The following is a 72,089-nucleotide window of genomic DNA, read 5'->3' on the forward strand; positions in this document are numbered from 1 at the left end:
CAACAAATGAATACTAATTAAAATACTGCATGCGATATTCCTTTCATTCTTTTTATTTTACATGCATCAAAGATTTTCCAAACGTGGCAGAATTCAATTAGTCGCATCTGTGGCTTTTCAGAACGGAGGACGATCCACGCATATTGTAATCGCTTTTGTTAAACTAATCATTCGTCAAAAGAAAATTCATAAAAAGAAAAAGAAAAAAAAATTCCACATTTCAAAAGTTTGGACGAAAAAGGAGAAAAGGATTCTTTATTTCTCACAGCTATGTATTTACAAATAAGCATTGGATCTTTTAATATTTGATAGCTAAAATATGCTATTGAAGCTGCCACTTTAAAACAAAAACATTGAGATACAGTTCCTCCATGTATTAAATCTTTAATATCTGAGACAACCGATTTTTTTTTCTTTCTGAATGCGTATTGTAATTTATTTTGTGCTAATAATCTAGAACAAAGAAGCACAAATCCTTAAAAATATGCCTATTTCAGTGAAAGGATGAATTCATTTATTAATAGTAATAATATATGAATTCACTCATCGGTAAAGCAAGCATATTTTAATAGAAATAAATGCCTGTTTAATGGCGATTTATCTACCAGATGACTATTGAACCACTAAATTTAAGTTGAATAAACTTCTCATGGATATAGATATGTCTTTTAATTCTCTACTATTAATGTATTGAATGACAGGAATATTAAATGAAATCTAAATGCGAAAAGTAACACCTAATGGTGGCTATAAACTTAATACAAAAGATGTCCAGTCCCAATTCACTGGGCTTTTTTAACTATTAGAAGTAGGTATAAACTTTCAATTATAAAATGCTTTAAATGATGTCAGAAATTTTATTTTGGTGCTATATGTGTCAACAAATTGAATACTAAAATAAATGAATAAAATAAATACTAGAATAAACTGAATAAAGTTTAAATTCTCATATAATCTCTGGAAAATTTAGTAGAATGAAACAAATCTTTCTTAATGAAGCAAAAGTGTTTCAGCCTTTTCCGAGTAAAGTTGACGGAGATGTGAAACTTTGAATATTACTATTTCAGATGTTTTTAATAGTTGGCTTCTAGGATGTCATTACGGGGTCTATTAAAATTGAAACCATGCATTTAAGTTTTATTAAGTTTACATTCTTTTTGATGACTTGATATAAACATTAATTATTACATCTTCAAAATACTTTCAATATTTTTTCGGAAATCTTCCAGTAAAAGTACGGTTAAAAAAATCTAGCAAGCTCGATAACGGACAGCGAAGCTTTATTCCACAATAACAAAACAAAAACCGAAGCATGTATGGCAAAAACACAGTCGATGCTGTAAAAAGAACAAAACATATAGCTATTAATAATACAAGTAGTTAAAAAGAAAACAATTTAGCTCAAGCAATTAGAGAGCTTGCTCTGCGATCAAACTTCAGAGACAGAATCATGCTCGTGTGAGCCCTTTCACTCGTATAATTATCGTGACAAAGTATTGAATTTTATAAAAAAAAATTGTAAATCTCAGATCATAATAAAAATACTACCATAATTCTTGTATTTTCTAGAATTTCCATTTCCCCTTCCCCCTGAAAAATCGTCATATGCATCGCCAAGTTTGTAGCCAAAGTCAGAGATCATTGACTTGGTATCCATTCAGCATCCATTAAGAATAATATAAATCCCTCTTTTCAGGAATTGGACCTTTCTTTCCAGGGAAACAATATTACACATTAATAATAATATGCAATTGCCTGCTTCAACATGTCTTATTTTTAGAATTTTATTTAATCCCTTATAGGGAATAACTTCGGATTACTCTGCAAAAAAACTTTCAGATCCTTTATTATGACAAATTAATTATTTAAAATAAGAAAACGTGAAATTTTTGACAGTCTTTGAATTAAATATAGACAATTAAAAACCGTAAAAATTAAATTTATAAAATTGGAGGCGGTAAATAAATTTACAAATATTTTTTATGACCAAATAGAAGTGGTAACTATAATTACCAAAGAACTTTAAGGATAAAGATATTTAAATGTTCCTTTCCACTTAATTTAAAGTTAATTAAAATAATTTTCTGATACTTTTTTGTCATTAATGGAATATTTCAAAGTTAGCGAAAAATATATTTTACGAAGTTGAATTTCTAACTTCATTTAGATTTTAAAGAGATAGCAGCACGAAAGTTGCATGATAACAAATAAATAAACGTAACATGTATAGCCCTTTATAATTATATATCTTATCCATTTGTTTTGTGAGAAACGAATTTTAAAAAATCATAAATCACAAAACTCAAAACCTTCATGTAGTGAATGTATTTATAGAGCGAGCTCCTGAATCGATAATATTTGTTGAATTTCAGAAATTAATTTTGAAATTAAAGCAATTTAAAGGTCTGAAAATTAGATGTAAAATATCTCAGGCATATATATACATATATATATAATCCTTCTTTTAGCTGAAAAAAATTGCTATGAGTTGAAATTTAAAGATAAACGATGGGACTCCTTGTTCGTTTCGAAAACACATATGTATAATTTTTTTAAACGAAAATTCAGTTACTTTTTACGTGGTACATTTTTGTTATTTTCATTTTTATTCAATCGGATAATATATAATTTGCTGTGATTGATTTTGAATTTCAAAAATTCCTATAAACCTTTTGTTACTGTTATTTACACTTTCGCTATGAGACAGAACACTTAGCCAAGTATTAATCGCAAAGTTTCAATCGTCTTGAATGCGTTCGTGTTCTGCAAATTGTAAACTGGCACAAGTAGTTATTATTTCGAAATGATGCAGTAATAACAATAGCAAAGAATCTTCACAACCAATCAAGTACGAATGCGAGAGGTTGCAAAACAATACGTGTAAAAATTTTCTTATGAAAGAAAAAAAAGTAAATGTCTCAAAATTTTAAAATTTTGAAAAAAGCTATTAGTATAAAAACTTTTGTTCTGTCATGACATTTGACTGAATCAACTCTGCGCATATTTGATGAAGATGTTCTGGAGTAAGCAAAAAGAAAAAAAAGGTCATTTATTTTAATTTTTTAAGATACATATTTAAAGAACAAATGTTTCATAAAATCAGTCAATGAAATTTTCTTTTACATTTTGCAAATTAAGTTGCGCATACTTCACACAAGTGATAAATCATTAATTATTGTCATCAATGTATAAAAAAGTAATGGAGCAGCAATCGAACAGTTTTATGAAAAAAGTACCATATCTAACGAACGACATCATGTCATCCAATGCTATGCTATAACACCACGTCTTGTTTTCCCTATGAATTCCCATTGGATTCCAAATTAAATTGGCTTTTTTCATTATGAATCATACGGACATAAATCGACGCCATTTCAAAATATCCCTAAATGAGATATAAAAGTCATTTTGAAATTTAAATATATTAAATTTTTAAGTTAAATAAAACTTTACTTTTAAATTTATGCAATTAATTAGATATAATCTTCTAATGTTTTAAAACCCTCAGATTCAATTCAATTTAGCATTTTCCTATGTTTAAATGAAAATACATTTTCTTACTTGCATATTTACTTAGTTGTTTTTTTAATTTTGTTTACTCGTATATTCTCTTAGCTGATTTTCATATTCGGATGGTTTAATGTATGTTGTTTTTGCTTTATATCCTCTAGGATTGAAAACCAATTCAAACCAGGTCCTTATCGGGGAAAGAGAGATGAATTAGCTTCTGAAGGTAAAGGCTTCTGAACAACCGAAGGCAGAAGACATATTTTAGCTCATACGAAGGTGACACTCACACACTAGCTTGCACAACCCCTTTTTACACGGGGGGGGGGGCTCTTTCACACACCTCACAGGGTAAAAAACAATCATGCCCGAGCCAGGACTCGAACCCGAAACTCCCAGATCACGAAGAAGACTCGCTACCCCTAGGCCAGAACTCCGTATTAACGCCTTGTAACGTATTCAGTGGTTTTTCAAGAATTCTTGAATCTTATTGTTATGTTTAAGGTAGAAAATATTTATTTGCTGATTATTATCTCTTCTTTATAAAACACTATTATGTAAATATGTGAATGAATATTTAAATTAAAAATTGATTTATATTTTTAGAAAAAAGCTAAAGCAAAATTATATATATATATATATATATATAGTTAGTTGAAATGATTGATAAGATCTACGTGCTTGGAAAAAAAATTTCACATTGGGTGAAATTAACCTTGATTCAAGTCCTGGACATTTCATTCCTTTTCTTTTGTGCGGTTATTCCCAAATGATAAAAGAAGACACAGTGAAGGCCCACCACAAAGATTTCATTTCACAATTCAACTTCGCAGGGAAGGAGAGGCGTCTTCCACCCCACCCCACCTTCCAAGTCGTCATGTCACTTGGGATTATCTCCAGGACGCATCCAAAAAGGCGAGTTGAATCAATTTATCATTCATTGTCAAACAAAAGACTAAGCGGACTTCTTACAATTCGAGCCGCTACAGTCCATTCTGTAATATAAATGACGCCTCGCTGTCAAAGTGACCTTTAATCATGAGAGACACAAACCACCTCTATTACGTTACAGAAAACTCCTTTGTGTTGAGTTAGGGTCCCGGAGGGATGGTCAGGGGGCTTTTAACACACTGTTTAAAGGGATTAGCGTCCCTCTTCTTTTTTTCATTTCTTTATTATTTTATATCTCCTCCTAGTAGATGTGGAACTGTCATGCGAATGTTTTTCATCCAACGGTAGCCCATACGTGACGCAAGGCGCAGTGAGTTTTTTTGCTGCCTTTTAATCTTGCATCTGAGGTGTGTTTTCGAACAAAAGACCTTCCCAGTGATAAAGTATCGACTTCACAGAGAGTTTTCTGAGTTGCAACATTTTGGGCTTTCTTTTCTTCTGATTGTGCAGGTCGCTTGATTTATAGGGGTGTTTATCGCGGGTGGCTGCATTCTACCCCCACAAAGACCGAAAAGAATGATTGCTATTCGTAGAAACAGATTACAGCACAGGTGAAAACGCCATTAAAGGACTAAAATACATAGCTTTCCCTCAGAGTGACCCAAACAGTTTTCGCCTCGCCAAAATACAAACACATAAAGAAAGAACTAAGCTTTCGCACACCATTTACTCTGAATTATAGGTGAATAAAAGTCGTGTGGCCAAGAGTGTTATGAGAGTTGTAAAATGTCGAACAAAAGACTGATTATTTACACCATAAAAATGGCATTACTTTTGAACAAGTAATGTTTAATATTTTTTAATAAATGTTGTATAAAATAAGAAATGAATTTTTATTCGGAATTAAAAGAATTTTTCTCATAAATTGTTTTAATTAAAACATAACTATTTCTTATCAAATCCTTAATATCATTTAATTTCTCATATTTGATTTAAATGAAATAAAGTATGTCATGAATGCCAGTTTAATTTTGGAATCCACCTTGAAACTAAAGGATTAAGAGAAACACGGAACTATAGGCAATGTCATTGCGCATATTAATGACATGAAGTTGCATTTTTCACGTCACTGTAACTCCTCGCAAAATCTATTATTTTTTAATGAATTTTCGTTCTATATTATCCACCATCCAATTCAAATAAAGTATATTTATTATCCTATCATTCCATACATATAAAGCCGAAGAATTTAAACTGAGTAGTGTGGAAGTTGATAGAAAATTTAATTAAATTACAGTGTACGTACTTTTCTTTTTATCGCGAATGTGAAAGTTATTTATTTTGTAGGTGAATACTTTTTGACTTTCTCGTATATGCAGTATAAAAAAAGTATTGTAATCGCAAAAAAATTCGAACACGAGATTTTCATGAATCAGGCCTCCCTGAGTTCGAAAAACATATTTTTGGAAACCGATCGCCTGTCTGTCTATCTGTAACAAAGATAAATCAAAAATGCTTTGAGCTAGACGGATGAAATTTGGTATATTATCTTTATCCTAAATTTGTAGATTTCTATTAAATTTTGAACACAATCGATTCTGCCCGACGGTTCGAATAAAAGTTACACAATAACTACAAAACGAATTGAGCTAGATAGATAAAATTTGGTACACATATTTAACATCTATAGTGTAGACATCATATTTTGCGCCATCAAACCCAAGAAGGGGGTTCACTCTCTATCGATCTGTATCCCCAGAAACATGTAAACCCGGTAACTCAAAAATGCAGTGACTTAATTTTGTAGAGGATTTTGCGACTACAAATATAGTATGATGTCAAATTTTTGTTTCTGCCTGTTGAGAAGAAAACGTTTGAAACACAAATTCTATTTTCGGACACTATTAACCGAATGACAGGAATTTATCGCCAAAAAAATTCGCTAAAGATACACCACGATTGATTCAATAAAAATGCTAAATTCACGGCAAAGATTTCGTAACAAATGAACGCCAATACCATGCAAGGCATTCTCTGGGAGACGTATTCTGTTGAGAGTATACGTGAAAGCTGTTGGAGTGACCACTCGCGCTGGCTTATAGAAATTATTAAGTGAAAATCGTCCTGAAAGTTTCCTTATTTTTCTTGCAATACTAAGGAAGTAAAATCTTAGGAATATATAAATATTCTTAAGACTGTGTAGATATAACTAATAGATTTGTGCAAAAATTATCATTTTTTTAGAAGTTTTTCATAACATAAACCTTTTCGATTTGACTCTGAAGAATCGTGTTTCTTTGTATATTACGTATTCCAGTCTCCCATCTTTCTGTGGCCTGTTCAAACCGTTTAAATATTGAGATGTAAGTTAAAAATCGATGTCAGAGTTTTAGTACAACAAGGGAAACATTCGAAATAAAAATATATATACAATAAAAATAAAGAGACATATTTAATATTGATTTATGCCAATACATAATTTCCAATCGATATATATTTCAAAACAATTTTATCTTTAAAAAAAAAAAAACATGCTTGTCAGATATTTCAAATCCTTATTTTACCTAAATGCACTCTGCCATACTTTATATTAAAGTAATAACTGCGTAGATCTTTTAAGAAACGAGGATGCGCTATTTTCCATCGCTTAAGATGCATTTATATAAGTAAGCTATTTTTCGTACTTAAAGAGTTTCTGTTCTGTCAATCTCCACAAAAATGACATCTCTCAGAAACTGTTGCCATCTGGGAGCAACGAAGCCGTTCTCTGAGTAAGGTATTTTAGAATGCATAATTTGCAAAGATGTGATCGAGTTTTTGTGAGGCACACTCACAATTTCGCTTTTATTCTTGTTGCCGTTCCCCGTTTCAAAATGCCAGGTTAAAGGGAATGGTCCTAAGCGGATCAGAACCCAGTCGCCCTTCATCTGCGCAGAGCTTATGGATGGGATTTGAAAAGCAGAGAATGTAATTTTTTGAATTCACATCGATAACGACTTCTCGTGGGAAATTCTGTCATTTCGAATTCCGAAAAAATGATATTTCGAGTTAATACTGTTATTATTTTCTTTTTCTGTAATGTAAATTTTGGCTGGATTGCTTTCTCCCATTCGATGCAAAAGCTGAAGCGAAGGTATAATCTCAAATATAAATTACAAATGCCGATCCATAGTCTTCAGTGAAGCCGGAAGGTATGCAAATGAAAAAAGTATGTCGATTGTCTACATTTAAACGTGAAGTTTTAAAAAAAATGGCTTTATAGTATTGATCTACCACCTTTTAAATGTAACTGCTTCTGTAATTGGCAGTTTTTACTATATGATTAACTTGAATCCGTTTCGGGCTTCGTTTAATGTATATTTTGAAAAAAGACGGCGGAATTTTTTCTTATTTTTGATTCTTGGATTTGTTACATATTCTAAAATGGGAAATATTCAAATCGAGAATGAAAATAAAACATCGTAGAACTTCGATCTGATTTGAGTACAGATATTAATCCATTTTAAATAACAGTAATGAGTTGGATGAGATTCAGCGTCTCACATGCCTTTCTAACGAGCAATAAATTTTCCCCAAAAAGAATGTATTATCTGATAAAGGTTATAAATTCATCAATGAAAGTGTTAAGAAAATTTCACGAATTTTTTTCTCTTTTTTCCAGTTAGGATGTTGGAATAAAAGAAAAAAAAAACCTTATACAACATTTTTTTTTTCATTTAAAAGTAATAAATAGTACATCAAAAAAAATAGTACATCAAAAATAGCAATATAAAAAACACGGGCGATTGTTTTCTATCTAAATAACAAAAAGAATGAAAAGATTTATTTAAAGAATAATCAAATAAACTAGAAAATTGAGCATCTTATAAATAAATCTATAATCAACTTATAAATCCTCTTATAAATTAATTTAATTATCTACGACTACTATATCTGAATTTGACATTAAATAGTTTTAAATCAAAGACACAATCATTTAAAAAAAAATTCATTTCTAAAACCCATTTTTCTCCAAGCATCTCCCAAACGATGTTGCATTTTTATTTGCACTTTTTTTATAATAGAAATATAGCGACATACATTTTGATTTGTCTAAAAAAATCTTTAAAGTGAGATTAGAGAAGAAATAGGCATCGGTATGGGTCTTTTACTTTTTCGAGACTGTAATGTTTATTTTGTCATATAAATAGCAGTATTTTTCAACGGTTTCAATCACTAAGAAGATCATTATTATGTCAATTCCGAATGCCTTTTAGACTTGCTCTTCAAGCATTTCTATTTAACTTGACTTATTTCGTTCTTCGAAAGATGAAATTTAATAATCAATTTTTCAATCATTTCTTTATATGACAATTTTGAAATTTCGTGCACAATTGCGATCTAAATGGAAGTAAATATTTTTAATATTTTTTGAACTTAATTATCACTAAGTTCGAAAAAACTTCAACTTTAGATTAAAAAGTTGAAAACAATTAAAATAAGAAAGTACTTATTTTTATGCTATATAAAGTGCTCTTTAAACTTAGTATAATTCTGTTTATTATAACAGAATTATTTAGGGTATACTATTATTACGCCACGTTACATACCCTTTCCGAAAGCATAACTCATTCCTGATCAGTTTGGGACGGATGCAATTGAAAAGGGAAGATAAAAATGATTTATTTATTTATTATGAGTAGAAAATGAGATACTGTTTTTAAATTATGAAATAAAATTTATGAAGTTAGATTTGTTTTAACACCAAATAAGTTTAAAAAAATTGCAACATTAAAATCGTTATTGAACTGCATTTCACATCATCCCTTTTCTTTTGTTATGATTGTCTTTTGTTATGTTAGTATATAAAGAAAAGGGATTGTTGCACTTTTAATTGGGATCTTGCACATAAAGTGTTAAGTAGACAATCGAGGAGAGATGGCGGAAATCAAAACAAGAAAATATAAAAGGAAAGGAAAGGAAGAATTAATTATTTTAATACATATGACACAGAGTATGAGTTTACTATGAAATTTTGCTGCCTAATCAAACCATTAATAGTGAACTATACAAACAACAATTTATTAATTTGAATACAGCATTGAATGAGAGACGTCTAGAATATGCCGAAAGACATGACAAGGTTGTTTCTAAAATGACAATATTCACCTCATGTTGCAAGACCAGCGAAAAAAACCTGTTATGAAACGAAAACGAAAAACCTTAGAATCACTTAAATAGGATATGCTGTATTCACCAGATGTTGCTCCTTCAAACTACTGTTCATTTTTCGCTATATAGTGTATTCTTTTTTGGGGAGAAGTTCAGTTCATCCGCAGATGTCAAAAATGGGTTTGATAATGGGATTGCGTCTAAAAAAAAGTTTTTTCCTCCTTGAAATTTATTTGTTACCCGAAATATGGGAAAATGTTGTTTCTGAGAAAAAATGTTTTGAATTGACCCATCTTTAATCTTTATAATAAACAAGTGCCTTTTTTAACGTTATTTATTTATGTATTCAAAAATAGTGATCTGTTTCCATTCAAGCAATAGTGGCAATCAAGTTAGAGACGAACTTTTTTTTTCTTCTTTAATCTACCACAGTTAGAATTGCAATCCTTTGGCAATAGCATAACATGAATGTGAATGACTCGTCATACAAGTTAAATGTGACACTGCGTTGTGATAAAAATAAAAAGAATATATACATCCTTAGAATGATCTTTATAGTCTATGAAGAATCTGCATAGATGATTCATGGAAACAGAGCTCCAAAAATAAAATTTAAAAAAAGGGAGAAGAAAGGAGGCTAAATAAATAAAATATCCACAGAGGGCGCAAATAAAAAGAAGCGGCGAGACTGGAGTTGAGATAATGTGCGGCTGACTCTGGAGTTGAGGTTTTGCAGAGACAATGGCTTTGGCAAAGGAATCGGCCGGTCTCTGTGGTGTGCAGATAAGAGCATTAGCCAGTGAATAATAGAAAGGCCTGCTATAGAATCGGTTCTTCGCATTCATTGCATTGGTCGGGTATTTGCATGTTAAAACTTTCGACTCACTGTAAATTGTCCTCTGTCGTGAAACAGGCTGCCACATTTTATCGCTCATCGCATTTTGGTTTTGCTTACGAAAAATTATTCAAATAAAAAAAAAAAAAAACTGGGCTAATAATTGTCTAACCTAGAGACCTTCGAATCTATAGCCAGTTTTAATTTCATTCTTTCTCCACTGAATTCTTATTTAAGTTTATCAACATTTCCATATAATTTTTGAAACTTAATAACAAAGTACAGGTAGTGTTACTTGCGTACGTGTCATATAAAATGGAACATACAAAAACCCTTGCTTATAATTATACTTGAACTGTAAGGCATTCAATTTTGAATAGATTTCAGATTACTCAAAAACTATATATGATATTTTATTAGAATAAACAAAAAAGACAGCCCACGACGGACTTACATTTTCATTCAGTTATTTACCACAATGCGATGATCACAGCACTCTTAATGCACTTTATTTGATCACTGTGCAATACACTCTACAATTGATGCCATACATTCTGACTTGTAAAATACTTGGATGGTAGAACCGTTTTAATAGAGTGTCCAACATTATATTTAACTCTTATACTACCAATAATTTATTTTTGAGATTCATAGCATTGCAATCCTGTGTGGTTTAAAACTGCGTCCGTTGGCTGTCTCAGTATAAATCCGACTAAAAGCCATAAGGAAAACTGAATGACAATTAAGGCAAAAGCCTTTTGTTGGTTCTTTCGTATTTTATATGTCGGCGTTTGTTTCTTAATATTTCGGTGGGGGATTTGAAAAAAATATTAAAAAATAGCAAAATTATGACTATATATATATATTTGAAGTTAAAATACAATTCTGGATGTTTCAGTTAAAATGTGGATATTAATGTAAATAGATTTGTAGGGAAAAAAAAAGAAAGAAAGTGAAGTTTTTAAGTTTAAATTTTATTTGTAAAATACGGTATTAAAAGTATAACTTTTTATTTTAATTTTATTGGAAGTTAATAAATTATTTAGCATTATAAAAACGTACAAAAGAAACGGAAATTTAAAATAATGAAAGCTCTTCAAAAATAGAACTGCTTACTAAAGTTTACTGTTTAATCATTATAATTAAAGACGCTGTTTGGAAAATTCGTTGTACTAGCATCATATATATTATCAAGACAATCTGGCGAAGTGAAATGCAGATCTATCGCCTTACTTAGCTTCTAATTGTGAAGTATTCAGCTATGAGTATAATAAAATCTTCCATCAACTGAACGATTAAACATCACCCTTCTTTAATTGAACGATTAAAGAAAATTTAACAAAATTTGTACATAAAATTTAAAAAAACTATTGTAATAATCCTGATAAAAATGTTATAAAACCTTTTTCATGGCATCTATTGTCAAAAATTAGTATTTTGAAAAACTGCCTTCAGATAATTTTTATAAGGCACAATTTTATTGATATCTGAGAACTATTTAAACACGCTGGTTGAAACTTGAAATTACGATAACTTGAAGGGGTTTTCAGTGCAATAAAATTTTTATTAGTTGCCCATTTTTAGAAACTGTGAAGATTTGGAGAACTTGTTTCAAGTAATTTTGGTCTTATTAATTTCATTTACTAGCTTTGTAAAATCTTATAATATACGACATCGCATTAGGAACAGATTGCAAGTAAGAATAGGATTGAAAAATGGAAGAAAGCTGGAGATTGAAAACTTTATACTCAGAATGATTCTAAACAAATCTAAGATTTAAGGAGAGATATAAACACTTGAGTAAACAAAATCCAAACCTGAATAAGAATTAAGAAATCTGGGGCGATATTATTGCTTTAAACGTGCTATCCAAAAACAGCTGCTAGAAAACAATTTTATAATAATTTTTATCAAATATTTTGCAATATTATAAATATATGCAATTCTAAATAATTATTTATTTTTTACTTATCAGTTAATACGTGTCATCTCTTAAGTCAGACAGCAATTGTATACTATCTTAATAATATTAATCAAGCCATAACAAAATTTAATTATTTACATCTTGTTATAGTGAATTAAAGTACTAATTTATATTATGCTTTCACATTAAACACAGAGCATTCTGAATATAGCTATGCTTGTAAAATATGTTAGTTGGCGAAATCGCTTCAGTTTGTTGAATTAAGGGCTATGGCAAAATTTTATATCTTTCGAAAATGGTCTACAGTGGAGCGGATGGAGGACGATTGGCTGGATAAAAGCAAGCTGAAAAGAAAATTAAGGACCAGTGATTATAATCTTCCAATATATGGGATATATTATGGAATAATTTAAGGACTTTGCTGACATGCCTCCCCCCTCCCTCCCAAATGAAAAAATAAATAAGAATGTAGAAATTCATTGCGACATCACCAAAAATAATTGAAAAATATGCAGAATATTCATTTATTAGTTTTGAATAATTGAAGAAAAAGGTACGATTAGATATTTGAAGGAACAATGAAATGCATGGTTGCAAATATTGTATAAAAATGTGTTTAAAAATTTCTAAAATTGAGGAGGGGGGGGGAGATATTTGATCAGAATCATTGAAAAGATAGTTTTTTTTTTTTTTTTTTAATTTTTAGTCGTATAAAAAAAATTTTCTAAAACAAAATTTTAAAAATTTGTTACTCCAAATTTTTAATTTTTAACCAATTGAAATTTTGAATGAAATTTGAAAAAAAAAACATCCAAAATCCCCGTCATCTAAAATATATATGTGCCAAATTTGGTAATTAGGTTAAAAGGCCTTTTCTGTTGATCTCCAACAAACAGATACTCATTCTCATTTATTATCACTAGAGATTAATTTCTGCTTTAAAGTGGATATGTTCAAAAATAATTTTTAGATTGCAAAAAGTCCTTTTTAGGCCTTATTAAAATCTTTAAAAGGCCAACGTTTTACTTTTTTTTATCAGTTCTATTCAAATTTTCCAAAACCATGCCAGATATACCCCATTACAATTATCTCATGTATGATCTACGTATTGACATTAGGAATAAAAAGAAATAGACAGCATGCCATGCCACTCATATTCGCCATAGGACTAACAACTCGCTTACATATATCGCAACTTCCCATCATCGTACTTAGGAGATTCTCAAGAAATGAGAGAAATAGCATAATGCGGATCTAGGAATCTATACCAGCTCTCTAATATGAAGTATTAGTTTAACTTAGAATCATCCCTGGAGTAATAATTATGATAAATCCTTTTATTGATATGATTAAGTCAAAAATAGGAAATCTCAACACCAGAATACCGCAATAAACAGTGCGCATTTATTATTTGTAGAATTGCATTTGCCAAATTTGATTTTAATTTTAGGCATGACGCTTCGCTTATAATAAATGCAAATTGTTTCCACTGGACTGTATGGCAAAGCTATTATAAGAGCAACAGCTGTAAATGAATATAATATTTTCTTTGAACATTATGTGATACCACCCCATAAATGAATGCCATAATTTAAAAACATATAGCATTATCAATCGGAGTGAAATGCAATATACTTGTTAAAATTCATGAAGTATATGTTTAGTGGGGGGGACTTATATTCCTTTACTTAAATTCCAGCAAAATTTGATAAAGAACTAAAATTTAGCTTGGATATGTGCTAGATTTTAAAACTAGCCAGAAATAATTTTCCAGAGATAATCTGCACATAAATATTTACAAATATAATTTTTTTTAAAAATAAAATCTCAGTATCAAATTTTTTGACGATTACAGTAGTTTTCCATGTGTACTTTGTATAAGAAAAGAAAGTAAAATATACAGTTTGGCGATTTTGGCGAAAGCGAACCATTGACGACAGAAATAGATGGTAACCTTTCAGAATTTTGGGGAGAGAGGGAATGAAGAGAGATGTCGACCTTACTGGGATTGAAATTGACTGAAGAGTGTATCTACTATCGTCTGCTCGTCATTGTCAAGTGTTCTCTGAGAGAAAGTCGTCTGCCTTTCAAAAGGACTTATAGGCTGTATTCCGCTCAATTTCAAAGGGGTATATCTCACGAATAAAAGGGGAAAAGCAAAAACACACAAAAAAAAATGTGAAAGAAGACGATAATGATATACAATAGAAATAAGATGCTATTGTATTGCCTCATACCAATTCAGCGGATGAAGTTTGTTAAATGTACTTTAATGAGATTTTCTCGCTCAATTTAAAATCATGTGGACTTTTTTTTTTACTTTTATTTTTTTAATAAGTGAATCTCTTGGGAAATTTTCAATTTCCCGAGGATGGGCATTTTAATGAATTCGTATTATTTGTAGATTAAAGAGCTAGGGCAGAATCCACGAAAGCCCAGATATTCATTGGGTGAGTGGAATGGATTCTATTCTCAGGGAACAGCAGGTCATGTATACATTACTCTTTGAATGCATATTTTATTATTTTGTTCTAGTAAGTGTATAAAAAAAAAAGATTTCACAACTGATTTAACAAAGCAAAAAATGTAAATCCACATTATAACTTGGTGAAAAATTGGGACTAAGTATTTCAGAAGTTACTTTTTGAACAAAATTAAGCACGATTATGATAATGTAATTCGAATATTTGTTTTCAATCAAATTAGTGTTGTCACCATTTACCTGTTTTTCTAAATTTATTTTATATAATGACAGGCCACCTTTAACGACCAACTTATTCGAAAGATGCCTGTTTAGTTTCAATAAAATCTTCTATGTCAGAAACATTAACAATGTGAAAAAAGGTTTAGTCAAATGGTTCTCACAGAAAAATGTTGTTACATTTAAAGTGGGGTTAAAGTTTTATCGATACTATTTTCAAAACCTTGCATCGGTTCTATTGTTTTAAAAATTCTACATGAATTTCCCCATTCTTGAATTTAGGAACTCAGTTAAAATTTGAGCATTAACAAAAAATCAGAAATGAGGAAATTTTATTTAAAGTAATAACGTATTTGCTGATTTAAAGAATTCTGCAGTAATAAAAATATTATTAGAATAGGAAGTAGAATGCGTGCAGTCAAAAATATTTCCTAATTTACTCAATATCATAAGGAGTTTTGCTTATCCATTTAAGAAAAGAAACAAAAAAAAGCACTAGAGAAGCAAAATTTCCTGTGGTTAGAGTAATAATATAATTTTATCATAAAATTATGTTTCAGAAAAGAACAGCTATTTTTAGAAAGCAAGAACTAGAAAAAATGTTAATCAATGCAATTTTCTGAAACTAAGGCTTAAATTCCTTTAAATAATAATAAACTGTTCCAATTCCTCCACAGATTCATTTATTATTCCGCATTCCTTCAGATCTTTCGAAATATGCGGGGAATCTCCCATGTCCTGATATAATTTGAATTATTCGTGGATGGTGCTTTCTTATTTTTATTTCTGGATAAAGAATAAAATAATAAGTTACTCTTCCTTTTTTGGACATGTATCATCTGTCAAGCCACTGTAGTTTTATTTCTCCTCATAATTCCCACTTTAACCCTTAACTGGGGAGGTGAAATTTTAGGACTTAACTGGTGAGGTGCGGTCTACGAGACCGCATTTCATTTAGGCTCAAATTAAATTTTCTAATAAATATATTAGTATGAAAAAACTGCCAATATATTTTGCAGATATTTTTCTTGATATATAGATATGTTTTAGAAATTTTTCAAAATATATTGTCATTGAAAAAAGTAAATGCTTTGGAACATACATTTTCTTCTCAAATTACATGTTATAATAAATAATATTCTTAAAAAAGCATATTAATTTTTACTTTTTAAATCATATTTATTTTTACAGTATATGAAGGTATATAGAAGAAAATATAATGTAAAATTCAACAATTATGGGGAAAATTAAAAAATTGACAATGGGTAAAATTGGCCCTTTTTTTATCGGCTTGTGTGACTTTCATATCACGGTTTTCTAGGACATTTTAAACATACAGGTTAAGAACTAGTATAAAAATCAACCTATAAATTCTATATATATATCTATTGGTATATTAATATATTTTATAAATTTTTCAAAATACATCATCACTAGAAAAATTCATTATGTTTGAACATACATATCAAAATCAGTTCAATGCGAACTTTCATCGAAAAACTCTTCTGTATAATTATGCTTATCACTAAAATCACTTTCTGCTTCATTTAAAAGTGTCTGGAACACTGCTTCATAATAGGATCAGTAAACTGGATGATATTTTGGGGCCCAAGTTTTAGCGCCATCTGCTAAGCCTTGTTTATCACTGGGACACTAACAGGGAGATGCTTTCTTAGAGACCGCGCTCGAAGAAATAACTGAATTATTTAAAAAAGCATCTGCTGAAATCGATTGAAAAAGTGCACGTGTATTGAAGGTCACAAAACAGGAAGCTACAGGGTCAATCCATTCAATTGAGCAAAACATAGAATAGGGATGATAGAAAATCCATCGCTAGCGGTCTCACAGACCGCACGTCCCCAGTTAAGGGTTAAGACACTAGTTGATTTGGTGACAATTATTATATCAGCAACCTCTTTCTATGTCGCCAACTTTCCATATTGATCCATCCTTTCGTTTCCGTATATTACAATATGGACTTTAACCCAATTTAATTCTATCTACTTGTTTATTTTTACATTTACTTTTTCTTTTTTTCTTTTTCTTTTTTAGAGTTAATTTATTGGGATAAAATTCTTAACGGAGTGAGAGAATTAAGAAATTCATTCAAGTAATTGATCATCAGGCTCAATAAAATAAATGAGTTGAAAGTTACTGAATTGCCACAAAAGCAGAATATTATCTCAAAGTTTGAATATCTAATATTTTCGTAATTGGGACATTAACACTTTGTCGAAAGTATTTAGATGCCTTTTATATCAATGTTGAATTTATGAATTGCTAGTTAAGTATGAGTTGAAATATATTCTTGATGTTTATTAATGTTAAAAAAATAATCTAGAAGAGATATAAAAACATATTTCAGTCTGTGTAGGAAATCTTGCACTTTCAGGTTACAAAAGTCGCTAGTATTGTAATCATACAATTTTAATTTAAATTTGATATAAGTGTCGTTTAGCAATACTTAAATCTAAATAACAAAGCTGCTTGCTTAATATGAATTTCATCTGTAGAATATTCTACTGACTGAAAACAGAGTTTCTTCTGATATAATAATATAAAAAATAAATCCAAGCTTGAGCGTTCATTTAATATATAAAATGCATTCTTCCTTCTTCTTTTTATAATTTTACTAGCAGACCCGGCCACTCGTTGCTGTGGCTAAGGTTTTTGTTATATTACATAGTAGTAAACTATTCAAGGGAAACGGTAGGAGAACACCAGTCATGGGGACCACCATGCTTTTTTACACAGATGCCATTTGTAAAAAAACATGGGGACCATCATGATTGATTTTCTACTACCGTTGATATTGAGCAAAAATCAATACAAAAAAAAATTAAAATTTCTTTATTTTTTGCATTTAAGTTTGTAACAAATGAGTACATTACAAAGTTGTTAGTAAAAAACACGTAACACTTAAACTTATAAATGAGGTAGGTAGGGCAGATAGTTTTAAATCTTTGACAATAATGTTTATTATTTTGAATTATAAATACTTTTATTTCAATTTAATTTAGCACTAATCGGTGCACAATATTTTTGGTTAACCTGTCTTTAGCTAACACAAATAGATTTGACGGTTTTCCTACACGTAAACATGCAACTTATAGTTGCCCATGAGAAAAACATGGATTTTCCAAATCTAAACCACAAATGGACATTGTTTGGCCTTGAGACTTATTTATAGACATGGCAAAAGCTAAACGAATTGGAAACTGTAACCTTTTGAAGGACCACTTCTCCTTTAAACTTTCCAGTTAAAACGGTAGCTTCAAGTATATTTCCGGTGATCTTTTTGATGACCAAAGGCGTACCGTCACATAATCAAGGTGGATTCAAATTATGCAGGAGAATAATAGGTGAACCAATCTTTATTCGAAGGTTATGTGGTGGCATTCCAGGTATATCTAGTGAATTTAAAAATTCATTTGGAGAATTTACACTATCATTTTCATCAACAACAGTATCGATTGATTTCAAAGACATCAGATTGCCTGGTAACAACTGTTGTATTTGGAATTTAATTTCGTCAACATCAACATTTTTGGCTGCCAAAATAGCCCGATCAGAGCCAGTTATGATTCAAGTAATTACTCTGTATATCCGGAAAAATACTCTGAATCAATTCATTTTTTCCCAGAAGAACAGTGCAGAAATTGCCTGGCAGTTTAATGTATTGCGTATTTGGTTGCAGTTCTATTTTACCGTTCCCAATATCTAGTAATTGTTCAGAAAATATTTGTGCTGATGGATCATTTTGCAACTGTACGCGCATGTTTATGGCCAATCGAAGTGTTTCAACACTTCGCCATGAGAATGATTGTTTTAAACATGCATTTTAATTAAAGATAGTTGAACAATGAATAAAAGATTGTTGAACAATGAATAATAATTAAAAAGCAAGAAGAATTCCACTGTATTACTTTTACTATAATATGAATTCAATTTATACTTCAGTCTAAATAACACGTGGTCGGTTATGCTAATACCAAAAATTGAAAAAGTAAGAACAATTGAATTTCATTGTATTGCGTTTACTGCGAAATAAATTTAACTTATACTTTAGCCTCAGCAACACGTGGTGGTTATGCCATTAAATTATAGCTTATGTGAAACGTTGGTACTTTTAACACAGTGCCATCTGTTAGAATACTTACTCAATCCAGTCAACAAATACCGCCATCTGTTAGAATCGCTTGGAGTTAACAGATAATTGTGACTGTCAAATAATGAAGAAATAATTTGTTCCTTCTTAATACCTTCCTTCTTAGTATAAACCCTTTATGATGTATAATAAATCCTCTAACTTCAGTGATACAGATTCTGGCTTCCTCACCTTAAAGGAAAGATTTAAAAAAAAGTTCTATATTCCACACATGAAGCTGCCATGAGATTTATTTCGTCATTGATACATTTGTCTGTTGCAATAATTCAAAATTCATTTACAAAATGAAATCAGTTTCAGAAACATTTATTAAATAATGATAAGCATTGTAGCTTAAGTGAATGATAGCTGAGTTGATGATAGCGGGCATAACTTGATACGTACATGTAGTTTATTAGTAAAGAAATGAAAAACTGAAACGATTATTGTAACCATTTTTTATTATATCTTAAATAATTTATATAAAAAAAGATTAAATTTCATTTAGCATACAAATGAGCTAATATTTTTTTATTATCCGATTAGAGAAACTTATTATTGGCTCGTTCACTTACCTTTTTCACGATATGCTTAACAAAAGAAATAAAATCATTTAATTGAAAATTCAATGAAGGTAACAAATGTTATTGCCGTACAACATTTTTCTTAGTAAACAGTCAAATAAAGAATCGGAATTCATTCAAAACGAAAAGTAATAATTATCCGTGTGCACCTCCAAGTATTTTTCCAAACTTCTTTATAATTAAAAAAAGCAGAATTTTAGTATGTTATATTAATCAGTGATCAATTAAAACGTTTGTAATTAATCATTTTCAAATAAAATATCTTATTTCTGAGAATTGCCACCGTGCACAGTAATACAAAATTCAAACATAAGATCGTGATACTTTATCCGTTGCAACGTATTAAATTTATTGTATGCATTAAAAAATAATTGTGGAAAATGATATCTTATTCCTGAGAAACGTTTTCGGATAGGATCATAAATAATTCGAACATTCGGATTCAAAACGTAACGCAAATGCGTGAGTTTTTCTACGCCAGTTGGGGTAACGCTATGCAGATTAGAAATTTTTAATTTCCTTTATTCTGTTTTATTTTAATTCAAAAGTATTTAAGAATGAATCTGAAAGATCGATTCATTAACAATGTTTAATTTTAAATGCATAAAACATTAAGAAAATAAATAGAATCGTTTCAAATAATCAGCCGAAAAATCTTAAGCCTAGCCTCATCACTGTTGGGAAAGAAAACTGAAGCCATATTCATTTGGCGGTGAGGAAAATGAAAAGATTTTTTTGGCGGGAAAGTTAGTTTTTAATTAATAATTAAAATTCTAATTAAAAATTCAAAAAAGGGCTATCATATCTTTTAAGTTAGATCAAACTGCACACGGTGTGCAAATTTGATTAAAATCGGTTAAGTAGCTTAGGAGTCCATCGCGGACAAACAACGTGACACGTAATTTATATATATTAAGATGATAATGTTGAGTTTTCAATTAATCTAGAAACTAAAATCATATTTGAAAAGGCCCACACAAGGATCAAAGAAAGGTGGGGGGAAAAAGCTTACAAATTTCTTATGTTCTTCTATGCAATGTGTAAAAGGAGAATATCTGTCTGTAATCGTCGAATTCAAGACTTTCACGAATCTCCTCGTTTCAAACCTACCTGAATCTGAAAAAGCATTATTGGAACTATGTCCTATCTATCTCGGGGCAGGCTAAATTAAAAGCGATTTAAGAGCTTGAAGGATGAAATTTGGTGTGCGATTTTTACATCAAATTAGCAGTTTGCTTCAAATTTTGAATGAAATCCATTCCACATGAAATCTCGACCTTAATTGGCAATTTGCGAAATATTGCATTTTTTTCAAATGTATTCATTAGTAGGGATTTTACATATACCGAAAAACATTGTATCACTAATTTGCGAGACAATATTCAGTGCCGATGAGGCGTTAAATAATTTGAAAGATATGAATATTGTCTCTCATACGATTCAGTTGTCTTTTGAGGAAAGTAAACATTTTTTCATTTATATTTTTATGAATTACTGAAGTTGTGTCGATCCACTAAAGATATAATAATAGAGGTTAGTTACATTCAATGAAAAATTTTTTTTACAGCTTTCTCATCAGAAATCATTTAATTCCTATTTCGCTTTCGAGATTTCATGAAATAAATGTTACTTTCTTTCTGATGAAATCAAAACAATCAAATGCTAAATTAATGCTTTCCTAAACTATCATAATAGAAAGACGAAGCAGTTTTTTTAGCCGCATTTCATGCTATTAGCATCAGTATTCTTTATTAACGATTCTTGTTTCGACTTCGTTAGGAGCTATTTTCTGTAAAAGCAATTGAATAAGCTTGGTCTAATAGTAATAAAAAATTCTTGTTGAGTAAAGATAGCAATGCTCTCAAAAAATAGTAACTGTAGAAGTTTTTGTAGTGCTCTTTACTTCTATTTTGTTAATTCTATATTGCTGATATATTTTTATGTAGCTCTCATCATATTGTTTCCGAAGATAAGTTATATACTAATGACAAATGGAAGAAATAGTCATTATTCTGTTTCAATTGGTGAATTAGGAAACTATCATCTAGAACAATGATACTAATTTTAAGATGTATAATTTTATTATTCTCAGCAATAGATTAATCATAAATAATTGACTTCACTGATATCCTCATTCCATTCTTAATGAAAAGGCCAATGATAATGGGAATAATTCCTTTTTTTATATATATACGAGATATCTTCATCACTTATGTTTTCAATAATAAAAAAACAATTAGAGGGTCAAAAATCGATTTATCATTTTTCAATTTGATGGCATTACTGACATATGCCAATGGCAATACGGTAGTATTAATTTTTTTTAATTCACTGATATCACTAAAATTACTTCCAATTATATCTTTCAGTGTTCGAATTTCATTTTCCAAAGTTTTGTAGGAATTTTTTTGGAGTTGCCAACAAAACTTGTTGATTACGACATCAACAATGCCAGTAGGGGGGAAAGAAATGCGGAATTTCATAAACCTGCAATCAGCCCTATTCATTTCTGTTTTATCTTAATACATGAAAATTATTGTGCTTCTCTCGATTTGAAAAGATTGATCTTTCAAAATTTTACCATTGACGAAAAAATACCAGGAACTGCAGAGGATCTGCCGGCCCATTTATTAACAGAGAATAATTGACTCTTTTTCTTCGTGTCGATTCATCAGGACTTTTCATGAAGCATGAGCGCTTACTAAAAGACATTTTAGATCTAACTCTCGGCCACGGTGAACCGCTTCCATTTATGATGAAATCTTCGCAGTTAGTTGCTTTTACAAGAATATCTTCACTTATGTTCAGGCACATTTTCATTACTGAAAGTGGTCACACTTATGAAAGAATGGCGTCGTTTGATGAGCATAGAGTAAGTGATCATTCGAATCACCTTAATATTTCACAATAATGCATTTTTCCATAAATAATATCGTATTAAAATACTGCAATCGCAACATTACAATAGATGAATTTTCCTTGATAAAATGAGATTCATTTTTTTAGTTCGTTATAAAGTGAATATAAGTGAACAATCTCTACGAAAAGGTACGAACACTGCAAAAACGAAAAGGTACGAGATGCGAAGGAGGAAGAACGTAACCGTGGCAGATGACCAGAATATATACTTATTCATCAACTGGTTTGTTCATTTATCACCCCATTCAACAAAATCAGTATCGTCCTCTTTCATCCTCCTTACCTACTCATTTATGGAAAAATGTATGTCCATTTCTGTAGGATATTTAATATTGTTTAATTTGATTCCAAAGTGTTTTTTTAGTGAATGCATATTTTTTGAGATATTCACAATAACGTGAAAAAATCATTTTTAATAAGAGTGATATAAAAATAATTGATACAAATTTCAAAAATAAGTGAATTTCTGATGAATTTTTAAAAAGAATTTTAAATATTTTGCAGCATATAAAATACTAATGATATAAATTTATTTTCTTACTTTGTTATATAAAATAGAGATGCATATCAAGATGACGATCTTTTATTACTCTCTAGATATTATTTTATAACAACTTCAAATTATATATTTGTTACAAAAAGTTATTGTGATTAAAAAAGTTTAATGTAAGAGAAATTTAATTTGAGGAAACCATTCCCAGATTTTAAAATTTTTAATTTGGATACATTTGCATATTTTCCATTGCTAAGTTTTTTTAAAATCTAAAATTGAGTTCTATCTAAAATGGCCGTTTCAAATTTGAATAAATATGCACATTTCTATTTGTAACTTCAAATAACTTTTGCGTTTTAATTTTTATATGAAATTTTAATAATTTTTGTGTTAATTTTTTTTACAAATATTCTCTTACATGATTATTTTCCCCATTGATCATAAAAGCTTATTAAGGAGTCACCCTAAAATTGAGTTTATTGTTAAATTTCGTTACAAATTTTGCAATAAAAAGACGACTCCATTTCATAGCAAAACGTAAAACAATAGCCACTCAAATGTCAGAAGATATGCGGTAGGACTTATAATGTGCCTGTGGAGCTATGCCAATAGAATGTATATTCTTCATTCTTACAGCGCATCTTTTCCGTGATATGGGCGTCCCGGGTTCGATTCCTGGCTAGGGCATGATTGTTCTTTACACTGTGCCCATCTGTCAAAAGGGATTGTACAAGCGAGTGTGTAAGCGTCATCTTCATATGAGCTAAAGTCAGAATTCTGCTCTCGGGTGCTCTGGAGTCCCCACTCTCAGAAGCCATTTCATCCCTCCTTCCCCTATCTCTTGGTTTGAAATGGAGTTCAATCCAAAGAGGATAAGCAACAACAACATAATCAAAAATCAATTAGCTCATGAGTATAGACAGATTTTTATTTCGAATTCCTGTACGACGTCAGATTTATTAATAAATTATGAATCTTTGAAAATAAAAGTGATTCCAACTCAACTTAATAGAAAAGGAACTAACCTGAAATAGAGTCTCAGCTTCGACAGAAGGGTATTTTGTTTCAGACATTGTTCTTCCAAATAAGGCCGATCGTATGAGTGAGCCTGATTTGCATTAATTCTTTAGGAATCAAACATCATCCTAATAGCATGCAAATGATATTTGGGAGGGAGGAAACGCTTCCAATTTTGGTATTGTTTTTGTCTTGCAATCATTGTTAAAATTCGATCTTTGTCGAATGCATTACATAATTTAATTTTAGAATCTATAATGCTGCCAGCAGGAGAGGAAAAACATTCGCTATGCTATAACAAGTGTAAGAAAACGAACAATTAGATGCAAACTGTTCGTTTACAAACAGAAAACGAACAATTAGATGTAATTTAACTGTGACCGTCCCAGTCACCATAGTAACGGTATCAAATAACATAGCATTTGGAAACATGAAATAAACCAGCTTGTATTGTTATAATGACTTCGTATCAAACATTTCGATCCTGAATATGAAACAGGAATCTTCTGAAAAATGCTTCCAGTTATATGTAGTTTAAAGTATACACATGAGATTTCTTTCTACAAATATGTTATTTTGAAAATCTTTTAAAGCTGAATATACTCTTCATATTTTTAATATGCGATTCAAGACTTACCTGGGAAAAGAACCTCGTCATATCCTTTTAAAAACATTCTCGTAATTACACTGCATTCTGAGAATTCATTCATATATTTGATATCGTTGTTTACAATATTTAGCAAAACAGTTTTCTTTATTAATATTCATTCTGAATTCAAAGATTATGTTTAATATTCTCAAATAGACAAAATAAATGCATTTTTTAAATATTTGTAAACATGATGCACATTTTTTCTCTTTTAATTAACTGATAAATTGAAAACTCTTGGGTTGTGTGTTTAAAATTAAAATTATTTTACTTATATGATTCCTTTTTTATTTAACAAATGGATTTTTCATGTATTAAACCCTACTTTGAATGAATTATTTCTTAGTAAATAACAAATTTAGTTTTCTTATAATAGTTTTAATGTTCATTTTAGTTTTGTAATCTTTGTTTAAATGCACTTAATTATAATCATTTAATAGAATAACATATTTACAAATAGTTTATTTATTTTTTCTGTTGACAATTTTTTTATTTTTTTTATCATTTGACACCCTTGTCTAAATTTACGTTAATTTGATTTTGGAACACATTACTAAAATGTCATTGGTGATTAAAAGTTGAGTTTCATAAATTACTTTAGATTTTCCAATACTATTAAACAAATTATGTGCTTAACTCAAATGATATTTTTTATTCTTCCATTGCATAAAAACTTTTCTTTTAAATGTATTTATTGAAAATTTTCTTTTAATTTATACATCACATTTTAATCATTATTGACATCAAGTGAATTAAAAAGTAGTTTCTTAAGTATTATAATAGCCCCCAGATTCAATCATCAAAATACTCACATTATGTATAATGCAGCTTGGTGATCTTGACATAATCCTAACCTTGAAGTTATTGTAATATGTATGTACTAAAAATAATTATATGAATCGGTTAAATTGGAAGTGAAGCCTTTTCCTCCCAGCTCTTTAAAATATATGATTATGCATAGTTTTATTGAAATTTTTCAAAGTTTTTGAAGTAAACTCATAAAAGTCAAATATTAAGAGAAGTGGAGAGAGTCGCAAAGAATCAATTAATGGAGGAGAGTCGAGAAAAGTTAAATTTAGTTTTTACAGTAATTAAATTTGATAATTAATCTTTTCATTAATCTCATATTTTATGTAATATTTTTTGTGTACCTCAAAGGATACAGTTTCATTAAATCTACTATGTAATAATTTTTTTTAATTAACAGCTAATATTTATGATTAGTTACTAACAAAACATGGACTTAATTATGCATAGAAATTTTAAAACATGTTTTTTTTTGTGACATGAATTAGATATTAATTTATTGCATATTTATTATCCTTGACTTTTATCACATACTGACATTGTGAGTTGCATTGCATGGAATACAACTGATGAAGTTTTCTCCTGTGCTGATGATCATGAAGTCCTTATCTGGAATCTTGCAACAAATGAAACAACTAAACTGTTAACTTTGCCAAATGATCTTTTCCCCACTGATATGCACATTTTCCCCCGGACTTCAATTACTGGTGGCATCAAAAAGCAACTTGGAGGCGATATATTTATTATTACTACAACTGATGGTGAATAAATCTTTTTTTTTTGTTCTATCTTTGTTTACTTTTATTTTTATTTTGGCTTCCTAAACTGTAATCAGAATGCTTCTTGAATGCATCTATTTATGCCACAAAATTTACCTGACCTAATGTCAATGTAATTTTTTAACCTCAGACCAAATATTTCAACCTCAACCTGTTAGCCTCAGACCATATATTTACTATATTCTGGCTGTATTTGTGAGTATTATAATAATAAAGAAAGTAGATTTCATGTTTCCTTAATGATTTTTAATGACTTAATGAGTCTAGCAGAAAAGTACTATATATTCTTTGTGCTACAAAATATTTATAGTATTCCTTCTGATGCATGATAAAAAAAATTAATCAAAATCATCAACATAGAAATTTTGAAAGAAAAAAAAAATGTTGGCTCTTGATTTTATCAAATTTCCCAAATAAATTGAAATAGTTTATTCCTTGTTGATTTTGTGAGATACTGTTAATTTTCAACTTACTTTACAATAAATTTTTTTGATAATTTTTTACTGAAAGGAATATAGCACTGAAAAATTGAGCTTAGAAACGTAGTACAATCCTGTCACCACAATAAGTTGTTAAAATGGCTATCAACCATTTGGTTTTTACCATGTTAAATCTAATAACAAATTCGGCATGTTAATTCCTAAAAAAATACTGGTTTATTGGCAACATAAATATAAGCAAAACTAAAAATAAGCATATTCTTTTACTTAGAAGTCTTTTTATTTTCTATTGAAATATTTTAAGCCTTGAAAGAACTAATTATAGAATTTTTCAAATCAATGACATTTAAAAAAATTGTGATTTAAAATAGTTAATAGAATCATTTTTCTGATCCTATTTTTCAATATTTATACTCTTTCCACCCCTCCATCGTATCAGATTTTGACTGTTTTTTTCTGATTTTTGAAACTGCTTTATTTATAATTTGCTCTTTTCACCTTTATACATTCTAATATAATGCTAATGTTATGAAGAAAGATCTTCAAGATGGATAAGGAAATTATTACAAATTTTGGAATTAATCTTTCTTATTATTAATGTAGCAAGAATATTTCTTTGTGAAATATTTAAATATTGATTGTTTTTTAAAGAAAATGTCAAACCATCATAATTTATTAATCAAGTTTGTTATCATTAATGATATTAATCTTATTGAATAAGATTATTTATTTTTGATTTATTTAATTTGCAATGCACGAGTTGATTAAATTTGGTGTTTGTTGTAGGAAAATTTCACATAATAAATAGAACTGGCAGGATTGAGAAAAGTATTGATGCTCACAGAGGTGCAGTTCTTTCTGGTCGTTGGAGTCATGATGGAACAGCTTTTGTCACAGGTATTTGTATTTTCTGTTTAGTTCTGTTAAATGCATTATCATAATCTAATTTTTTTTAAATTTCTTAGATAATGTTTGTCTGCATTTTTATATGATTTTATATTAAAGCGAAACAATAAAAACTACTAAATTATTTCTGGTCATATTTGTAATATATAGCCTTTACTTCTTTCTAGGAGTATTTACAATTTAATGCTTATTAATGATAATCTGGTGCTTGCTTTGTAAACACAAAGTTCAAAATGTAATTAAATCAAAGAAATCATGATTTTTTCCCCATTCATCATGTACCTTTATAATAGCATATTACGAAACAATAATACTTGCTTTGAGCCATTGAAATTAACTTTTTTATTCTGTTGTTTATTTGTAGCTGGAGAAGATGGTCAAATAAAAATTTGGTCTCGAAGTGGTATGCTTAGATCAACATTGGCATCAAATAGTAAGTGTTTATATATTTTCATTTTAATAGAAATTTTATTTCCTGATGTATCTTATTCTGAAGCAAATAGTAATGATTAATTTTAATTAAAAGTGACTGTATAGCATTTATACTTTTTTTGTTACTTATTAGAGAATCATATATTAAATAAATATACATGACTAAGAATAACTAAAGATTATAAATTTATATGCAGATAAATTTTTCAACTTTTGTAGAAGAAATTTTTCAACTGGTATTAAGATTTTTTTAAATGCATAAAATTATGATTTTTTTTTTGTTTTAATAATTATTGCATGCATCTTATTCCCTTAAATAGAAATTAACTAACATACGGAAGTTTATGTAATATCTAAAATGATTTTGTTATAGGTTTCCCTGTGTATTCCTTAGCATGGGGACCCAATTCTGATCAAATTTTACATACCCTAAGTCGAATGCTTGTGATCAAACCTTTACAACCTAATTCAAAACCACTGCAGGTAAACATTTTTGCATTTATAATTAATACATTTATATAGTAAATAAGAATTATTTTTTCAATCACAATTTTAAAAGCTTCAAATATTTTTCAGTGGAAAGCTCATGATGGTCTTATTTTAAAAGTTGCTTGGAATCCTAGTAATAATTTAATTGTATCTGGTGGAGAAGATTGTAAGTACAAGGTAACATTTTGATTTCTTGTTCTCCTTTATTGCAAAATTATTTAATTACATGAACTTAAATACTTTATATAATGTAATCAAGGAATAATTGTAACAGAATTAAATTTTGTAATCTACATATATTATGGCCTTAGTAAGCATTATTCTCTTATAGTGTAGTATCTGAAATTTAAGTAAGAATGGTGTAATATTTTTTATAAAATGTAATTTTTGAAATATAATTCTTTAATTTTTCCTTAGTAATATTTTTAGCACTGCCATGAACTTTTTTACTGTAGATCCAGACTTTCATGCATAATTAGAGATATTTTATGCTTTTATTAAATGCAAAAGTTGTTAAAATTTATTGGTCATATTGAATATTTAATAAATGCTTCTAATGTAATGAAATCATTGTAAAAATTACTGGTTTATACCAGTCAGCATATGAAATATACTGTAGATTTTACTTACTAATATCTATAATTCTTTTTATGATTATTAAACATATTTTGATCTTATTTACAGTTTTCTTAATCAGTTATATTATGCTCCAAATATATATATACATTCTGGACAAATATTATTTAAACAATGAACAAAATATATCTGTTTCCTCATTCAAATGAATTAAAATATAAATTCTAATTGCAATTTATTCAATTTATTAATTCTATTTATTTTTATAAAATTCTTACAAACATATGTTTAGGGGAAAGAGAGAACATTGTGTCCTATGAACATATTCATCAAATCTCATTCTTGGTAGTTTCTTGAATTTGTGCTAATGATGTTATTTACTTCATTATTTTTGAATGTTGTGTTTGGAAGTAAACTATTACTATTTCACTTTGTATTACTATACTATTTCACTTTATTTAATTTTACTGGAAGGTATATAATAGATATTTTTCAAAACAGTATATTTATATAATTTTTTTTAATGTAATTCTCTTTTATAGTTTGATTTTCTTAAAAGTATGCACAGATTTTTATGGTTTCTATATATTTTAGGTTTGGGATTCATATGGTAGAATTTTGTACAGTAGTCATGCTAATGATTATCCAATAACATCTGTTTCTTGGTCACCAAATGGCGAAGTGTTTTGTGTTGGGTCATTCAATTCTTTACGTCTATGTGATCGAACTGGGGTATAAATTATCACATTAATTCTCATTTTATTTCTTAGCATATTGTTAATACATTTAGAATAGAGGATTTGCATTTTCTGAAATTAAGTTATAAACAATTTATTTATAGTTTATATGTGCAATTTTTTTTAATTTTATTTATGTACTTAAGAAATATTAACAATTGTCATTCCAAATAAAATCACTATATCTTATTTTCTTTCTGAAGAATCATTGGCATATGATTTTGCCTTCCATTTTTTTGTGTTTTAAGAAAACTTCTGAATTCAAATACATTGTATATAACTTGCTCTATATATAACTAGATGCAGGTTCTGTACATAACTGGAAACTTAGGAGAAGATAGTAATTGAAATTGAGTAGTGATTTTACTGGCTTATGCTTCATGGAAAATCAGACTTTACCAGTGATTCTTTCAGTGAGAAGACAGTAGATTCATAATTATCTTATTACCCACAGTATAAAATGTTTCATATATGTCTAAAATATTTCTTTCCTGTTTGAGAAATACAACATATAATCCACTTCATTTTTTAGTTAAAAATAGTCATTAAGAGAGCCCACTTATTTATTACAAATTCTTCAAAATGATTAGATTATGAATATTTCCATTTGATTACATCAATAAATTCATAATATTGTTTTATTTGACAGTGGTCTCATAGCCTGGATAAACCTGAAACACAAAGCCTTTTTTGTTTAGAATGGTCATCTGATGGTACGCAAGTAGCAGGAGGTTGTGGAAATGGGCATGTTATTTTTGCCCATGTAGTTGAAAGGTTAGTTTCTTCAAAATAGAATTTAAAAGAAATTGTATACATTTTAATAGATCTTACACCGTATGCATAATATTATAGAAAAATTATTTTTGAATTAATTTATATGTTTAATTATTTTTATTTATGGAATGTAGTTAATATTTTTTTTAACTTACAGGCGATTAGAATGGAAGCATTTTGAAGCTACAGTGAGGGGAAGAAAAACCATTACTGTACAAAATGTTTGTTCTGACTTAATGGAAAATTTGGATTTTCGAGACAATATAATTAAAGTTTCATTTGAACACAATCATCTGATTGTAGTAACATCAACACAATGTTATATATACAGGTATATACAATTAAAAAATTAGAAGTATTTTAGTATTATTATTATTTAAAGTAAAAAAAATAAAGAATTCACTACGACAATTATATAAGCATAAAATTTTAAAAACTTTCTTCATAATATGTAAAGTTTTGTAAAAAGAACTGATGAAATAATAAAAGCTGCATTTTATTTTCTTTATAAATGAGATTTACCATTTCTTTTTTAATGTTATAAATTTTAAAAACAGCATTTTGAACTTTAAATAACAACAAAATAAAAATGCTTTTGCAAAAGATTTCTTCATTATTTTCGAATTGTGTATTGGTTTGTAATGAATCTATCTTCTAATCTGCTAATGAAATGTTATAAAACAATTTTATTTTATGCTGTAAATTTCTGAATGTAGCATTTTGTTAAAAAACAAATATAGATTTAATATGAAATATCTAGAAATTTAATGTATTTTAACAAGCAAAAGTGTTATTTGAAATCATGAAATGTTAATTATTTATTGTTTCATTAGGAATTACTGTTTGAGAATGCAAAAATAAGTGTAAAATTTCATTTTGACAGTCTGTGTATCTCACATTAATTTTTTTTTTTTTTTTTTTTTTTGTTTAAGTGTATTTTATCAGCATTTATCACTTTCAAGCTCAAAGTTTGATTTATTAAATGCCTATTTCCAGAAAAATTCGTTATGAAATATTTTTCTAAATTGTTTATTTACTACATGGATGCTTACTTTCTTTTAGTACTAAAAACTGGAACACTCCACTTATATTTGACTTAAAGGAAGGAAATGTTTCTCTGGTTGTTCAAGCTGAAAAGTAAGTTCATTGTTCATTATTTTTTGGTTTTGTATTTATATTTTCCCCCTTTTTCTTATTTGCCTTTAGAAATAAATGTATTTCAATCACTAAATATCATTTTTAAAATAGCAGTAAATATTAATTTACATTAGTAGTCCTTTAGCATTTTTGAAGCAAATATGGGATTTAAATTTGTATTCTTCCCTACTTGCAATGGTCTTGTCTATGTATCTTATTACGTTTTCATCTAGGCAGCATAAACTTTTAAATTCCATAATCATTCTATCGTTTTTACTTTAAAAACTGGTGAATATATCTTGAAAAAATGAATCAGCTTAAAAAGATATAGATAATTTTCTTTTTATTCTTTTTGATATTTATGTTATTTAATTCTATGCTATTTTTCATTCAGAAAATTGTGTTTAAATAATTTTAATTTATTATTAGATTTTTTCTCCTCCTTTCTTTATTATACTTCTCTTTTAATAGTCACATTTTATACGTTACCTCTTATTTTATGTAGAACTTATATTAAAAATAATTATTATTTATTTATTGCAAATCATTTGTATTTGTATTAATTTATAAGAATAGTTTCTTATAATTTAAGTTGGAGGCAGTTAAATTGTTAAAATATTTATTTAACTTTTTATGGAAACTTAAAGAAAGTTAACATTGCATATATTGTATTTTAAAGAAATAACTTAAATCCATTCGAGATGCTTTTTTTTATCATAAAATTTACAATAAATTTGTAATTCTTGGAGAGCAATATTCTGATAATGAAAGTAAATTTCTTCCCTATTTACTCATAACAATTTGTAATGAATTGTTATATTTATTTTCTTTTTTTAGACATTTTTTATTTGTTGATGGACAAGGGCTTTATATATACAATTATGATGGAAAGCCTGTAAGTGCCCCAAAATGGCCTGGAATGAGAACTGATTATTTAAATGAAAATACTGTTACTCTAAGCAATGATACTGTAGCTGTAAGAAACAAAGGAGATGAAAAAGGTGAATATATTTGAATTTTCTGCTTTTAATATGCTATTTGAAGCTAAAAAAATTTATATGCTATAAAAGAAGTAACAAAATTTTTGCAAAGTGTGTATGAAGAATACTTTTTTAAATAGGCAATGGTTAAATTTATAAATCTGCTTATTTCTCTCTCTTTTATTTTATCATCTGCAGTTATTCACATTTTTGATGCTGTCACTGGCAAATATGTTTCTGATGGAAAGCCTTTCATTCATAAAGTAAGAACCAACCTTTTGTAAAATTTCTTTTTATTAAAATGTATTAATTAAACTAAGTTGTGTACTGTGACAATATTAAAAATACTGTCTTATTTTAGATCTTCCTTTGCTGGCTCTTTATATATGTAGAAGTGAAATATTATATATATATATATAATAAAAAGCTTACTTTTCAGTTTTTTAGCAATAACTTTTAATGCTTATTTACACTTTTAATTTTAAAATGAAAAATGAAATATGTTTTTTATTCTTTTGCAAGTATTTACAGATTACAAATTGAAATGTCCCCAAAATATTAGATTTTTTTATTACTTTATATTTTTATTATTAAATAATAAAATATCTTGGATTTATTTATTTAATTACAAATATAAAAGTTTATTGTATCTAAAACTGAAATTATATTATCTTCATTTCTCTGTAAAAGAATTAGTTATTCATATATAATCTTGCAAAAAATGAAAAGTTATTATGCAGTGTAAAAGAATAATACTGCTATTAACAAGTAAAAATAAATATAATTAATCCATTTAAATTTTGAAATTTGGTAATTTTTTATATCTTATAACACATACCTTTTAGTTTGAATTATCATTACATTATGTTATTGATTATTCATACTTTCTGAAAAACTTATTTACAAGAATTGTTTCATTTTATACACTTATTATTTCAAAACAAATAAAAATATTTGATGATTACGATAAAATTTCTACTACATTTAAGTACGGACTTGTTTATTCAACTTCTTACTCAAAAAGTATCCAGTTAACATTTAAATGCTAAAATCTTGTGTTTTTTTTTTGTATATTAGATTGAGTATTTGAGTTATATAATTATGATACAATTTTCAGTTTTTCAATTACAAAATTATTTTTATTAAGGAAATAATTATTATTTGAAAGAAGAAAAAAAATGTCTTTTCAATTATACTTTTATTTTTAGATGGAAGTTTTGGAAGTGGCTCTGGATCAGTGTGGCTCTGCAAGTAATCGTCGCCTAGTTTTTGTTGATAAAAATAGGGATTTACACATATTACATGTCAGAACTTTACCAAATACTTCAAAGAAAATCATGAAGCTAAGTTAGTATATTTGGAATTTATTATAAATTTAGTATCATGAACAATAAAATATATTTTTAAAAGTTAATAATATAGTTTAAACAATTTGCAATTGCTACACCATCTGTCATCTAAATAATTTGTATGATTCTAAATATTGTTTTAAATTGTTACAAAAATATTGTATATGCTTTAGGTGCCATGATGCATTCAATAAAATGGAATGATAACTCAAACATGTTATCAGCACTTCAAGATGGAAAACTTGTGATTTTTTACTACCCTGCTGTGGTATTTTATGATAAAAATTTACTCCCCATGACAATTATGCAGAAAGATGACAGGTAAATTATCATTTCATATATTATAAAAAAATTTTGGTTTGAGAAATTATGTTACAAATGTTTACTGTTTTATTTTGGCCATTACTTAAACTTTATATAAAAGAATGCGTCTTTGATATTGTATATGAATACAATTTAAATGAAGACCATAAATCTATTTAAATAAATTTTTTTAAATATTTCTTTATCAGATTTAAAGTTTATAAATATTAAAGTTATATATAGATATGAACTTTTCTTTTCATAATTTTAATAAACTTTTTACTTCATTATTTCATTACTTTTTATCATCAAAATAAGATTTTTAATATCAGTGGTTTAAATTATTTTAAATTTTTTTCTTTTTCGTATTCTAGTCATATTATCTATAAATTATTTATTTTCAAAGGAAAATGATGAAAAATACTGATTCAATACCTTATAAACAAATATATAAAAATAACTAGGATATATGTATCTTCTCATAAAAGTTAATTTTAGGATTTGCTTCTAATATATTTAAGAAATTTACTAAGTTTAAGAAGACAATGAACTTTTTAAATAAACAAAAATGGACGAAAATATGAAATTTTCATTTTATTGTTTTATTATTAAAATATATGTTTATATTCAACTAAAACAGCATTTTAAAATGTATTGCTCAATTAAATGTACATTTGAAAAGCTCAAAGAAAAATGAGTATTTTCTCAAAATAATATTCTTATTAAATTTAAATATCTTTTAAATGTTCCAGTTGTCTTCAATTTTGAGAAAATTAAATAAAATTGACGATGAGGATTTTGGTTAAACGTTAAAAGAAAACTAGTATGCATAAAATATGCATTTTCCGTTTTGAGTTCTTTTAGATAGTTGAAAATCAATTTTAATTAAGGAAAGCATAACATTCTTATAAAAATTCATTGCATGTACATAAAAATATTTCTAAAAGATTAACTTTTAATTGGAACTTCAAAATCATATGTAGTTTTATTCCAAATAAATTAATAGAGGATTATAAGGAAAAAATAACAGAAAAAATTATTTGGAATTTTAAATTATGTGGCGTTTAATTAAAAAAAAATAATACAGTTGGTTTTAAATCTTTTTAAAAGATATTTGGTGTATTAATACATATGCATAAAAAATTCATAACTCTAAATGAATTATTCTTAAAAGTGTCTCTTTTATATGGTACTAGTGATATAAATACAGTCAAATAAAAAAAAATTTATTTATCATAGCCGGGTTAGTCAAAATACCATTTCATTTATTTTAACCGTATAGATTAGGTATTAGTCTAGTATTTCAAATACAGTTTTGTTAATTATTTTTTATATTTATGTAACAAATTATTGGTTTTGTTTTGGTAGAATTTTATTTATTTTGGCAAGTATATTAACCTTAAATATATGATTGTATGCAGTTTCTTTTCAACCATATTAAAAATTTTTATAAATTTTCATCCAGCACTTTTCTTTTAAATAACTATCATGCAAAAAAAAAAAAAATCTGTAAATTTTACTTGAAAAAAAAATTAAGAGATCTAAGCGAACGTATTTCGTACAATTTTTCTTAAAATTTTCTAATTTATCTTTTAAATACTGATCTTAAATTTTTAGTGATTTTGGAAAAAATCCACAAATCATCAGTTTTGTTGGAAATCATGTCAGTATCCGCAGAGCAGATGGCTCTTTAGTGTCTTCAGCTGTATCGCCTTACCCGTCTGTTCTTCATGGATATGTATCTTCGCATAGATGGGATGATGCCGTTAGACTTTGTAGATACATTAAAGTATGTTTAAGCCACATCTGTTTAATGAAAATGCATTTTTTTCGCTTTTTAATATTGTTTTTATTAAAGTTCCTAATTCTTTTCTCTTCATTTGAAAATGAAAACAATTATGCAACTAATTAGATTTTTACCTCTTCAGCACACGTACTCATTTTCGGAACATTAACACATGCGAGGGATCATTTTGACCTGAAATTGTCAGGCACTGACACCTTTATGCTATAAATACGTTCTCAATCATTTAAAAGTTCTATAAATTTAAATTTAAACTTTTCTCTTAATATTTTATGTTTATAATTCTAAAATTTATATAAAAATGTTACAAAATCCTATATTTAAGGTAGTCGAGGAGAAAGAGAAGTGCCGACATCTTGTCGTAGTCTGTTAAGACCCCGCGGCCCGGGACAACATATCGATACTCTGTAGAACACATTGGACAGCAGCAGCGATACAAAGATGGTCAGCTTCTTTGAAAACGCTTTTTAAAATAATGTTTGATAATGGTTGCACATCCGGTTCAGTCACCAGTTTGGCATATAAATTTTCTGCCAAGGTGCGTAAAATAACATGAGTATCCTTCTGCTGTCATAAGAACTTACTCTCAAGATCTAATTCCTGATGTAGGTTCAGAATGCCTAGGTCGTAAACAATTTGGTTCCAAGCACTCACATGGCTTCCAATTGATACACAACGATCACTAGCACAAATAAATAAATAAATGTTCGCACCTAAGAACGAAACAGATATCTGTATAGTTTTCCAATGAGTTCTAGGGCAATACCATTGAAATCTCAAATCACGGCGATTTGTAGTAATATGAATGCTACGTAGCGTTTGCTCGGAGTTGTCTCTCAAATGACCAGCTTGAATTTCTGCTGCAAATGCTCTATGATGTGCCCTAGCCATGCGACTCTTCTCAGTAATGGGCAGCATGCCGCTGGATCCTGGTTTGTTTTGAACAGTACATCCCAGTGTCTACCATTGCCAATAATTATGCGCATTGGATGCATCCCTACCAAGTGCTGATAGTCTTTTTTGGTCTTCTCAAAGACATTCTGTTTCAAATCTAGTTCACAATGTTAATCGGGAAGATAAATAAAGGCCACACGTATTTAAAGCAAAATGCTTTTACGCTTATAATGCCACTAATAAATACATTTTTATTCTTATAGAGCGAAATTTTAATACACATCGTCTTTCAGGTGTGCAGACATGTTTCCCGAATTTCGTTTATCTATTTCAGCTCTTTCTTCGGGATGAGATTTTATTTTCCTCCAGTGTATCTTGTTTCTGTATCTGTTATGTTTTCATTCACAGAACTAAGTTGCGTAGGAATTTTTAATATTAATATAAATTTTTGTCTATCTGAAGCTGGAGCTATCTCTCATGAATTTTTAATTCATCATAAATGTCGTATTAAGACAAGTTAAACTCACATAGTTAAAACAATTCGCCACTGACCCCATTCATCTAATTTTAGGTCTATCCCTTTTCCTACTTGTTAGAGGTCAATTGCAATGCCTTAGTTCGATATAAAGATAACACGTTCCAAGTTCCAAATCTCATCTCCAAAAGGCGTTTTCCAAGTCGTCTTCATAGAATCTGTCATGAATTTCTTTTGTTAGACTTTGTAACAAGGCTTTATTAATTAATTCTGGATATATCTTCTATGCACTTAAATGTAATATATTTAAGCATAAATTTGTTTTAAATATATTTGGTTTCACTCCATATAATGAAATTCTATATTTAAAAAAATGATGGATGTTTAATTTCATTGAATTTTTCCTATAACTGTATGAAAACACATTAAAGACATACACTTTTTCATTTTATCTGCAATTCCTAACTTTCTGTATGCTATGTAATTTCATTTGTTTTAAATATAATAATCCCTTTTAAAGAATTTTTTTCTGTAAAACTTTATGAATCTATCTATCTTTATATATATATATGATTTGACTACATACGGAATAGTTATCTTCAAAAGAATTTATTCGCTTTATTCCCTAGGATGAAGCATTGTGGGCTTGCTTAGCAGGCATGTCTATTGCCCTGAAAGATCTGAAAACAGCTGAAATAGCTTATGCTGCTATCAAAGAAGTATGCTGCAATTTCTATAATAAGTGCTTATTTCAATTGAAATATTGGGAAAAATTTAAATAATTATAATAATTAAGGAATAAAAAAACATTATTTATTTTTGTCTCCCGCTGTTTAAAAATATTATGTTATGTTACTTAATATTTATACTTTTATTTACCGAATTTTCATACTGAATAGAATTTTTCTAATACATTGCAAAAATGAACAATAATCTCCCCTTCATGTACCAGCATTTAATAAAGGCATGAGAACATGGCATTCTTTTTTCATTCTGCCGATTATGTTGTTGCAGTTAAAAATAACAAATAAGTATTAACAAGTAATTTGTCTATAAGTTCGCGATTACTGAAATATTCCGGAAGCTATTGTATATTTGGTAAAATCCATCGATTATAAGGACGCTTGATCTTGAAATCATAATCTGATATTTACAGATTCTCTGAAAAATATTTAAAATTCGTAAAACTTTAGTTTTTTTTAGCAATTATGTAAATTACACAAAAAGTCATTAAATAATAAACATATAAGTTACGTATTACCAAAATGTGATAATTAAACGGTAAATGAATTAAAAAACAAATAACGAAATTGTTGTTAGGTATTTTCACGTACTTGTAGCGCGAGATTAATTAATTAAAAGTAAGAACCAAAGCGATAAATTAGTAGCGCCGTCTGAACGTCAATTCTGAAATCAGTATGGCTCTAGTATCAATAGCCCTGGCAAACTTTGCATTAAAATATTTAAATTATGTTAAAAATTTTATAATTAAAAAATTCTTTTAAATTTCAATTTTTTATACTAATTATTTTATCTAGTTATGTTGAAAGTGACATCAATGAAATGCTTTGTTATTCCAATTAATTAAAATATTTGATACTTAAATTTAAATATGGCCTTGCTCGGAACTTTCAATCGGTGGAACGCTTGATTTTCCTGAAATATTTTAATCTTCAAATATGAAGTATCAAGACTCACACGGTGAATGCATTTGACATCGAATTCAGCGAAAATGCTGAGAGTCTGCAAATGCATTCATTCTCACATGAAACGGCACTGATAAAGAGAACACACTCAAAAAATAATATTCCTAATGTTATTTTATTTTTTGGTGGCATTCTTTTACACTATCTTAGCTTTCAAGATATGGAACAATAATTTTTCCTGCTTCTTTTTTTTTTTTTTAGTCTGACAAGGTGGAATGTATTCAATACATCAAAAAATTGCCTTTGAAAGATCTTCAAACCTCAGAAATGGCTTTACTTTGTGGAAATACAAAAGAAGCGGAATCTGTGTTATTAGCTGGGGGTTTGACTTTCAGGGCTATTATGCTGAATTTGCGGTTGTATAAATGGGACAGGTCAGTTTATTTTCGAAGACTATTTAAGATACTAACTAATACGCAATACAGCAATTCATGTTCATACAATATATGTCAGGTATTTAATTTTGAAATTTATTGAGCATCTTGCTGGGAGAAGAAAAAAAAAGAATAAAATATCACACCACAGCTGAAGACAGTTTAATGTCAGATGAAATGCATGGTTCCATTTGTTCACTTGAGATTGTGATATCACATGAATCACCAGATATAATAAATTAATCATAAATCTACTCAAATATTCATCATAAAATTTAGATATCTTTCATTGTAAATTTATTATATTTCCAAAAAAAAAAAAAAAGTGAAATGTAGTTATTCATCAAATTATTAGTTTCAGGGTATGTACACAAATTTTATCTTGAAATTTGATATTTCATAATTCAATTTTTATCTCAAAAATGCAAAAATTTCTTTATTGCAAATTTTAATGTCCCATGAGCTGAAGTTACTGTTAAAAATTAACTCACATAGTTTTACATGAAATTATATCTCTCAGGGAAACGATCCTCCCCCCCCCCATCAAAATAAGCAAGGGAAAAAAAAAGTTTCAAGTCATGAATTTTTCCCTTAATATCAGTAATTCCCTAAACTGCGATAAATTTTTAAAATTGATTCCTGGATTCATCAAGAACCGTTGAGATTGAAAGATCAGACATGCAAAGAAATATGGTCATATAATCGAGCAGTTATAGTGTGGCGAAATGCTTTCTTTTTCCCCATCAGAGAGAAAATTAACAATAAACATTTGAATTTTTTTTTAAAAAAGCATTTTTAAGGTCCTTATATAAAGACACAATTTTTAAAGATTTAATAATGCTACCACCCTAATTCAGATTATGATCGATTATTAAATAAACTTCAGCTTCAAACTATGAAAACACTTTTTTTTGTTTTAGATCATGAATGACATTAAAATTTAACTGCACCTGGGCCCACATCCACACTTCTATAACTTTTACACCCATTCGCTCCTCCTTCTTAGAAAATTAATCACTTTAAAGAGTGGAGTTGAAAAAAAAATTCTAACATTTTAAAAGTTATATTTGTTTCTTGCTGGATATAAAATATTACATCTTTTATTACAATTATAATACCTACAAACTGCTAAACAATATAGATTTTAGAACATAATATAACAAAACACCATATTAAATTTAAAAAATTGTTTCAGGGCATTAGAACTAGCAACTAAAAGTGGAAATCATGTTGATACAGTTTTGGCTTTCAGACAAAAATATCTGGACACACTCGATATCACAGAAGACAAGCCAAACTTTATTCAGTTAATGAAAGAAGTAAGTTTACGATATACCACTTATTATATGTTTTTCTTTTCAATGACAAAAATGATAAAAATCTATCTTTTAAATTATTAATTTCTTATTTTTATTGACCAATATAAGATATGATGATAATATATATTAGTTTTAAAAGAAAGTACTTAATCGTAATTCTGCTATACTGCATATTAAACAATTCATGATTATGTAACCTTAAAATTAAGCAAGCACAAAATAAATTCCACAGTAATTATTCATATAGTTCAACTTTAATATATAATTTTCTATTGAATTATTTAATATTAGAAATAAGCATTAATGGAAGCAATTGATTTTTTTATTGAGCATTGATTTTAATATATAATTTAGATTTTTTGCTTATTATAATATCATACATTTATACAGAAAATGAAATGAATACTATAATATATTTTTGACTACATTTTCTGTAATATTAGCAATAATAAAATGATGTCTACTATCTTTCTTGTATATAATAAAAGCTTTTAGAAATGTTACGGCTTAAACAGTTTTATTTCAAGCAATCAACATTTCATTAAATATTTTAATCACTGTCAAAGAAACTGCAGCATAAAAGAGAAAAATATGTTAATAAAAAAAAACGTTGTACACCTATCTGCTGCTCAACATTCTTCAAGACCTACCATCTAATATAAAATTACTAAACTCAGTACAAATATACTTTGGACAGTGACAATGTACACATTGTATCTATTGTTTTGAATTTTTAATCGAAAAATGAGTAGACTTTAGTAATTTTTCATCAAAAATGAATGATTGTGAGAAAAGATGTTTTCCTTCTCATTTTTTTAAAGATTTTATGATTTATTATTTAACATATATATGTAACATATTTTGATTGAAGTAGAATGCAGGTTCGAAACAGTGAAGAGACTTGGTATTTTTAATTACGTTTTATTCTATTCCGAGTGGCAGGCATGATTATATACAAGAAAACGCAGCGCAGCACACACAGAAGTAAGAAAAGGGAAAAAAGGGACAAACAGATGATGACTTGCCTTATATAACATAGGATTTCCGGCCACACGCCGAGGGAATGACCTTTGACACCTGTTCAAGGGTACCGAAGTATCACTCTCATGTGAAACGTAGTTCTTGATGGCACATTATTTTTACAAAGGGATTAATTAAACTGAAAGTGGAATTGGATCACGAAATAAGAGAATATTTTAGAATGAAGTTAGGAAGGGCTAAATTAAGGTAAAGTTTTGGAAATTAATTTGGATTAAATTAAGAGTTTAAAATATCATTACACACACGCACATATATATATATATATAATATGCATTTTCCTTCCTTCAGTATTAAACATTGTTAAGAATTGATGCTTCCAATTGTTTCTAAATAGTGATATTAAAATAGTTTATTTAGCTATTTTTATTTGTACATTTTTTAATACATCCAGATAATGCATCATACTTACATTAATAATCAATAAATTAGATTTTACAAAATATTTTTTCTTTTATTGCTACCAGTGCTTTATTGCTAATTTCCGTCAATATATATATATATATATATATATAGGCAGAAATTAACAACAACAAAAAACAAACATAATAAACTTATGCTTAACAAAACAAAAAAGTGAAGCTTTCAGGTTGAACAAAAATCAGTCCCTTGCAGGAATTTGAGCTAAAATGAATTAGAACTTACAAGTATTTTTTAAATGAGATCAGCTAATTTTGATATAATAACTGAATTGAAACAGAATCAACTATAAGGATGAATAGGCAGTCTGCCACAAATGAATTGTTTGATACATATTTTGAGCAAGGAAAATAATCAGCAGTTTAATAAGAAAAAATATTAATTATTCTCATTAGGTAGTAAGTATTAGCATGGTATTAATGCTACAATTACAGTGGCCCATAATGCATATTGTTTTGATTACTGTTTAAGCTCTAATATTTAAAGATTTTTTATTGCATTTTAGTTTTTTTTTTTTTTTTTTTTTTTAAAAAAGGTCATTTATTTTATTGTTTGCTTTCTTTTTAATATTTATTTAACATGTTTAGAAATGCCTTATTTTATTATTATTGCAACTTAAAATATTTTTTAAATTGTTTTCAAATATGTAATTGCAGAATGAAATAAACTGGAACTCAGTGAATGAAAAAATAGAAGAAGAATACCAGAAGGAAAAAACTATGGCACCAACTGTAAATGCATCACGAAGGTAAAAGAAGAATTCATATTTTAAATGAAATAAACATCCAATAAAGTGCATGCATATAGTGTATACAATAAATGAGTACTCTTCATATTTCTTTTTTAAACAGCTGCAGGCATATTTAAAAAAATTGCCAGATTTTATAATCAATAAAGAATTACAGGGTATTTTTTAAAAATAAATCTAAATATACTTGGAGAATCTTTTATTGCTGTTTTTTTAATTTATCTATATATTTTTATAATATAAAATTATTAACATTTTATGTTTCAGAACTTCTTTGAACATTTAAATAAACACTGTGGATCAATATCTAGTCATATTCATTCAAGACTTCATCCTTGGATTTGAAATTGAACTTATAAACTTTGTTTTTAATTTCATGAAAATCCTCGACAAAACAAGCAATGTTCTGGATGTTGCAACAGTACTTCATAAGTGCACTTACTAATTATTACATATTGTATAAAGAAAACTTATTTTTCCTTCTAGTCTGAATAAAACTTAATTTACAAATAATTTTGCATTTTTTTTTTACTAAGATATTGATGTTATGAATTTTCCAAAAATATTTATATGATAAAAAAAGTTAGAGCCACATTATACAGAATGTTACAAACACAATTCTTTCTCCTATAAATAATTTAAAACCCATATAAATTTTTCAATCCCGAAATTACTGATTGTAATTTTTTATATATTCTTATCTCTGTAAAACTGATGTATTCCTTGAATAGAAATTTTATCTTATACATCATAAGAATGTTTTCACCATATTAAAAGAAATGTGTATACAAACATTATAATTTCAAACCAACTGATAAAACCCAATAAAGAAAATTAATCCATTATATTTATAATAGGTAAATAATAAACAAACTGGAAATGAATGAAATATATTCTTTTGACAACATTGTTGAACAAGTGAAGCAGAAATCTTCATCACTTTTTTTTTATATATATAAGAGGATCTTCTTTATCTAGCTTTAATAGTATAATTAATATAAAACCAACAGCTTTGCTGCTAGAATCAACTTTTATATAAACTTTATGAAAACAAGTTTTGTTTTCATAGCTTGCAAAAATTTGTGTATAAATCAAAATTTCAAATACTGTTCTTTAAATTTATTATTCACAATATGTTTCCACAATTGTTATCTTTAAATTTTTATTTTAGCTTTTTAATAAGTGAAAAATCCTATAAAGAATTCCTAAAGAGATTTATTCAGCTAAACTTTACAAAACTTAGTAATTATTGAAAAATATCATTTAATTAATTTATTTTTGCAAGTGATGCAGATGCTGTACATTTGCTTATGAGCTGCTGTACCAGTACACAATTAGAACTTTTACTGAATTATTCCTACTGAACTTATTGATCTCTGCTTTAATTAAACTTATGATTAATCATTGTATTCTCCTTTCCTAAGGTTAAAGGTCAAATTTCAATCAAAATCTCTTTGCAAAAAATAAATATTACAGTTATTAAATTTATTCTTTTCAAAGAATTTTCAAGTACAAAATATTCATTAAGTATCATTATGGATATTAAATATGCAACCAAGTAAATTTGCAGACTAATGAGATGAAAGAACAGAATTCTTTTAAAGAAATTTGTTTATAATCAAAGAAAGAAACATTAGAGATATTAGGGGTTTTCTGTTCAATCTGCATGTGTTAAGGTATATCAATTATTAATAAAGAAAAGTTATTCCACTTTGAAAGTTTTATTTAGCAGTTTGTTACATGATACAATATTTTCTTTTAAGTGAATCATTCAATATTGCTAGTTCCATTAAACATTTAGCATTATAATCTATCTTGCATTAAGGCAAGAAACCTATTCTGTTAAAACAATAATACCAATACCCTTTGTGAACTGTTTTAAACCAAACATTATCTCCAGCCATTGGATTGAAACCTTCATTATACTTCTCACCAGGAACCTACAAAGGAAAAAAACAAAAAAAAAAACATTAAATAATCTTCATTTTACTCTTCAATATTTGAATGCTGCATATAAAAAGTATATTAGAAAAATAGTTTGATAAAATAAAAAATAATAATAATAATAAAAAAAAACATGAGAAAATGAAATTTTCATGAAATAAATGTATGTATAACAATTACAAATTTATTTATAAGCATACAGATTATCAAACAGGCAGAGTAAACAACTGTCTAAGACAGCTGCTCTGATTTTAAAATTTACATTCTTTTTTGATATATGTCAATGCTTTTTAAAAATATATATGAAACAAATAACAGAAAGATACCAAAAGTAAATTATTTGTTATAAATATGTCTATATATTTCAAACCAATTAAATCAGACACAAAAATCATGCTCAAGTAAGGTAAACAGAAAAACATTTGGAATTTTCAGACCAAATAATATTAAATTATTAGAACTTTACTTGATATAATTCCTACATGTTTTGAGTATTGGATGGATTTTTAATTTTTAAAGAGAGATTTTAGTATGAAACTGATTCCTGAGATTTATAAAGTGAAAATTTTGTTAAATTTATTACGGGATAAAGTTTCTAACATAATAATATAGTTGAGTAATAAGAATTTCATGAATTGATTGAAAAAAAATAAAAGAATTCATTTTAAGAGAATTTCAACCAATGTTATATTATTGCTTAGAATATTTTTAAAAGGGCATAAAAATAATACATGAGATTTATGCAGAGTTTATTTTATATTAACAAGAATTAGTTTAGAATTAGTACTTAAAACTAGGAATTTGTATTAGATATTTGTATTAGTATAGATCGACTTATTGTACTAGATAAATTATGAAATATTATACAAAACAACAACTTTACTTAACTTTATCAGATAAGGAAATAAGTGATTTCTCCCAAATAAATTAGGAAGAAAATATTGGATTATATTTTAAATCATGGGGAGAAACTGAGTCATGGGGAGAAACATACTGAGAAATTTAATTTTAAATGTAATCATATAATTACCAATTCAAAGAGTGTAACTAAAGTATTCTTCTTGAACACTGAGACTTTAAATGAAGTTTTATGTCTTGAGAATGATTCTTTAGCAAACTATCCATTTCACTAAAAATTATCTCTACAAATTATGTGAAATATAATAAATTTTGCTTGAATTGTCTATTTCCACATAAAGATTTCAACTATAAGCAAAAAATGAATGTTCTTATAAAAAAGAAAGACATCATTACAAATATTTTCATTTCCCAAAATTGGGAATTGATAAAATATCATTAAAAAATAAAATTGGGAAAGCGAGGGTTCAAGAATGTTTACCTGTTCTAAGCAAATTGATGCATTAACAAACTTGAAACATAATTCATATTAATTCCTTCAGAAAACATCTAATAAAGATTATTTACATTTGAACAAAAATAGAACAGAATTGCTTTTAACTTTAACAGGTCTTTAAATAGATTAAAGATTTATAATAAAATAACTATTAGATGCAAGGAATAAACCTAAATTTTTATCAAATAATTTCATTGAATTTTTGTTGTTAAAAAGAGAAAAAACATTTTAGTATCAGGATTAAATGATGTCTCCTTGAAAATATAACAATAAACAATGAGGATGAGAAGTTTGTCAAAGATTTATATTATCTATAAATACCAAAAGTAACCACTAATTTTGCATTTTTGCATGATGTTGATATTTCAATACTTGATTTTTCTAATATTAAACTTGTACATGATAGATTTAATGAAAGGCCGCATAATACCACCTTTTAGACCACATGATACAACTATGCTTAAATAATGATGAGAAAGTAAGAGTAATTAACTTTAAAATACAAAAAGAATATTTAAAATATCTTTATTAAAAATTTTTTACCCATAGAGTAATGATGCATATTAATGCTAACATCTAATGTGCTTCCATAATTATTATATCTTCGATGTGATTCTTAAACTTATATAGTATATTGATGAATGAAAATCATTCTATGGGAGCAAAATGTGCCATCATTAAAAAGCAATATTTAGAATGAAAAGCTATGATATGGTATTTGATGAGGAAAGATGGCAATGAGTGGCATTTTCCATGAGAGATCTTTTTTAAAAAAAGGTGCAATGATGTCTGTTGGAATTAGTTCCCCTGCTTTGAGTTAGTGTGTGCCTAAATATGCTTCATTCATTCACGATTTATTAGCCAACATTTATACAATTGAAAAAATTAAAAGGAAATCTTAACTGAATGAGTAACATTCAAATTCTAACAAAAATTAGTAACTCACCTTTTCTAATAACTCTCTGTATTCAAGTGCTTCGTCACCAGGATGAAACACTTCTGTGACTTTAGGTCTGAATATATTAGCATATCGGAGGATATCATCCTTGTCATTAGAGTAACTGAAAATAGAAAAAAAATTAATTTGCACACACATTAAAGTTATTCAGTCATTATTAATAATTCTCTATCATTCTAATATCTCTCTTTCACTTGTCATTTTTATAATGAGTAGAAATAACAATTGTTTATTAAAAAAAAAACATGCATTGGCACCTATATTATAGATCTTTGTATCTTAGTGTAATCCCAACCCTATATTGACAGCTGTTTTTATAAGAATGTTTGGACAGTTAGATTTATTATAGTCCTTCACTTTTGACAGTTGGATGTCTCCAATCAAGACAATCAACAAAATTTAATTGGAATTCAACTAAATGATTTTATTCAATATGTACAGTCCCTTTAATCAATATGTACAGTCCATTTGCTATCGATTTTTCAGACAGTAAATTGCATGTACGCTTTGGAAAAAAGAAAGTGCAATCATTGTCAAATTAATTTTCTATCTAAAATAAATGTATTTTAATAATTTTGAAATGACTGAATGACTTTTCAATGACGAGTTGAAAAATTTACAGGTAAAAGATTTCAGAAAAAAATTGTTCCACCTGAATATATCCACCTATAATATATATATGACAATATTCAAATGCATAATGCAAGATAATGACATTTTTGTAAAATTGCCTGATGTTAGTTAACTGCATTCAATGGATATATTGATAATTATAGTAATTTTAAAGCACGATGTGATTGTCTAATAACTAATAATTCTACCTTAATTGAAATCCAAAAATTGTTTTATTTCGGAACTGTGTTGGACAAAGTTGCCAAGTTTATAGAAACCCATGAAGAGGCTTTAATTCTTTGATGAATGTATTAATTGTTTGATATAAAAACAACACTACTTAATTGCTAGAATCTATATTTTGAATGTATTAAATATCTTTTAAAATACATTTTAAATCATCTAAAGAATTAAGAAATTTTGTAGACACTATAAGTAAAAGTTAAAGAAGCTTAAATCTCCTTGATTTTGAAGCAAGCGAATTCATACACCAAATTCCTATTAATATTGTCATCCAAAACTAGAAAACCATATGAAATGATTTTAACTAGAAAAGAATAGTCCTTTAAAAAAAGTTCATCACACTCCTCTAAAAATGACTACAAATTCTTGAAAATATAAATGCAAATCAACAAAAGCCAAGACTAAAGGCAACAAATTATGGTAAAGATAAAAATTTACATTGAATCAACTAGCAAAAGTGCATTCATGTTGTGCAAAGATGCTTATCCCGTATATAATTGTATTGTAATACATAGCTGTATGACTGACCCCAGGAATAAAAAAAAAGAAGTATAGTAATGCAATTTTTATATTTGCATGACTTTTTACCATTTTAAATTATAATATATGTTCAAGATTTATTTATGTAATTTCATTGCAGAAGTGTTCATTTCCACAAGACATCAATTATTTTTACATCTCTTTCAGAAAAATGAATGTATAAACAATACTTTGTTGATAAATACAGGGCGTGGGCAGAAAAACTGGGCAGACAAACATTTTTTAATATAACTTTCTTTTAAATAAATTAATTAACAATATAACAAATAATAATGAGTAGGCTTTTACTAATGATTAAGTTTAATTGATTTAAAAGTGGCCACATTTTGCAGTGATGTAGATGCATAAACGCTTATTGAGATTTTCAGCAATGGGCCACAAGTCTTGTACCTTTACTCTATACCATTCCCGTCAAAATGATTGCTTTAAATAATCCAAACTTTTATGTGGTTTAGTGCAAGCCCTAGACTCCAAAATGGACCATACACCAAATGGGATTGAGATTCAGCAAGTATTGTGTCCCATATCCAGAGGATAGTATGTCTGGAAAATGCATCTTGCACACTCTTGTAACTTTTTGGCCTTGTGAGCTGGAGCGGAGTCATGTCAAAATGTCAGTTTACATTGTCAAAGAGCGAAAAGAAGTTTTTTTACTTATTTTAACACCCTCATCCACAAAAACCAGAGGTGCTTTGCCGCTTGTGCAAATTCTGCCCCCAGACCATAACTGACTTTGAATGTTGGCAATATTCAACAACTGCCGAGATGCTTGGAACGTTTATAGACCTGATTCCATCGTTCTGGGAGTTCTGAGCTTGTTGGGCAGCAAAGAGTTTCTCATTAGGGAAAAGGAATCTCTTCCAGAGCTGACTTGTGGTCCATCTCAAAAATTTTTGGCCTCTTTGGAGCTGCACAAGTTTGTATTCTTCAGTCAGAAACTGAATTTTTTGGAACTTGTAAGCTCTGATTTTGCCATTCATCACACTGATCGGTCACTTATTCCCACTCCATGAATGATCTTTCTCATGGGAACCCTTGGATTTCGTTGAACTCCCTTTTTGATGGTCTTACGGTTTTGGAAGTGTTCACCATACATTTCCTTCCATTTCTTGGAATGGATCAGACAAACGATTGCACACTGTCTTTCCCTTGCTTAAGCAATTTTAAAATCACAGATCTTTTGCTTGGCATTGTAAAAAAATTAAAAAACATAGTGTAAACTAAGAGATATATTATAAAATACTTAATAATTGAAGTGATAGACAAAAAGAAATGAACATAAATTAAAAAGAAATGAGTTAACTTCTATTCTATGATGCAATAACTTTGTTCAGTTTTTTTTTTTTTTTTTTTTTTTTTTTCGTCTTACCCTATAATTTTATTCATGCAATCTGAAGAATATTTTATCCACACAAGTTTAAGGAAAGGTAAACATGGGATTAATCTTTTACAGGAAAAAAAAAAGTTATGTTGCTTGTAGGGTTAAAATTCACATATAATTGACATGGAATTACAAAATCAAGTTGTAACTGATTTTGATTCAATTAAATACTTAGTATCAAACAAATAACAATTAGCTATTTAGTATCAAATGAATAATTGAAAGAAGATTTGAAACTTCAATAACAATATCAATATTTTTTCAGAACTGAAATATCTACAACAATATGAAAAATCTAGCCTTTTTCTCTTACTTAAAGAATGTACACTTCTATCCATACACAATGATAGTGAAATGGAAAGATTAAAAACGAAAATTGTTTCTCTATCTTACTATCGTCTATAATGACTCCATGTCCAATCATCCCATTTACGCCAGTCTCTCAATTGTGTGTCATACTCATGAAATCGATCAAAGTCAATTCTTTCAATATCTTCCACTACCTAGAAAAATTAAAAGACAAACAAACATGAACTTGAAAAACTTTAATAAAGTATATACATAAATCTGAAAACTATTTAAAAATTATTAAAATAAATTTAAAACAATTATCTTCCCAGGGAATGGAATTAAATTGGTATATTATGACAATAATGCAAGTTATTTCATCTCTGAAAGTTTACATATAATAATGTTACATAATTATGTAATCAAAGCTATGTAATTCTTTAAAGAAAAGGTTTCAAATATTGTTTAATTTTAAGTAAATTTCTAAGAGACATATATTGTGCTTTTTGAAAATATCTTTAAGGTTTAAATTTATATAATTGAACCGAATATATTGACAACTGCAATTTCCAAAAGGATAAGATCTCAAAAGATTACTTCAAAATTAAGTAAAAAGTTTTCTTCAAATATTAATTTATGATCTTGGCATACATAAAGTTGCTTTTGAAATCACTAAGCTAGAGAAATAAAAACTTTGCTTTCTAAGAAATAGAAACAATTTTGAATTTATATAATAAAATTTTCAGGTTAATTTCTAATACAGATTGATGTCAAAAAATGTTTCATTTACACTGTGTTGATAAAATAAAATTTATACTTTGCTCAGCACCTTATTTGACCTTTGGTTGAAATGCATGGTCATCAAATAACATTGTTTAAATTGATTTTAAAAAGGTAAATATTTCCACAAACACTATGATTGTTTCCCCCTTCCCTTTTCTTCATTACATTAGCATGTAATTAAAGAGTCATTGGTATATTTCAATTCCCTTTTTTTTTTTTTTTTTTTTTTTTTTTTTTTGAAATTAACCAAGTAGAAGTGTGAAATGGGTGCAAAAAGATATAAATGACATAAGCACAACATCATGGAATGTCATCAAATTTCTTATTTTGTTTATTGCATTGACATATTTAATAGTAACCCTGTTAACAGACTTAACTAAATATTTAATATAGACTTAAAATGTCAATGTCAAGAAAACATACTAAATTCCAGTCTTCTAGATATTTGTCATTTTATTTTATCATATTCAAATAGATAAACAGTCAGTCACTATAAAGTCAGATAAGATTCAAGATAAGAACAAATACAATATTCAATCATAAAAATTTTCAATAATTTTTTAAAAATGTAAGCTTCAAAAAATACTTACAACTTCTACATCACCATAATTACTCCAATCATAAATCAAAATTTCAGAATGCTTCCTGAAAAAAGGAAACTGAATAAAAATTTATTATAATTCAGATTTTTTTTTTATAATAAATTCCTTAGAACTTTGTTTTCAAACCTTTATTACTAACTGTAGAAAAATATAGCTAAAAACTACTATTGTATGAAAAATATAGCTAAAAACTACTATTGTATGAAAAATAAAATAATTTTACAAATAAACAAAATCTGAAACAGAAATAAAGGAAATTTGTGAATTATTGAATATCTTACCATTTTTTTCAGCTAAAAATGCATTATGTAAACCTTAATGAATTCAACATAACTTTGCTTTTTTAATGTTACTTAGTTTAAGATTCAAAAACTAAATGTTGACATGAATTACTATTTATAGATCAGTGTGAAATCTGCAGATTGCATCAAGTGATAGGCTTAATGAACAATGAATCAAAAATGTACTCCAATGCAGACTGCTGGATCTAGAACAACTAAATTTAAGTTGAGTAGTATGTGTTCATTAGCAAAGTGGTTTTAAAAATTTTTTTAACTAGATCTTTAATTTAAAAAATTTGAATAATAAAGAAGAGTAAGTACGTATATCTGGAGGTTAGTGTTCTAGAAGCCAGGCCATTTAACTTAAGAGTTACCAAATTTGGCATATTATACTTTGAAAGGTGCCAATATGCATCTCAAAGCATTTTTTAAAAATTTTAATTAATTAAAGTTATACAAAATTGATATTCTTTAACTGTAATTTCAAAAAAAAAAAAAAATGCAGAACAAAATTACTTTTTACACCATTTTATAATTTTCCATCTTATTGATACTAATTTGATTGCATAAATTTCTTCTCAAATTTTAACAATTTTTAAAAAATAATTTTTTTGCATAATTTTAAACAATAGATTTAATTGTTGAACTTCAATTTCAACCATTTTCATTGTTCTGTTAAAAATTTAATCTCATGATTTTCTTTCAAGGTTGAAAGCTAAAGCAGGATTCTGTTTACACATCTATACAGTTTACATGATGAATAAGTAAAGTTACAGTAGCACAAAAGTTTGAATATAAATTATACAGAGGGTTATCCACAGATAATATTACAATGTTATGGAACTAAACTCGTTAAGATAGTTCATACACACCATAAAAAGAAGATTTGAAAGACTACGAAAATAACATGGCTTTCATGTTCACCATAATTTGAAGCTTTAAAATATCTTCTTGTGGAATTATAAACATTAAGGTAAGCATAAGATTTAGTAAAAAATAGACACAAACAATATTCCCAATGAAACAACTGATTACCAAAAGTAGCTAGTAATAAATAAAGCATTTATCAATAATTCAACAATGGCACACAATAGATAAATTTAATGAATTCACAAAAGGAAAAAAAAATCAAATGGCATAAAAAAATTAAATCATAAATTCATTTTGAATTCACAAAATCTAGATTACTTTTAGATTTACTTTTAAATAATTTTTAAATAAAACTTACTGACATTCTTTCAAATATTTTTGTTTGTAGTTGTACTCAATAGTTTCAAAGTATTCTTTAGTAAAAACAGGAGAGTTCACTTCAACAGGCTGAAACGAAAAAGTATTTTAATATTCAAAAATAAAAATACACAAGTTTAATAAAAACAAAAGCACAAAAGGATAAGTTAATTTTAAGTTAAAAGAGTAACTATTATTTGAATGGATAATTTTCATAAAATGTTGACTTTTTATTTTTATAATAATAAAAATTTACTTGCATTAAATGTTTACGATTTACAAAGTAAAGTTTACACTATAATGCAGTAAAATTTTTATTCCTCACTATCACAGAGTTAAACTTAGTTAGATTAATTTTATATTTCGAAGCAAGTGGAACATTATTTTGATGAACTTCCTCACATCTGCAGATAGATATTTTATCCCAAAGGGACTTAATGTGCATTCAAACTGCATAAACTTTTATATAGAGAAATAGAAATATTAAATGGAAATTACAATTGAGAAAAGTCTAAAGAAAAAACTTTAATTAAGCTATCATAAATGGTACAATTTAAATAGATCATCAAAAAAGTAAAATTTATCTCATTTTCCTTACTTTATTATTCATTGAAAAGTTTCTTTTATTATTGATTTAGATTTTTAAAACAATTTTATGCACAAATTTATTGGATTTTTTTTAAATAAGAAGCTTCTATTAGCATCTAGTATAAACTAGCATTCTGATGAATTATATTGAGAAATTCAAAATGTTGACATTTTAAATCTATAACTAATTGGATATCACTAATAGTCATATCACAGTGCTTTAGATTTTTTTTATATCATATTCCATTTGTTTTTAGAAATGTTACTGAACTGAAATAACTACATAATGTAATTTTAGTTTATACCATATTTTTGACAGAAAATGATTTTTCATTTCATAAAATGAATGATTGATGCTTTTTTCTAAACACATCAATCATTAATTTTATAAATTATTTATCATGTTAAGTTATTAAAAAGTCAAACTACATTTTTAATTTAAGAAATCCTATTAATTATAAGACTCAATACTCACATTATTTTTCTGCTTAATTCTTTCCAATGCAACTTCTGGACTAATATCAAGATAAACAATCAAATGAGGTTGCATCAATTCTTCCAAAGTCACTTTATTGATGTCATAGTATAAATCCCTAACTACAAAATAAATAAAATAAGCATTTTATCATAATCAAAAAGTTTTAGAGTCTATTTTATATTATTTAACAAAGTAAAACACATTTGAAACACAACTCAATTTATTATAAAAGATTTATTTGTGTTTTTTCATTGATTCTCAACAGTCAATATAGATGTCAAGTGCACTAAGAAGTTAAAATTTATGCTCTCAAGCTAGTAACATGTTTCTAGTTTTATGACATAAAGGATCTCAGAGTATTTACATAAATTTGGCAGTTGCTTAGATAGTATAAAAGATTAAATTTGAGTCAAACTTATATTTGGCAGCAACTGTTCTTAACCCTATGAGCCCTGACAGCTCGAAATCTCCCCGTTCGACAAGAGTCTGACTCAGGCGCTTTGGGGCATTTAAATGAGGTTAAATAAGTTTAAATAAGCACTAATCTAGAAATACCTTTCCCCCTTAAACTCATTTAACTGTCTCAAATGCCTGAATCACGCCCTGTCGAGCGAGGTGATCACGGCTCATAGGGTTGAGCCAATGAAAAATATTCTTTCTATCATACAGAAATCTTTATTACATTTTAGGCTACTAAATAAATTTATTCAATAATTTTAGAAAATCACCTTTCCTTAGAATTAAAAAATTACCTGGTTTGCTTAAATAGCCAGCATTGAACATAGCTTCAAAAAATACAAAATCTGAGTAGACACTTCTTTCCATCACGATTCCTTGCCCTAAACAAATAAGTGAAAAAAAAAATTACACAATGATTTAACTTAATTTCAACCTGAATTCCTTATACAATACAATCTTGACTGTGTCATTGATCATTCTAAATAAAAGATATAACAAGAATAATATTATTAAAAGTGTGATAATAATAAATTTTGGTCAATTCCATTAGCAGGGCTTAAAACATAGTTTGACAATATCAAAGATAACTCACAGAATAGCACCTGTATTTAAGTCTGAAAAAAATTAGAGCCCCACTAATAGAATAGCATTTTAATTTATTATTACCATTTCAAAATAATTACAATGCTGTACTGTAATAAAAATTTTCTTTTCTTGTTTTTAAATTTTAATTCTTAATAATATTAAATACAAAATAATACACTATCAATACATTCAAATAATATAGTGCAGTTATAATTAAAATTAAACAAAAAATTATTTTAAAAAATTTATTTCAAAGGAAAATATTATTTATTACTAATAAACTTCATGCTGTTGGTGAACATAATAAAATTTTAGTTATGAAAGAACTTATTAACATTTGATTTTTGGCATGAGGTTAATTAGTAATTAGTTAAGTCATATTTTTGACTAATTATAAATAAGATTTCATTTTTAATTTAACAAATACGAAATCATAACCATAAGAATAATTATATGGCTGAATACTAACATTCTTCTTCTCTTTAATTGTTTCTAATATAACTTCAGGACTAACATCAAGATAAACAATCAAAAGATGTTGCATCAATTTTTCCAATGCATAAATTTCTAACTCTTAATTGCTGGCAAGCAATTAACATGTCAGTGTCTATTTTTTTCATTAGTTTCATGCATCTTAAAGTTAGGAAGCTCATTTCATAATAAACTCAATATCTGAAAATTCTTCAAAGTTTATTATATGCACCTTATAATAGATTAATAGCCATTTGTCTGAATACAACAAATTGAAGAAAATGATAAAGTGAAAGTTTCACAGTAATGAATCTAACCTACAATCATCTTGTATTTATAAATGGCAGGACAATCAAATTTTAGAAATGGGCAATTAATATTTATTTGAGCAACCTCTGATAGTACATCAGAATGTTGCAAATTTATTCAAGATTATTAAAATAATTACATTAAAAAGTTGAATTTTACTAAACGAAGAATTAATTCATAATGCATTTTCATTTAATATCCTTTTTTATATATGATTTTTCATTACACAAAAAAGAATATCAAGACTTCTATAAAAGGAATACAATGTTTGATGTGTTCATAAAAATTACAAATTTTTTTTACAAAAATTTCTGAATTATTTGAAAACTTTACAGAAATCTATTGGAAAAATATTAAATGGAATTATCTTATTCCTTTAATATAAAATTATTTTCTTGTCCCTCTTTTAAAACTTTTATAAGAGCAAACAATTTAACAAATTTCTTTACAATCAGAACTCTGTCAAAATATTTTTAAAGAGTTTCATAAATATTTTGGAATAAACATACAAATGACTAAGAAAACTTAATTAATAGGATTTGTTAACTTCTTTACTGTGCGTAAGTTTAACAAAAGAATTCATATTATATTCAATTTCATAATTTTATTAGCAAACCAGGTTGACTCGATACATTTTTTGAACATAAAATTGATACTGAATATGTATTTTTAACTGATGATTATTAAATAAAATTATTTAAAGGTCAATATAAAATAATGACTTTTACCTGTAATTAATCAATAGTTTGTACTGGTTTTATTTCATTAAAAGCCCCACAATTTTTGATATATTTAAATTGTTAACTTATATAACGTTAACGTATATAACGTGTTGTATAACGTCAAGCCCAATGCATATACTCTAACATCATAATAGAATACATTTTATAAAATCCAATTATAAATATTTATTTTGGTGCTTTTTGCCACAAAATTCAAGTGGGTTGAATTACCTGTGTTTAATATGTGAGACAATGCATCAATGTATGTAGCAAGTTTCATCATATACCACCTATACTGCATTTTTGCAACATTTGGATGGTTTGGGTGACGGAGATATGTTTCTAAATCACAAATTTTGTAAGACGGTGGTGCTATAGGATTTAACTGCCTTAAATCATATCCATACGCTGTTATGTATGTTTTCTCAAGAGTTACTTCAGGAATGTAAAGCATATCAAATGCTTCAGCCAGCTGTTTAGCGAATGGACCTTTTCCAGCTCCAACGGTTCCATCAACGACAATAATCTTCGTATTTTCATCAAATCGTTTCGTTGTTAAATCATAAAATGCTTTGAAGTAAGTAAATTTCTTGGTTTTGTAAGGCCATGGTGCTGGTTTCTTAATGTTAGGATCCCTAAATTCCTTACTTGTGATACTCGCCGACTGAACAATAGCAAATTTGGGAGTCGATGCTAAAATAAATCCAGATCGTCTGATTTCAAATGAAATTAATCTGGGTAAATAAACCAGAGACATTTTTACGATCGCCACAGACGACCCCCAAAATAGCAAAAATTTCTACTTTTAACCCCAAAACAAAACAAACAATTGTTGCCAGATATTACTTTTCAACTAACTTTATTTTTATAATATCAGAGAAAAAGATTGAGTAAATCTAATATATATATATATTTTTTGTTATACATTACTTTTATTTCTCAGCTCTAATTTTAGTAATAACTCATTTCGTAGATATAAATATAGTATTAATTTATTTTCAAAATTTATTGAGAGAAAATTTATTGAGTAAAGCCGCAACAATCAACTCCATTATGATGAAGTGAAGTGATTTTTTTCTGATTGTTTGTTTATATTTGATTTTGTTTTTCGTATGCGTTTGTGATGAAATTGAATTAGATTACTCACTATAGCATGATTATGCGAATAGATTTAACAATCAATAACTAATAAAAAGTGTTCATAGGGATTTTAGGTATAAAAGCTCTCTTTTCTTAGTACCAAAAAGTTGCAATTAATAAATATGGAAATACTTCATCGTTTGAAGAAAGGCTCCTCAGTCTCAGTATTTATGCAAATTATATAAAATGAAATTTATCTAGAAAGAAAGTTTATTTATTGATTTATTTATTCGTAATTGAGAGGATTGTTTTATTTGCAATAAAGTCTTTAAGACACAATGCCGATTTATTCATATGCAAAGGGAATTTATTGAATTATTTGCTTAACCATAATTTACTTTTTTCAGTGAATGTTTTAAGACACACTGCTAATTTACTCATATGCAATTTCGAAAAGAAAGGTTTCACACCTGTGTTAAATGTCGCAAATCGTTATTAATATTTTTATTTTTTATTGATAATAATTTTTTACTGGAATTCACATATGTGTTCCTTTAAAAATGGAAAATCCTACTCTTCTAATATATCTGGTAACTTATTTATTCAAAAAAATATATAGGCAATTTAATTTTTCATCCTAAGGATATTTGCAGTAAATCTTTTATTTATAAAAAATCAATTAAGTAGGTTTTTACACACTCATATAAAAGAAAAACCTTATCAGAATAATATATGCTATGAAACATTCACTGAAAATTACAATTTAGAGAAGCACATGCTTACTTGTATAAGAAAAGAACCTTTTTAATGAATAGAAATGTTGCTATATTTTAAGTAGAAATGATATATATATATATATATATATATGTTAATAAAATCTATTTAACTTCAGTTTTTATGTTATTTATTTAGTTCAATATTCTTCCAATCAAATATTATCAACCACAAGCTCTCTTCTTGTTTTATTTAAAAAATATATTATTGTTTGTTAAAATTGCATTCTTTTAATTTTTGTCTCAGGGTAATAAGGTTTCATTTAAAAATGTGAGAAATCAGTATTTCATCCTTCCTTCGTCCGGTCCAATATTAATGTCCATGATATAGGTTTTGAAGGGCGAATCTAACAAAGCAATAAATATTATTATATTTATTTTTTCCATGTCAGAATGTGATTCGCTTTTTTTTAATTGTTTAATGTGAATTTCAAATATTTCATTAATAATCTACTGAATTTTATCCTTTTGATTTTGTAATTTCTTCTTCCTGTTTTATTAATTGCTAAATTTTCTTGAAGCCATTTTAAATATATTTCTAAAAAATTAATGGGCCTAAGTGAAGATTAGTGTGCACCAGCCGATTGTCGCCAATATTGCAACCCATCGGATCCCTCTTATAGCAACCGTACTGCTGTTTTGTTTACTACTTTTTGCGATGGTTGAGTTGTACTTAAACTACAATTAAATTATGAAAAATGTTAAATTAGAAATATTAAAAAAATATCGATTAAAGATTTTACTTTTGTTCTTTATTATAATTAAAATTTATTAAATAAAGAAATTTAAGCTTATAATTAAAAGTTATTTTCTTCTTTCTTTTTTTAATGTGAATACGAACAGAAAATATTTATTCTTTTGCAATTTTTAATTGTCAGTATTCGCTTTAAAAAAATCGTCTGCATTCTCACTTTCAAAGACAGCTGCAAATGGAATTCTTCGCAGTTCTCGTAATTCTTTTGGTGTTATAACGGTTGGTTCCCTTCATAATTTGTTATGTCGGGATTATTTCGAACCTGTAGAATGGATGAAGGGCGAGTTAAATATGCATACTTATATATTTTATGAGTTAATGAAATTAGGAAAGGATGCTTGTTTGAAATTTTGTATTGAGAATGGTTTGATATCGAACCGGCAGAATGGATGGAGGGTGAGTGGAATATATTTTTTTACAAGTTGATGAAGGTGGGGAAAGTATGTTTGTTTGAAATTTTGTATGGAGAATGTTCCGATTGCTTATTTCTCCGTTTTTTCCTTTCTCTTAGTTATGTACTGTTTCTGTTTTCCACACAGTCTTAATGTTCAATGTGCTAGCGAAGCTACTAGGTTCCCGCTCCCGCTGCTAGCGAAGCCGTAGGATGTTTTTTTAAGTTAAAAAATCCTGCCCGGTGCCTTCTACAGATGCCGAAGGCATCTGTAGAAGGCACCGGGCAGTATGAAAAAAAAATGCTTATAAGTAAAAAGTTCTAATTAGATGGCGGGAAATAGTAACCGTAACTGTTCCGCGGAAGTATTTGTTTATTTTGTCCGCCATCTTTATTGGCGACTTGGCATTGTTGGCGCAGCTGGGTGCACACTAAAATTCACTTTTACCAATTAATGATAATAATATATTTAAATAAAATATAATAAAAACATTTTTTCAATTGAATGGAAAATTATAAACACTGTGAGTTACATTTTAAAATTTTTATGCAAGTTCTTTATCTGTTTAATCCATAAATGAGTAATAATAAGTTATTGTTCTTATGAATGCACTACAATATTATAAATGTAGTAATCATGTGAAATTCCTAAATTCTCTGTTACTAGAATTTAATTTTAAAATTTATTTTTAATATAATGTATATTCAGTATGCAGTGCAATGTGGTTTAGTTTCATAAAGCTCTTATAATGATTCTAAAATGCATAAAAAATTTATTATGTTATTTACCACTAAAGTTATTAGTCATAACCTTTTAAATATTGACAATTTGAATTTTCACTGACTGCAATAGGATTTTCTGCATTAAATTATTGTATTTTTTTTTCCATTTATTGATTATTATTTTTTTAGTATAGAGACAATTTCTAATTGGTACATTAGTTTCCAATACTGAAGTGTTTTATTTTTTTACTTTTCATCTGCATGAACCGGGTATAATCACTAATAAAAAACATTTGAATGAATTATTGAGAGTTACATCGTCCTTCTTTTTACTTTCTCATATACGATAGATGCAAGAAAATCAAGTAATTTATATGAAACCTCATGTTTTATACTTCCATCCTCAATCAGATAAATAAAATTTTAAAAAAAAACATTATTTGAATTGTTTGTTTTATATTTGTGAGTATATTAACTAAAAATTTAATGAACTAGATAAACGTTGTTCAAGATAAGTGTGTACTATCAAAATTGTAGGTAAGTATCAATATTTCAGATCAACTCTGCAATAGAGTTAACTCCTTAATCCTGCTTGTGTATAGTGCATTTACATCAGGAGTGTTTGAAGGAACCCTATTTAGATCTATTTCTCGTATTGTCATAAACTATTGTTTACACTGCAAGATTGTTCAGATTTCTGCTTCTAGTGGTAAATATTGAAACAAAATATGGCATTATGTCTGAAAGAAAGATGACCTGAAAATTTCTTAGCAAAAACGAAATTAAGTTAGTTTAGTTATATTAACGTCCTGTTTTTTTAAAGCAACATCAGGACTATTTTGGGACGGATCGCGTAATTTTGAACCACGGTTAGATGACAAGGACGATACCTGAGCTGACACTCCCCTCTGCAAGCTTCCACACCGCATCAGCGGGAGGACGTTTGGCCGCAACGGATTTAACGTGCACCAGGCGGTTCTTCGGGTTAATCGGGTCTCGAACTTGAAATCCTCCGGTTTCGAATCCGAGACCTTATCACCAGGCCACCTTGGCCGCCAAAGCGAAATTAAAATGGAATTTTAGTATTGTGAAAACCTCTTTCCAAGTGAGCGGTTTGATCTTTCCATTAAAATTGCAAATCTATAGGCATATTTTTGGAATGAATTGGCCAACGGAATTATTGATTTTTCTTAATTATGTATGTACTCTATAAATGAAAGGTACATTCAAGACATTAAATGAAATTCCATTTCATTCCTTCATTTTGGAACAGAAAAATTATTTTATTATGTCGATTTTTGGGTCAATGTAGAAAAAGTACCAAATTACTGACTCGATTTGTTTCTTCTCTCTTTTCTTCGAAACTAAACATAGAGCACTCCGTACGTGAGTAAATGGAGATAAGCACTTTCTTGCGAATTTTAGTTAATATTAATCCTAAAATAAGTCATTCAGTGGAAGTGGTCTCCCAGAAATTTTCTCGCATGTTCTTTAATAAATGGACACACAAATATTTTGGACCATGGATAAAGTCGTGAACGTCAGTGTCCTCAGATTTTCATTTTTAGAGTCCCTGCATGGAAGTTGTGTGCTTCATAGTTCAGTAAATGCATGTCATTTGCGAATTACGGAAGAACCTATTAACGTGTGAACTTTGGCGATTAATTGTTGAGATGTAGCTAATACACAAGTAACTGAAAACTGAATATGTATTTTGAACACCTTTTTTCCTATCTATTGAAAACAAGATTTAGTACAGAATTATAATTGAAATCAAACAATCATACATCAAATTTTATTAGTGTGATGAAATGTGTATTGGGTTTTCTGAATTATCAAATTTATATGCAGGAAAAAATACAAATCGACGGACGAACAACTTCAAAATAGATTTGGCTCCCAAATTGATACAAATTTGATATTTAGATGTTAAGTTTGTGCATTTTGTAATTATCAAATTAACATGTATTTGGGGCAGCCGGTATCACAGATTACCTCTGAGTGGATTTTATTCGAGAAAGTTGTAATCAGCATGAATGGTCTCCTCAAAACTTTCTCGCGTACCCTCTCATAAAGCTGAGTTTGTGCTTTAGACACGTTTATTCCAGGCCCAATGAAACCAAAATTTGACACAGAACGGCAATTGCAGTTCCAGAAATCACATACCAAATTTGATATATTTTAGTGCTGCGTTTTTGAATGATCGAGTTTACATGCTTTTGAAAGTACAAACTGACAAACTTTCCACATGTTATGGAATTTAGCTTAAAATTTGACAGGTGTCTACATGATAAATCTGTGTACCAAATATTATCCATCTAGCTCTCTTCGCTTTGTAGTTAACCTTTCCTTCGAACAGCCGGACAGACCTTCTCTGAATAAAAGTTTGCTTTAAATTTGATAGAAATCCACAGATTTGGTGTAAAGACCATGCACCAACTTTTATCAGTTTACCCTAAAGCATTTTTGAACTGTAGCGTCTGTAGAACAGCAGGAGCATTCTTCTCGATTTTCAAGTTTACTGAGATAATATGGTGTGTTTTGTGTTTCTCTGTCTAACGAACAATTCTGAATTGATTAGGGCTAAAATTTGACAAGACCACATACCTTATTTCATTTGTCTAGACCATTGCATTTAGAGATATTGCATTCATATACAAATTTCAGACAAAGAAGCAGTGAACATTGGATTGTGTCCAAACATTGACACGCATCTACAATTCTAATGTTAAATCTATATGCTCAATTTCATTCATCTAGCTGTTTGCATTTTTCAATTACCATATTCACATGGTTAAATAATTTCACTTTGATGGATTTGTAAGAATTTTAACTGATATTAACAAAACTAATATAAAGACTAGAAGCCAAATTTCATGCCCATAGCTAATTGCATTTTTGAGTTATGGATTTCGCAAAGAGGCTTAATTAAAATATATTTTTTTTTTCGGTGTCAGAAATTTTTATTTTCATTTAAAACCTCGAGTCCGAATTTTTTGACGATTGCGATACTTTCTCGCTGCATATTTCGTATGTATGAAAGTGAAAAGGGTTAAGTCTAAAGCTACGTAGCTGAAACAACGAGGAAGCTGCCTTCCTGGCTCACTCAGTGAAAGTCAAGGTTTATGGGTGGGCTCTCTCGCATTCAAGAACTAATTTTATTCCTAATGCATTCGAATCCATACCTATTAAAATTAGCTTGGTAGTGCGGGATGCTATAAGTTAGGCTCAAACCGGTTAAAGTCCAAAAATTCGTCTTTCGATGATGCCCGGCCCCAAATATTTTTAACATGATTAGGCTGGTCCGGCCTATAAAAATGCACGCCCGTATCCGGTCCGTCAGGCATTCCATCATCTTTTTTTTTTTTTTTTTTTGAAATTAGCAAAAGAAAAGGAAATGAATGGAGGGGGCGGGGGAGAATTAATATGATGCGATTTAAAATAGGAAAATGAATGAACAAAATTAAAAAATGCAATGTTCTGTTGAAATAAACTATTCATGGTTTGCGAAATTTAAAGAATTGTTGATGCAATATATTCTACTTTTTTTCTTGAATTTCGACATAAGAAAAAAAAAAAGAAAAAAACTGATCAATATAGTTGTGAATTTTAAATGGCATCTGAAAACAATATTTTTTAATCTTTTCATTCACATAGGTAATATTTGATAATTTTTGTATAAATAGGAGTATATGTTTTATATAGTAATATATGAACGGATGAAAATTCGTGCATGGTCATTACCCCATCTTGATATAAATTTTACTCAAAATTCTATCAAATTTTGAACAAAATCTATATTTACCTGATATCAAAATCTCATAATAAAATCAACTGCATTTACCAATTTAATATGCAACCATAAGTTGCCTCACATTATGTTCTTATAGCGCCCGCACCTATTATCAATTTGCAAGAGCCTCGATGGATTTTAAAATTAAATGGGCATGTATTTGAGCATGAATTGAACACTAAAAGTGATTCACCATAAGAGGCGAATACAAAAAATGTTTGGAAATCGTAGAAAACCGTTTGTATTAGCTGTAAAAAATGTCCACTCTAGCAATCTCTATATATGATCTTTTGGAAGACATTGAAGACCATCAAACATTCTTCATCTTTAACACATAATTAAGACCGAATATACGAAATAGTGCTTTTATTTGAGGGGCTCGGAGGGTTGGAGGATTCATTTTCATCATTTTTAGCTTATAGTTTGGTTTGTTAAATTTAGATTTGTTTTCATTAGCTAATTTATTGGAGTGTAACTTTCTTTATTTAAAATATTAACGTCTCAAGAATATTCTGTTTTACAAGGTAGATGATATATGTAAAAATTTAAAATTCGTAATTCATCAGAGTATTTATTGAGCCATTAAATATTACGTAAAACATAATTATTTACTAAGTTTAGACCATTTTGTTAACAAATGTATGTCTATTTCTACAAATTTGCTGTTGAGCTCTGATTAGACTGGATATTCCTTATATATTAAACCACATTTGCCTTAAATAGCACTGATTTATTGAATTAATAATACAGATATTGTTAAAAAGTCATAAAAAACTTTTCCTAGTATTTGCATTTTAAAAAATATCATAATATATTATTTCATTTCTTTCAGATACGCACTGAAAATTACAGTTTTATATGTTTAATTTGCAATAACATTTAACTTAATTTTTAATGTGTGCTTTTGTCAATGTGATAGCAACATATTGATAAAAGCTAATTTTTCCCCATTGAAGCGCAACGTGCTGATGTAAGTTAAATTTTATTTTTATTTTGTATGAATTGTTGAAAAATATGCTTAAAATGTTTTTTAATTCATTAAAAATAGAAACTTAATTAATAGGTTAAAAAACATTGATATCATTAAAATGATAATTTTTTGGACTTTAACTTGATGTAAAAATCATTTTTATGCGATAATATTTCTGGAAGTTATCGCGAAAAAAACGACGAAACTTTACTTAAATTTAATTAATTAATTATCCAAAAAAGCGCTTTGCGGTATACATTTCCGACCTCCAAGGCATACATGTGCCAAATTTGGTAGTTATAGGTTAAACGATCTGATCTGTAGAGCGTCAGCACGCATGCACAAACACACACACATTTTTATAATAATGACTTACTATTACATCTTTATTGAAATTAAATACAAAAAATTGACTTTATCAATTGAATTATAAGGATGTCATAAACGTGTCAGCATTGCTCACGGAAAAGCTTGTTTAGTTGCTTCATATAAACATCTATAAATTAATATCAACATTTGTGGGACTCATTAGTGTTCTATTCATTCTACGAAATAAATTATTTCCGACAAAGCAGATGTTTTCAGAACTAGCTTCTTTAATCATTTTAATATCTACAAACCTTAACAAGCAATCGCTTGTTTGATACACAGTCAGCGAAAATTTATTGTGGTTTTCTTCTAGTATTACATTTCAATCAAAAAATCAAGTGCTGTCCTTATTTATTTATTTTTTTCATTCCATTCATCTTCTGACTTCTTAAGATTTAAATGACTCATACGAAACGTATCTTCGCTTGAATGCGCCGAAAAGAAACATTTTGTCTTCCCTCAGACTTTCGCCTTGCACTATCTAATTATCAGAACAATACTGAGAAACTCGTTTTCTTTTTAGAAAAGAATTTTTTTTTTTTCGTTCCAGTTTTCGTTTGAATTCTCCTTTGGTAAAACAAGATTTGAGAAGAAATTCCTATCATTAATTTTTTTTTGTTTTTTTTTTTCAAATTAGTGCAACATTGTATATTTGAAGGAATTCAGGTATAGGATTGATAAATCTTAAATGTATCGATGTACAGAAGAGTCTTAATTATCCAACATTCCGTTTTAACAAACATTCATTCTGAAATAAAAAAACAACTCATAATCTAAAATTGCACTCATTCGCTTTGTTTTAATCTAATTAATATGTTACTGCAATGTTTGAAATCCGACGTTTTATAGAATACCGAAAATTTTCTTGCAAAATATGAAATGGTTAATATTTCACACATTTCCGAGAAATTCTTTAGAATGTCCAGTGACAAGCCGGCAAATTATGAAATGCATCCACAATGATCCAGTTTTGCTTTTTATCTCAACTTATAATAAAGATGAATTTGTGAGCGTGTTTCTTTGTGTTTGTTTGGTGCATCTATACGTTTGCGCTCTACAGACTATATCAGTCGACCTAGAGTTACAGAATTTCGCCCACATATACTTCAGAGAAAGGGAATATACACTTCAAGTTTTTTGAAATTTTAATTATTTAAAAATTAAGCGAAATGTTGACGTTTTTCGGCGAACATTTTCAGAAAGCAATACAGCATAAAAATTATGGTTTTTATACCACCTTATGTGCCAGAAATTATCTTTTCAATGATATCTATTATTTTAACATATACTTTTTTTAATTTTAATTTATTTTCAAAACAATATTTTAAGCATATTTTCCAGTAATGTTTCCATGTTTTCCACATAACAAAAACCAAATTTAACTTCACGACCTCGTTAGGTTTGCACGAAAAAAAAAAGGTAGCTTTTATCAATATGTTGTCCTCACTCTAACAAAAGCTCAAATTAAAATATTAAGTTAAATCTCACTGCAAATTCAGGCACATGTTTGTATGAAATGGAATAAATAAATTTAAATTTTGATATTTCCTAAAAAAATAAAAAGTTTTCCTATGAAATCTACTTTTAACTTATCGATATTATTAATCGAATAATTCAGTTTTCTTTAAGGTAAATAGAGTTTAATATATACAGGATATCCACTCTAATCAATGTCTAATGGTTAATTTCTAAAAAATTAATAATAAGCATATACATCTAATACAAATAAATGATGTACCTAATTATATTTTATGTAATTTAAGTCAATAAGTTTTCTGATGAAATACGAGTTTTAAATGTTTGTACAAATAAAGACTTTTACAAAATAAAATGAATATGGGCATATATTACGAATAATGAAAATGAGTGTGTGTATATTTATATATACACATACGTATTATATACATATATATATATTCCTCAAAAATAAAAATATTATTTTTTTAAAAGTAATGAAAGAGTGCCATTAAAACGAATGTATATATATATATATACAAACGTATGTATATTTATATATATATACATACGTTTTAATGGCACTCTTTCATTACTTTTTAAAAAATAATATTTTTATTCTTCAGGAATGAGAGTCATATATAACTAATAAGTTATTTATAAGAAATTTTTTATATATAATTTATATAGAAATTATTAATATTATAAGAAAGTTATTATAAGAAAGTCATATATAAATAATAATAATAATAATAATAAAGTCATATATAATTATAATAATCATATATAACTAAATAAGAGCCTTATTATGGTCTTTCTTTTCATACTTTGTCTAAAGAGTATTTCCCTTTTTGTAGAATTATATACAATTATATTATATACAACGCCTAGGAAAAGTATACAATAATTATCTTGTATCATATTATCAAGTATTCTGTTAGATGCCTCAGCACTCTGTAGCATGTCGGCATATCATACATCATCGATAATAAATATAATATAAAACAATTTAGAGTGATTTCATAGATTATTATTAATTTTACCTATAAATGAGTATGTTTTCTATTTGTAACATAGAGTACATAGTCAAAGTAAAGCTTCTACCTTTACCAGAAAGTGAATTTTTCGATTTCAAGTCGATTAGACTTGCACATATTAGAAGAAAATTTTAGAAAATCTTATAATCTATTAAAAATATTGCATAAGAAATATTTTGTTGAGAAATATAAGTGCACTTATGCAATACCTTTCAATTATCTTCGAAATCATTATTATTCAATGAGTAGAACGCCCATACAATGAAAATTCATGAGTTAGAGGAAAACAGCTTTAAACTAAAAGCTATGCAGAAAATAACCTATTAATATTTTATGAAACGAAAAAGAGTTTTCAGCTTCAGGATTAGATAGATTTTACTTTCTCTAAGTATTAAATCATCAAAAATACGAAGTCCATGTTTCAGATTTCATTGATCTCGAAAAACATCTGTCGTATTGTTTATCCGTCTGTGAAAAAATAATTTAAAAACGAGCTGAACTAGGCGGATGAAATTTAGCATATGATCTTTGAATCAATTTTGTAGATTCTAAAGATTATGAATGAAATCCATTCATATTATGTTTGCTGTCCAAATGCAAGTGAACACGCTAACTGCAAAGTGTGATGGTCTAGATGAATAAATAGTTTGAAAACAGTTTTAGCATCTGTCGTGGCTGGTTCGTGAGTGCTTTGAATAAATAGGCAAATAGAAAACTTAACAACAAATTTATTGCAGATTCGTTCGAGTTACTCTGCTCAGTAACTCCTTCTCCAAGAGCCAACATTCGAATGACATCACTCTTTTAATTACACTCGCGCTAGTTGTCTAGCGCAATCTATGAATGTTTATTTCCTAACGCTTCAAAATCCAATCACTACAGCATCTAAAATGTAGTTCCCTATTAAATGTTATACCAAATTCCACAAGGGATTGATTGACAATCAATTTGTTCATTCATATATATTCGCATTTGATATGTACTCTTGTCAATATAATTTTTGAGTCAAATTTTGATTTCAATCGGACTGGAAAAGGTTTCCAACACGCGCATTCGGCTCTTTTCCCTATACTGTGAAGTGCAAAACGCTTATTTCCGGAACTTTGAAAATAAAAATCAGAGTACTCGTGATGTTTACGGCTTGTTCAAAGACCACGGTATAGAGGAAACAGCTTTATCAGGAAAAATTTCAAAAAGTTCAGATTTTTTTCACCTTTTTTTGTATTCTTATATACGAAACATGCAAAAATAAAATATTGCAATAATCAAAAAAATCGAACTGGATATTTTGATGATTTTGATCTCCCTGAATTTGAAAAATACTTTTTTACGAATTATGTCTATCTATCTATGTGTCTGTCTATGAACACAATAATAAAAAGCTTTTATTTAGCCAGGTGAAAATTATTATACTGATTTATCACCAGATTTGCCAATTTTTATAAAATTTTGAACGAAATCTATTCTGAGGAAATCTACCTGTCCGAATACCAATAAACACCATAACTAGAAAAGGCAAAGAACTAGATAGATAAAATGTGATCTAGCATTTAAAATGTAGATCCCAATCAGTGTTGGAACCAATTCCATCATGGTGTTGAGTCTGGTGGTTTGTACTTTTGCATGCATGTAAACCCTATAAAAGCAAAACGTAACAAGTAAGGTAAAGAAAATTTTGTTCACAGTTTTAGCATTTAAAATGAAGATTTTTATAAAATTAACAACGAAATCTATCACAGGATTCAGTTAATGAAGGTGCCCACATTGACTTTTATTTTGTCTTTTGCTTGTTTGTTTGTATAGCCGAAGAGTATAATGGTAGAAAAAAAAATCGATCGACATTTAGGGGTGTGAACCCCCTTTTCTAGAATAACGTCTGTGTATATTCGTGTATGTGTACTAAAAAGAGGTAAACAGATTTATAGTGATTTTTTTTCCATGACTTTATGAATGTAGATTTGTTAAGTTTTGGGCAAAATTCGACAATGAGAAAATATATATATATATATATATTTTTACTACTGGATTTTCACACACTGTTTACATAGATAAAACGCTAAGATACGTGGCAGACAAATGGCTCTTATTATTTATTGCCGAATGGCAACAGTCAAATGTAAACAAACCATCGTTCTGCTTCACTGAAGTTTTTACTGCTGCACTTCGTTTAACTAATTAATAAAGTTGTAAAACATTAGACATATTTGTCGTTTCACCAGAGTCCATTCAGTCAGAGGAAAGATGATGCAAAGGAAATCAAAGAAAAAAAAATAGGCTTCAAATAAAAAGTTTAATCGAACTCAAAAGTAGGTTGACTCGTTGCCAGATGGATATTCACCTGATTATGAAATTTTCGACTTGTTTATGGAAATAGATGTTCAAATCTTCCAAAACAATTGTTTTGCAAAAATGGTTTATGTATTACCTTAAGAATAAAAAAAAATTACCTTTTTAAAAATATCAATATCATTTGTGTTTATTTTTTAATAATACTTTTTAATCAATTTGATTCACTATCTTTATCAATAATAGTGATTGTATTCAAACTCATGGAATTCAATTCTTGGATGGAATTCAACTCATCCATCAAAATATTCAATCATTCTTTTACTCCTTAGTAGGATTTTCACTTCCCCTTTTATTTTCTTAATATATACGATTTTTAATTTGCTGTAAACTTATGCAACTGAATCCACGTTTTTCCGTCGTGTCAAATAACAAAGTGAAAATTGAAAATAAAGGATATATTTCATATTAATCATTTAACAACCTGAAATGTCAATAAGTTGGGCGAATAAGCTGGTCGCTAAAGACAGCTAATTCTATGAAAATAAACAAAGTAGTATTTTTATAAAAAAAATATTTTAGTATACGCACTGTCATTCCAATCGAAAATAAATATTTTCTTGATATTTCATTTATTCACTCAGGTTTTATGAATGATATTAAACATGTGTTTTTGAAAACACATTATCATGTATATAATTAATAATGATATTTTTTAATACAGTATTTTTTGAAAAATAGTTTATATATGAAATAAGCTATTATATAAAATGTTAAATAAATATTGAGGCAATTAAGAGTTAAATCTCAGCTGGATTCTTTGGATTTTGCACCTTCTTTTCATAGTTATATTGGATATAAATTTAGCTTAAAATTTTATGTAAGTAAGGAAAAGTATAGGATTTAATTACTATAATTTTAAAGCATAGAAAAAATAATATTTTTTAAAGGAAAATTTTTGAAGTTATTTCTTGAAAATAGCAAAATTACAAAATGAAAAAAGAAACCCATTAACGACAATTTGTCATTGGTTTAAAATGGTCGACGTAATTTGGATCACTTTTTAAAGATTCCATCTGACATTAATAGATTAATTCATTGGCACATCATCTAGTCACAATTATTCTTGATCTGGCACATCATTTAGTCACAATTCTAAAATTAAGAAAGAAAAGAAAGAAAGAAACAAGGGAAAGAAAACGCCCTATTTTTTAAAATAAGCATATAAAAAGATTTTTTAACAATAATGATTGCTACCCTTCATTATAATACTTTTTTTAAATATATAGCACGAATTAAAGTGCTCAAAAATATTAAACACTTTTTTT

General features: G+C 27.7%; 2 protein-coding genes across 2 annotated transcripts; one reads left to right on the top strand and one right to left on the bottom strand.

Annotated features, from left to right (window-relative positions):
* The first annotated feature begins 24,574 nt into the window (after positions 1-24,574).
* Positions 24,575-43,807, top strand: LOC129969616 (intraflagellar transport protein 80 homolog). The gene is made up of 20 exons (XM_056084262.1): positions 24,575-24,824; positions 26,155-26,386; positions 27,631-27,741; positions 28,115-28,183; positions 28,556-28,665; positions 28,759-28,848; positions 29,842-29,979; positions 30,634-30,758; positions 30,916-31,089; positions 31,821-31,895; positions 32,733-32,896; positions 33,074-33,138; positions 34,084-34,222; positions 34,398-34,545; positions 36,145-36,316; positions 38,330-38,419; positions 39,608-39,780; positions 40,976-41,099; positions 43,214-43,305; positions 43,573-43,807. The coding sequence occupies exons 1-20, from the start codon at positions 24,789-24,791 to the stop codon at positions 43,589-43,591; spliced, it is 2,346 nt and encodes a 781-aa protein (XP_055940237.1). The 5' UTR covers positions 24,575-24,788; the 3' UTR covers positions 43,592-43,807.
* A 1,200-nt stretch (positions 43,808-45,007) lies between these two features.
* On the bottom strand, positions 45,008-57,963 carry LOC129969433 (NADH dehydrogenase [ubiquinone] 1 alpha subcomplex subunit 10, mitochondrial-like). The gene is made up of 8 exons (XM_056084002.1): positions 57,362-57,963; positions 55,337-55,423; positions 54,582-54,703; positions 53,520-53,608; positions 51,999-52,053; positions 50,731-50,840; positions 47,550-47,664; positions 45,008-45,245 (listed from the first exon to the last, which is right to left on the bottom strand). The coding sequence occupies exons 1-8, from the start codon at positions 57,885-57,887 to the stop codon at positions 45,126-45,128; spliced, it is 1,224 nt and encodes a 407-aa protein (XP_055939977.1). The 5' UTR covers positions 57,888-57,963; the 3' UTR covers positions 45,008-45,125.
* Between the last annotated feature and the right edge of the window lie 14,126 nt (positions 57,964-72,089).

This window comes from Argiope bruennichi, chromosome 5, assembly GCF_947563725.1.
Source record: "Argiope bruennichi chromosome 5, qqArgBrue1.1, whole genome shotgun sequence".
Classification (NCBI taxonomy): domain Eukaryota; kingdom Metazoa; phylum Arthropoda; class Arachnida; order Araneae; family Araneidae; genus Argiope; species Argiope bruennichi.

Excerpts from the sequence above, each read along its gene's own strand:
- LOC129969616 (XM_056084262.1), top strand. The coding sequence starts at position 24,789 with ATGCGATTCAAGACTTACCTGGGAAAAGAACCTCGT. Across the intron at positions 32,897-33,073 it reads AAACAAAGGAGATGAAAAAG|TTATTCACATTTTTGATGCT; the intron begins GTGAATATATTT and ends TATCATCTGCAG. Across the intron at positions 34,546-36,144 it reads ATTATGCAGAAAGATGACAG|TGATTTTGGAAAAAATCCAC; the intron begins GTAAATTATCAT and ends TTAAATTTTTAG.
- LOC129969433 (XM_056084002.1), bottom strand. The coding sequence starts at position 57,887 with ATGTCTCTGGTTTATTTACCCAGATTAATTTCATTTGAAATCAGACGA. Across the intron at positions 55,424-57,361 it reads GTCTCACATATTAAACACAG|GGCAAGGAATCGTGATGGAA; the intron begins GTAATTCAACCC and ends TTATTTGTTTAG. Across the intron at positions 52,054-53,519 it reads AAATATTTGAAAGAATGTCA|GAAGCATTCTGAAATTTTGA; the intron begins GTAAGTTTTATT and ends TCCTTTTTTCAG.